The 64,805-nt window shown below is 26.7% G+C and overlaps 1 protein-coding gene and 1 long non-coding RNA gene across 2 annotated transcripts; both read right to left on the reverse strand.

The window, feature by feature from the left end:
- Positions 1–26,972: 26,972 nt before the first annotated feature.
- Positions 26,973–28,606, reverse strand: LOC145836013 (uncharacterized). The gene is made up of 3 exons (XR_014369875.1): positions 28,493–28,606; positions 27,350–27,462; positions 26,973–27,199 (listed from the first exon to the last, which is right to left on the reverse strand). It is a non-coding gene; the product is annotated as an uncharacterized LOC145836013 (long non-coding RNA).
- A 7,456-nt stretch (positions 28,607–36,062) lies between these two features.
- LOC145836651 (anaphase-promoting complex subunit 4-like) lies at positions 36,063–42,238 on the reverse strand. The gene is made up of 7 exons (XM_082944438.1): positions 41,980–42,238; positions 40,937–41,104; positions 40,555–40,660; positions 40,365–40,440; positions 36,839–36,936; positions 36,487–36,646; positions 36,063–36,182 (listed from the first exon to the last, which is right to left on the reverse strand). Exons 1-7 carry the CDS (start codon positions 42,236–42,238, stop codon positions 36,063–36,065), a joined length of 987 nt encoding a protein of 328 aa, XP_082800564.1.
- Between the last annotated feature and the right edge of the window lie 22,567 nt (positions 42,239–64,805).

Here is a 64,805-nt window from a genome sequence, read left to right on the forward strand (position 1 = left end):
TCAAATTTGTTTATATGAGATAACCAAATATAATTGGTTGATTTTCCACCACATGATAAGTTTAAAGCTAGTAGAAATTAAATCGAAAAGGATATACCTTCGAACATTTTTTTAATTTGGATTTGTATAGATAAAGTTGCCTAGAATGACTGTAGAATTTTGGTAAAATCTTTCGCGCAAGAAAAACTTAAAACTCAGTTTTTGCGATTTTAAATAATTCTAGAGCAAAAATCTTGTTAACCTTTTAATTTTTTATAATTTAAACATGTTTCTGATTAGAGTTGGCTGCAGAATTAAACTGCAGTATGATTTATATAGATTTTATTTTACTAAATAAAAATAAAAAACTATACCAGCTTATTTGGTAAGTAGAAAGTATGTTGAAAATATTTTTTACTAAAACAAATCACAAACTTTAATTGTTTGTTTGTGAACTGATTTAGTAAAAAAAGTTATCGCATATTTTTATTATTACTATTTTCTGCATAAGAAAACCTGTCAAAAAACTGGCTTTCACTTTTCATAGATTTAGTATTTGAACATGTATAAAAACATAAGCTGTAAATGTATATTAGAAAAAAAGTTTAAAAGCCACGTAGTCTTTAGAAATCTCTAGAAGTAACCAAAATGTAATTTTTAGCTGGATTATTATATATTTATGTTTTTTAAATCAGCTAATAAGTTACTGTTAATAACAAATGTATCAAAACAGTGAAAGTATTAAAACTAAATCATTAAAAGTTTATTTAATTCACCTGTAAACTACAAGTAACATAATAAGCTAATTGGAAGTGAGGAAAAAAAACACTTTTTTTATAAAACAGTTCTTATTAGTTTATTTTTATAAATTTTAATGTAAAACTTCTCATTTTAATTTGAAATCTGTCGTTAAAAACATTATCTCGAAAACTTAAGACTCCAGGAAAAGATGCTTATCCTAATTTTACTTACTCTCAATAAAAGGCTTGGATTAGTTTTGTTACTTTTTTACTTTAAACTAAATATCCTAACTACTATAGTCAATTACTACAATAGTTAATTTACTCTTAAACTTCAAGTAATGAAATGGTAAATTGCGGCCCGAGTCAAATACCTTTCTCTAGCATTTCTTTGTACAATTTTTTATAAATAAATTATGATTAGTTAAAGTACAAAAAACTTGCTAAAAAAGCTTTCTAGTTACTTTTTTTGTAATTTTTACACAATTAAGAATCTTGAAAAAGTTAGTAGACGTAAAAATTTGAACTGATTATACTAAACTTTATAATAATCACATATGAATTATTTTCATAGATGATTACACACTTATAAAATAAAGAAAAACAAAACAATCAATATTTTATATTAGACTATATTAGTATTTAGTTTATTTGTACATGGAGTACATTTTTAACCTTTTCGTCATTTTAAGTTTGCCGTTTTAGAATTTGTTAAACGTTTTCACTATTTTCTGCACAAAAATAACTGCTTGATTTCGTTTCATAATTAACAATATAGCACCTACTTTGTAAAGAAATTAGAAAAAAAATAACAACGAGTCTGTCTTATGAATAAATTTGTTTGAAATTTTTAGATATTGATATGTTATCGAAAGTATTTTTTATCTTTACAAAGAAAATACATTAAAAGACTTACCACCCGTTTTTAGTGACTCGGTATTAGGTTTTACTAGTTTCTACACAAAAATAATTCTCATGTTTTGTTTTGAATTTTTTAATATGCCGCCTACTTTAGTGAAGAAAGTAGAAAACATTTTGAAGTTTATTTTAAATGTTTGCCATTCAAATCAACTATGTTAGATAACAAAATTAACTGCATAGGTCTGTTTGTTATTTATAAAATACTCTACAACACTTTTTCAAACCTGTTTTTAGTAGTTTGATTGGTTGTCAAGTTTCGTTGTAATGAAACCAGAGGAGGTTGGCATGCCAACTTCCAAGGGTTTGTTTAGAAGGGTAAGGGGAGTTAATGGTTGACTCATGGCTAAGAATCATAGTATCTGGAAGACACTCTGGATTTGGACTGACCCGTGGCATAGTTTAAATTTACTTTAACAAAAACTATTTAATAATATAAAATACAAAGCAGTTGGGATAAATTTGTATACAAAAAACTTAAAAGTAAACCAATTGTTTCAAAATATAAAAAACTTAAAATGAATAAAGTAGTTAAAATTAGACAAAAATTACAATAAAACTCAGGTTTTAAAAAAAATCAATAAAATTTTATAAACTGTTATAAAATTTTATACAATGTTAACAAAAATCAAGAAAACACTTAAATTTGTCTAAAGACAATTTAAGTATCTTGCTTATAAAAAAAGTAAATAAAATTAGTCACTAGCACACAGGAAAAGGTGGATCTACTGGAAGACAATCAACTCCACTCCAATTCTTTCCTCAGAACTCAGACTACTGTCTCTAACAATGACCCCAGCTCACATTAGTCATTTCTTTGAGTAATGACAGTTGTTATAGCAACAATTTCAAACTTCTTGTACTATAACTTGTCAACATCTCATTTGTTGTTGTTTATAGCTTGCCCAACAACAAAGTGTTTCCAAATAAGAATTTGTAATTAAATAACGTATTGTTACATTACCCTTCCTCTCTTTTCTTTTTTTTTTTAAACATGCACCTATCTCATGAAGTATTGTTCTCAAAAAAGTAAAATATATAAAAACACGCTAGTAAAGATGTGCAGTAACATCCCGCTTTCCTTCCTCACTCTCTTCAAGGAAAGAAAAGAATATATAGGTAACAAAAAACAAAATATGTATAAATAACGTCATACTAAGATTATCGACAAAATAAATAAACTAAAATAACAATCATGGCGACAAAACCCATAAAAATCAAATACAGTTACAAATAACATTACGGTCATGTAAAATGTCAAACTTCTGAACATAAATCAATAACAATTTCATAGAACAGCAATTAATTTTCAATTTTTTTTTGTTGTGTTTATGGGGATTATTTTAATGTTTACAGTTGTTGTTAAATTTGCTTGGTTACTGTAAGTTACACAAGCAGGATTTCATTATTTATTTTAACTTCCCAGCACAATACAACCAAACAGAAAAGTTTATATTTAGATAAACAAATCAATTCAAAAACAAAGCACATTTAAAACACAGAAATTGTTTTTTTAAGTCCATCCCAAATTACATATAATTGGTTTTAAAATTTTTTAAATAATTATAAGGATAAAATAGCTCAAAAAGAAATATTAATAATATTGGATATTAAATAAAATAAAAAAATAATTATTACAGTCCAAACCCAAAATAATCCACCATACCATTAAACATGTCCTACTCCTCTGAACTATGGGTCTCTGCATAATTAACTGGCCCATGTGGCCTTAAATTATAACTATTAATACCTTCCAATTCATCAGTAAGATTTAACGGACCAACATAAGCTTTAACATTTCTAATTGATACTTTCACAACATGGCAATTTTTTATTATGTACAAAGAATGTTCTGTTGATTTATTTCTTACCACTTTGTATGGTCCTTCATACAACTTATCTAATTTATTTCTGTTATGTTTTTTAAACCAAATATATCTACAATTAAAAAGGCCTTGCTGATAAAAAGGTGCATCATTTTTAGTTTTTTTGAACTTGCGGCTGATATCTGCCATGGAATTTACAAAGACCGCACATTCAAAAGGAGATGGTCTGGTGATTTGATGAATTTCATCAACTTTATCAAAAAGGAGTCGGCCACTTAAATTTAAAGAGCATCCAAATGCATACTGGGCCGGAGTGTAGGGGGAACCTTCAATAAATGAGTTGTTAATGGTGCAAGTAATTAATGGGAGGTGGAGAGCCCAATTTGTTTTGTCTTCAAGTGACCGAAAAGCCACATTGATTGTTCTATTCTGTCTTTCAACATAACCATTTGTCTGAGGCGTTCTTGAAGAGGTGAACCTTTGCTCAATTCCCAATTGTTTACACGCCTCTTGCAATAATTTTTTTTTAATTCTTTGCCGTTATCTGAAAGAATAACCTGAGGTACTCCATAATGACCTACCCAGTTTTGTATAAAGGCATTCCTAACAGTCATTGCTGTTTTATCTGGTATGGGAGCCGTTACCAATAACCCAGTTGCTCTATCTTTTATCATTAGGACATATTGATAGTCAACTGACTTATCTAATGGACCTATAAGGTCTAAATGTAAAAATTGGAAACGTTGCGTGTTATTGGGAAAAAAACCTATGTTTGGCCTGTTATGTCTAGAAACTTTTGTCTGCTGACACGTGGCGCAGTTATTAACCCAGTGACTGATGTCATTTTTTAACTTAAGCCACAAGAAAGTTCTTGCTATGGCTTCTATGGACTTCTCAATACCCAAGTGAAGCCTGTTATGGGCTGCGTTGTACGCAGTCAGACGCAACGACTCAGGCAATATGACATGTTTAATTCCATCTTCTATAAAGAAAGCCATGTTTTCGTATGTTGTGAACTAAACTTCTTTCTTTAAGAGACGTGCTTGGTCAATAAGGCCTGGCTCCCTCCTTTAAAAAATTGCAATTGCCTCCCTATCCAAAGTTTTAGGGATAACAGATTCTACATCTGAGATTGACATATCTAAATCATAAACTTCAGGAGTTATTAATTGCTCACTGCTATCAAAATCATCTATGTCCAGCTCACTGTCACTAGACTCAGATTCCGAACTACACAAGTAATCCGGATCCTCTTGGTGTGCTCTCACATGCATGGCTGTAATCTGAGGCGGCCTGCTTAGAGCATCTGCAACTGTGTTGTTGGATCCGGCTATGTGTGCTATTTCTGGATCAAACTCTTTTATCAACATGATGTACCGTTGTTTCATAGGTGACTGATCTTTTAGATTATTGTTAATGGCCCCAACCAATGCCTTGTTATCTGTCCTTATCAACAACCTCCTGCCAAGAATTCGATATTGAAAGTGTTTCAAGCTTAAATAAAGGGCACGAAATTCCTTATAAAAAGTTGACCTAACAGTCTTAAGTGGTAGCAATTTCTTTGAAAAAAATGCTAAAGGACGCAACTCCCCATTCTCGCCTTCCTGCTCGAGGACTGCGCCAACAAGGGTATCAGATGCATCTGAAAATAGCATCAGTGGTTTGTTATGGTCTTCATAAGACAAGGTAGTCGTATGTGCTAAAATAGCCTTTGTGTTTTTAAAGCTTTGAATATGACTATCTTTGAGTTTAATTTTAGCACGATTAGTAGATTTTGGACCTCCAGATAACTCATTGAGAGGTGCAGTTATTTCAGCAATCTTTGGAACAAAACGATGATAGTAATTCGCAAGACCTAAAAAACGCTTTAGGTCTCTTCGTGTGGTGGGAATAGGGTATTCCCGAATAGCCTCAACCTTTGAGTCTAAGACATTAAGTCCTTCAATGCTAACAGAATGACCTAAAAAATCTAGTTTTGTTTTAGCAAGATTGCATTTGTTTGTATTTAGGTATAATCCATTGTCAGACAATATCTTAAAAACTGTCTTCAAATGAGAGATATGATCTTCCTCAGTTTTGGAAAAAATCAATATGTCATCCAGATAAATAAATGTAAAAGTTTGACAAGAAATAAAAACACTTTCCATCATCTGCTGAAATCTGGTAGGGGCATTTTTCAATCCGAACGTACAACGTTTTGGAATGAAAACTCCTTTATGCGTGATTATTGCAGCATATTTTTGAGAACTTATTTCTATTGGCAAGCTGTAATAAGCTTCTTTTAGATCCAGGGTAGAGAAAACACATGTACCTCCTGGAATGATTTCAGACAGTTCGTCTATACGAGGTAGCTGATAAGATAAAGGACGTGTATGTGAATTTAGAATAGTGTAGTCAATGCAGACACGATAAGTCTTATCTTTCTTGGGTACAGAAGTAACTGGAGAAGCACATGTATCCCCACTACCCCGGACTTAGTACCTCTCTCTAATAGATCAAAGAAATAATCTTTAATTACTTCTCTTGTACCACCGCATCTCCTGGCCTTGGTCATTTTAGGACAATAATTATCGACTATTATCTCTAGGGAATGATTGTGCTTTGGTGGTACAGTATAGTCAGGTTTCTTAGTAATTTCTGGAAATTTAGCAAATAAGGCCTTACATCTTTCTTCTAAAGAATTTTTGCCTGAGTTTAACAGTTCGACACTGTTGATTGATGCAACTACAGGGCTGGGAAAGTCTGAAGCCACAAGGAGTTTTGTTTCCGGCCTGAAATTGCTGAGCGTAATTGTGACTTGGCTGGCAGTATTTCTAACTCATTCACATTTAGAAAATCAAGTCCAATGATACCATAACCCCTTGACTCTGGAGTTATCCAAAAGGTATGTGTGAAATTACCTAATTCACCAACATTAACTTCTATATCTGCACTCCCAACTGGGTGAATTACTGAGTCGCCTATTCTTTGGATACTCTTGCTATCAGGGAGAAAATATTTGTTAATACCATTAGTTAAAGACTTTGGTAAAAGTGATATCTCACTTCCAGAACCTATTAAAATAAAACATTTGTATTTAAATCTGAAACAAACTGAAGATTTTGTGGCAAATTATTAGGGTCAACAAAAGAGTTTTTGACCAATTTGAAAGTCCAGCGCAATGGGACTTTTAATCCCGCCATCTGATCCTCTCACTGCGACGAAGACGGGAAGTCGTTTTTTGTTGGACGTTGAGCTCTGATACCTGCCATTTCACATGTCCCCGGGGCAGCGCATTCCGGCGTTATTCCCAAACTTTCTATGTCTGTGACAGAGAGTACCTAAAGTCCCAGTGTTGCCTGTATTGTTGTGATTGATATTTTGTCTGCCTAGATACCCATTGACAACAGGGGTATTGTTTTGGTGTATCCGACCCTGGAAATTATCTATAGGGTGGCCAATGACTCTAGTATCAGGAATAAAATTACAATCTTGATGGCCAAAATAGTTGTTTGCATCATTTTGGTAGCCAGAGTTTCGGTCTATATGTCTATAGCTATTCATGTGATTGTTAGATTTACTCTTTCTTTGACTTGGTCGATTAACATTGTAATTAATATTTCTTGATGCCTCTATACTACGTTGGTGATTTGCATCACAAATGTCCCTACAACGACGCTTAAAATTGTCTATATCTAAACTTAAGATTTCTCTCATTTTACCTTTTAAGTGTTCAGGAGCTATTGTTAATGTTAACTAGGTGAATGTATAAAAACTTTCTTAAAGCGTTAGAGTCTTTCATTTCTGCCTCCCACTTCGTGACTTCTAGTTCCAAAGCTTGGCCGTTTAGAGTGTTGAAATCAGGTCTAGGCAGAAAAACTCTACCAAGCTGACCATCCCTATTTGACAAGTAATCAATAAGACTCTTGTAACAACGTCTCCCATACTCGACAGTAGTGTAAAAATTTCTTATATCTTTATTTGGCCAGACTGAAGTCAAAATTTGGTAGCGCAATTGAGAGTCAAAAATTTCAAGACTTCGGCACATATCTTCAAAATAGCTTATTTCATCTCTAGGGTTAGCGGTAATATCTATCTTAATAATAGATTTAAGTTCAGAGATCCTATTGCTTAAATTGAATCCCCTATAACCACCCCCTGGCAAGTTGAAGTCAACAATGTTATTGAAATTTGAGTCAGGCTTGGAAGTTGTCCTCATTGAGTTATTATCAATATGATTATATTCACCCCTGACATTCACTGACCCATTGATTATTTTAGTTCTACTAGGATAGGTCTGCTGTACAGGATCTCTGCAACTGGCTTGCATGTCAAGCTCAAGTTCATGTGCTTCTTTGTTTATTGACAATAAAGTTTTTTTCATTTTTGTAACTTTAACTCTTTGAGACGTTTAGCTTGACACTCAATTTCCAACTCAACCATCTGTAATTCTTGCTCAGTTGTTGCAGATGCTAAGTTGTCTGAGATTATGGCTTGACTACTGCCTTGTACCTCACTGGACACTTGGTAGGATGAAGAGACCTTAGTACCTAAGTGGGGAGAATTAGTTGTGTTGTGATACCCACCTATATTATGCATGCTTGAATTACCCTTGATGTCACGCTGAAACTGGCCCACTATGACTTGTTGACTGTAATTTTGAGTGTGATTTATTTTAGTATTATTATTAATGGTATATGGTATATAATCATTATGGGTATCATGCATAAAGCTAGCCATGGTTTGATCTGTGTGAAAATGTTGAGGGTCTTTACAACTTATGCTAGTGTTTAGTAAATTGTCTTTTTGTGTCAGATGTAACTTACTTTCCCCTACTATTGTTTGTACATTGTTAATATCATTTTTAGTAAATAACAAATTGTTTTGAGTTGTGATGGCCAAATTTGAATTTGGTGAAAAACATGGATCAATTTGACCGGTATGGTAAGACCCACTTAAGCTTATGTTAGGCTCATGTGTTTGACTGACCGAAAGGTCGTTATTCTTGTTCTCGAAGACGCCAATGAAACCAGAGGAGGTTGGCATGCCAACTTCCAAAGGTTTGTTTAGAAGGGTAGGGAGGGGTTAATGGTTGACTCATGGCTAAGAGGTCTTTGGCTCTGAATGCGAGCACTCTTAGCCCGAGTTTGAATCATAGTGTCTGGAAGACACTCTGGATTTGGACTGACCCGTTGCATAGTTTAAATTTACTTTAACAAAAACTATTTAATAATATAAAATACAAAGCAGTTGGGATAAATTTGTATACAAAAAACTTAAAAGTAAACCAATTGTAACAAAATATAAAAAACTTAAAATGAATAAAGTAGTTAAAATTAGACAAAAATTACAATAAAAAACTCAGGTTTGAAAAAATCAATAAAATTTTATAAACTGTTATAAAATTTTATACAATGATAACAAAAATCAAGAAAACACTTAAATTTGTCTAAAGACAATTTAAGTATCTTGCTTATAAAAAAAGTAAATAAAATTAGTCACTAGCACACAGGAAAAGGTGGATCTACTGGAAGACAATCAACTCCACTCCAATTCTTTCCTCAGAACTCAGACTACTGTCTCTAACAATGACCCCAGCTCACATTAGTCATTTCTTTGAGTAATGACAGTTGTTATAGCAACAATTTCAAACTTCTTGTACTATAACTTGTCAACATCTCATTTGTTGTTGTTTATAGCTTGCCCAACAACAAAGTGTTTCCAAATAAGAAATTGTAATTAAATAACGTATCTTACAGTAAGTTTAACATTTTTTCGCAACATACTTCTAAGTGCAAACGAAACATGTTATTTACCATTGTGAAGAAAATACCTAGATATTTTGTTAACATTACCCTTAAATATGGCGTTATAGTTCCTTAATAAAACTATTAAATTACTAACCCGTTGGGAGTCGCGCCCACTGCTAATTCCAAAAATCACCAAATATACCTGCAAAAATCGGAAATCAGTAAACGCCATAATTTAAAGCAGGCAAATTTACATGTGAAATATTGCAAGTCACACACTGTAATGAATCTACAACCGAATACACAGAGCCCAAAAGTCTTTTATACCTTAAAAGTGAGAAAAAGAGAATTTAACGAAACAAACAAAAATAAATTGGTTTCCGCGTCAACGCCTAAAATACATGTATATGTATTTTATGCAAGTATAGTAATTATGAATAAAACTTTTTTTGAATATTCAGCTGACGTAGTGTACAATTTTTTTGTGTAAAAAAGTCGCGTTTAGAAATATTTCAAAACTATTTTTTATAAGAGGTTTTCGTAGCTGATTCTAAAATTTATCTCAATCAAGAAGCGATTTTGAAATACATGCAATTGTTGCGGAAGTTAAGGTCGAGTTAATGTTTGTGATTTATTAAACATTCTTACAAAAACACTTTTATTTGCCCTTTTTACCGTTTAATTTTTTTTATGCAATTATATTTAGAAATTAATACAAATATTTCCAAAATAATTGCTTAATTACACGCTTATAATATTTTTTTTTCATCTTTTCGCTGAGTAATATTACTAACTAAATTAAAAAAGCAATGCTGTTTAAGGGGCCAAATCGGTAGAGACTAGCAATTCCTAATTAGTTACTAATAAATACAGTTACCTGCCACCTAGGTACGAACTTTCTAGGTCTTAACTGTCAGTATGGTACGCACTTTTTAGCCAAAAACGCTGTGTTTAAGATGTAGTTATTTCTTACTTTAAAATTAGAAAAAAAAGTAATAGTAAAAAAAATTATATTTTATAAAATTTATACCGTAACAGTTTAAATTAAACTATAACTAAAGGAACCAGAAAATAAGTTATGAATTTACAAATTGTATTTCAAACTTAATACTAAAAACAAACATGTTAAAATTTATTTATTTAACAAAAATAACGAAAAGTGTAATTTAAGTTTGTGTAACCTATGATTAAAACATAAGAATGAAAGTATTTAAACGTCATAAAAAAATTATATAAACAGACATAATGAACAGTGCAATTGAAATTTAAGAGACCTTAGTAGTCATGATAAATACCTATAAACAAAATAAATAAACTTGTAAGGTTAATAGGATTGTTAAGCACTCTTTCTTAAATCCATTACTGCGAATGTCTTCTTTTAATATGTGAAGCCTACATAAGCAACATTGATAAATTGGTAGAACCTCTCTAAATTACCTGCATTTCTGAGATTTTTTGGCTTTATTTTGTTTTATTTGTATTAGAAAAATGAAATTTTTATCTAAGCTGCTCTCTACTCTTAAAATATAAGAAATTTCTAATAATAGGTGTTTGCTACAAAGCAAGTATTTTATTTTAAAATATAGAAAAATTTAAATATATATTGTTTAGTTATATATATATGTATATACATATAGTTTATTGAACGACAAAAGAAACGCTCAAAGTGTTTGGTCCTAGGACCTGGTGCACGCAGAACCTTTCGGTTATCGAAGTCGCACACCACAGATACCTTTAACGTCTTGTCAAAGACAAAGTTTTAGCTATATTTTACCTTACTATTTTTATAACCTTGTTTTTTTTTTCAATTGAATTTTATTTAAATTGGTCGGCAATATAAATGTTTTACAAAATGATCAAATTTCAATAACTATATTATTAAGTTTTAAAGGCCAACACAATTTAAACTTACTCATAACTTAAATTCTTTCTTACTAACACAGAAAAAATCAAGCTTCGAATTTTCGATTTAAGAAGTAAAGATGCAAGTCAAATAAAAGTTCAGTAAGTGGACATTTCCTGATTAGTAGTATTGAACGCTGCTTTTGTTGAGTACTACTTTGTGATTAGGAAATATATTTCTTGCTTGCATGCTAATATAAGTATTTAGCATGCAAGCATATACTAGGTACAAATATTTACGTTCTTCAAATACTAGTGAAAAGTAAGTATTTTCTTTTAAAATTTTGTGAAAAAATAGTTTTAAAAGTTAAGTCTGTTGTCCTTGATAATATACATAATGAAAGTTCGTATTTTTTTTTTCATATTTATAAAAACATCCAACCCAACTTTGATAATCAATTTTTTTTTTTGTTTTTTTTTTTTTTAATAAGTGCACGTTCTTGGACATCACGAAACAAAAGTTATTATAAATATTTTAATCTTAAACTCCTAAATTTTTCTGTTTTTTTCTAGGAAATTTACTATTTTAGTTCGCTACACTATATTAAAAAAATTAACATGTTAATCATATAATGAAAACCTTGTTGAAATTTTACTTGGTTTAGATAATAAAGATTTGTTTAAGCGTTTTTTGACCTTTAGATTAGTTGTGCGTTATAACTGAAATAGAATACATTATTTTTGAAGTTTAAATAAGTCAATCAAACCAAAAAAAGTTTTTTTTATATTCTTGGCAATGTTGAAAAGTTTAAGTTTTTAAATTTCGTATTTAGTTTGTTTTAACAGTCCATCTATATGAAAGTTTTATTGTTTTGTGTTTGAGACAATTTTCATATGGGTGTTTACCATAGAATTTATTTTTACAAAATTTCAAAGTTGATTGCCTTTTTCTTCTAAACGTTTAAATTAAAGGGGTGATAAAAATATAGTATCTTGTTTTCTATTTTTGTTCTAAGGGTATGTCTGCTTGGCATTGTTTAGAAAGTTTGTTTTTGTAAAGTGTAAAGTATTTTTTTAATTGTTAAGAATAAGTGTTAGAATATTTCCTTTCAAAAAATGTTTGGAATTCTGTTTCATTATTCGGTTGGTTATTTAAGTTTAAAATATTCAAGATAAATCTAAAACATTTATATATGTTCTACAATATCACCACACTTGTTTTTTAATTATAATCAATTCTTTAGCACTTAATAATGTTAATACAATTATTTTTGAACAACGAAAAAACTGTAACAAACTATAAATCTGTTTATAATTATAAGGTTTATAGCTTACAAATTTATCTAACCTAAAAAAATAGTTTTCAATTTAATTACTACATCGTAGAATATTTATAAGTTCTTACTTGCATGGTTTTTTTTCCTTAAAACGGCTGGATTTTTACTTATTAAATCAGTAACGATCATAACTAAAATAGGTTTACCTCTATTTCTAAAGCAGTAAACACTATCATACCAAATATTTAAAAACTGTATCATACAAAAAATTAAAATGAAAGTATTTATCAACATTAAAAAGATATAAAAATTTATTTAAAACAATTTATCTTGTAAAAGCTGAAATTTAATGTTGATAGTATGAAATTGGGTTGAAGAAAAATTTACAAAACATTATTATTGTAAGAATAAAAATGCCAAAACCACAGCAAAAATATTTATACAGAGCTTACTCATTTTCATTTAAAAGTTTTGAAAGTTTTCAAAGAAAATATTTAAACAAAACCAAGAAAAAAAAAGGCTACATAGTACGCTAGTAATTTTCAATTTAAGCTTTTCATGTTATTATAATACTTAAAGGAAAAATAAAACTAGTTCCTTATCACTTTGTTATTTTCAAACTAAAAAAAAATCTATACCTTAAACATAACAAGGAAATATATTATACATACCAAGAACTTATAAATGTATATAAAATGAAATAAAAACGAAAATAAAGTAATTGTTTTAAACCCAAGCGTAGTTAATTTGTTTGTTCAATGTAGGATTTGAAATACTTCAAAAAAAACATAATAGAATTAATTGTAATACATTCTGTATCAGTTATGTTTTTATACTAATTGTTTCAATTGACTGTTGCATGAAGAAGAAAATATATACTGTTTGTGTGCAATTTGAAGAAGAACTGTTTATCTTGTTTAAAGACAATAAACCAGTCCTGTCTTTTAATCAATAAAATATCATTACAAAGAACCATTTAATGCAATTGCTGCTACTTTCAAAATTGACGTTTGACAATACATGTAATGTTTTTCATCTAAAAAATATACTGCATTCAACTTTTGGCTTTTTCCTTTATCTGAAAAAAAAACTTACACGTTATCAAACAAACAAGTTTTTTAAGTTATATATTAACTGCTTGTTTATGACTGGCTTTTGCCTATATTTAAAGCTACCTCCCGTAACTCAATATAAAATCTAACCAATTCTTTACTTTTTACTTTATAAACGATGTTATGAAGTAAACAAATACTTTTATAAGACCGTTCTATTTAATTTTAATCTAAGTATAAGTCTCTGAAATTCTTTGTGTTTTTTTATACTTAGATTAAAACGTTACTTGTTATAAAAAAAAGATGTGTATCATATTTTAAAAACAGACAAGGTATTTTATTCAATACAAATATATTTCAATTAATTTTTATCAGTGTAATACAATTGTAACAAAATAAAGAAAACTTGAAACTTATATAGACTTATAATTGTATCGAAAATTAGTAAAAAAAACAAAAAACAACAAAATAAATTAAACCTCTAGGCATATTAAAACTAGAATTAAAGAGCACACTCCAAAGTGTGTAAGAGAACATATTAAAAATCAGCCGAAGAAAATTAGTATAGCTACTTAAAACGCAATGGATAGATGTTCAATATTAGAACATTTAGTTAAAATCCAACTTGTGGAAAAATTTATAATTAAACGAAATTTAAAATATTAAGTATTTAATAAATATCTTTCACCAGGTCAAAATTAAAGCCATATACATTTATTTAAATAAACTAATGTTAATTTAAGCAGGAAGATTTGATCATTCATTATCCTTGTTTAGTTAACTAGTGGTCTCATGCTGTATCGAATTATGTTTATTTAAAACTTTAAATCATCTTTTGTTTTGTTGATTTGGCTTGGTTAACTAATTTCTGATGCAAATATAAGACTAAATAAGTTTAAAGTTGTCTTTATTTTGTTACAATTGTATCACACTGATGAAATTTTGTTGAAATACACTTGTGTTATGATTTAGACATAAGTTGTAGTAAAAATAATGAAACATGTTTTATAGGTAAGATAATGAAACACTTATCTCTAAAGCTTCTTTTTACAGAAGGATAGGCAATTTGTTAGTCAGCTGGTCAGACTTCCCAAAAAACCTTTTGCGAGCCGGATTTGCTAAAATAAATGTTTTCTTAATTGTACTGTATAGCTATAAAAAGTTAATTTTTAATGTTACAATAAATATATTTTTTACTAAGGACTACTTTGTACTAAAAATAAAATCAGTTTTAAGTGTAATAAGAAGTTTAAACTAAATACTTTAACTTTATTTTAATTCGTTAGGTTTTGTTTAAGTTTTTGAGTTTAAAATAATAACTTCAGAAACATTTTTTTAGACTAAAGACTTAAAACTGTTAAACTTGATAACAGAGGCGTGATTTTACAACTAGACTCAAATTACGTATTCTTTTTGTTGTGACGCAGCTAAATTTTCAACATTGTAATGGATATAAAAACTCACCAAATGTTTTTAATTATGTAGTACACATACAGACTCAAAAAATTTTTTTGAAACCTACGTGAAAAAAAAATCGTCAAGTTAAAAATAACAGTTTTAAAAGTCTTTCCAAAGTTTTTTTTTTGATATCATTTAATAATAACGCACTTAGAATAAAATTTTTATTAAGTCAAATTATAAAAAAAAGGGGATAGCTTTCAAATTTGCATCAGCGTACAAAATTACACGAGGGTAGAAAATTGCTCGGATATACTTTTGCACGAGCAGACAATTTTGCACGGGTTGAATTTTTTTTTTTAATAATTCTAATGTTTTTATTTTTTACTACCACTGTTATCCCTAAACCTTACCCTCGGTCGGTAATATATTATTTTTTTGTATTATAATTATTTTTCAATCTTTTTTATTATTTTTTTTATTACTATCATTGTTACCCAAAACCCTATGTCTTTTTTTTTATCTTTTTAACTGATATATATTTTTTATTCTTTTTTTTTATTAATAATATTATATTTTATTAGTTTTTTCTTTACTTTCACTGTTATGTTTCCCCTTACCCTCAGTCAATAACTTTTTTATTCTTTTTTGTATTTTTATTAACTTATCTTTTTTTTCTATTTATTTTTTAATCTCGTACAAAAATGACCCTCCGTGCAAAATTGATCCATGGTTCAAAGTAGGCTTCAAGTAATTCTATCCCCTCGTGCAATTTAGTCCCGTTCCCATAAAAAAGAGTTCTAAAACCATGGATACGTTACTAACTTTTATTTTTACATAAGTATTAAACAGCTCCATTACAAGTATACTTAAGTAAATATATAAACTTATTGTTAAACTTTTATTGCGTTACGCCGTTTCCCTGCAGAGCAGTTCATCAGACGCTAAAAAAGCTGAAAACAAAGTATACAGGGCGATGAATTGGAAAATAAAAATACAAATACACACATAAATGAAAATAATATTTACATTTGAAATATGAGTTTTAAATAATATGTAGTTTACAAAAGTTAAATTTTAAAGTTAAGTTAAATTAAAATGAAATATAGGTAAGTTTAGTTTAAATAATTTATTAACTATAGATTTTATATATTTTGAAAATTTATTTACTAAGCATTTAACATATTAGGATTTTGAAAAATTTAAATACTAAGATTTGTAGGGGATTTTTAGAAAACAGAAATGGTCTTTTTACGGGAATGTTGTAACTTTAAAACTTACTTAAGTAAATAGTTACAAACTGAAAATAATTGAACTGTATATGTGTTTATATAGAAAAAAAAATCGTGAAATATATATAGATTATATAATATTATATAATTAATAAAACCGTGAAATATTATATTGATTAAAACCTATATTAGTATGAATAACAGTTAGTGATGTACAGGATCCACGAAAGTTAGGATTCGGCCGGTTCTGGACCCAAATTCTTCTGTTACTTTCAATTTTCCTGGAAAAATTGGTAAAAATTACAAAAGTTTATTGAAATATCTATTGTAAGTTTGAAAAAAAAACCTGAAACTTTTGTTTTGCTCTTCACTATAAACTTCAGAATATATAGTGTAATTTTTTTTTTCTTTCAAAAGTTAGTGGTTTAACGGGTTAAAAAATTAGGATCCTGCCGGTTTCGGATCAATTTTATAAATTTTAACCCAGATTGAAAAAAGCTGTTTTCGATAGATCACTTATAGTAGTTATTGTAAACAAAGCATTAAAATGCCTGATTAGAGCAGTTTTCATTAAACTCTTTAAGAAATAAGTCAACTCTAAAACTCAGGATTGCCAAATGTTTTCGGTAAACTTTCTCTAGGTTTTCAAAATTATATCCACGTTTTTAAAAGTACAGATTTTTTGGTCTTTTTATAGTTTAAAATTATGTTTAAGGTAAAAATGTGTTAAATAGTATAGCTACATTGAAAAGATATCTTAAAGCTTCATTAATTTAGTTTTTTAATAAATTTAATTTTTGATAATTTTATCTCTATGATAGGTTTTTTAAGTCAAATCGAAATTTTACTATTAACCAGGGGCGTCGCGTGGGGTGTTGCACTGCCGCAATTGCACCACCTTAAATTTTTGTAAGAAAAAATTAAGTTTCTATAACGTTTTCGTTATTTTTTAGAAGAAAATCTCTTATAAAACTCCAATTTAGAAAACGACCATTTTGCTCACTTCACTGCCGCAAACTCTTACTGACTGCCGCAAATGAACTCAAAACAGCAAAATTTCTTCAAGAATTACCGCAAAATGGATATCTTGCGGTAAGTAAGCTAAGTTGAAAATTCCCTGAAACAGTACAGGTTTAAGTACCATTCCACAAGTTATTATAAACAAAAAATGAAAACAAAGCTAAGCAGAGCACAGGCGATTCAAGCAGAGGCAACTTGAACAAAAGCATCTCAAGGAGAGGCAACTCGAGAAAAAGCAACTCGAGAAGAGGCAATTCGAGAAGAAGCAACTCGAGAAGAAGCAACTCGAGAAGAAGTAACTCGAGAAGAGGCAACTCGAGAAGAAACAACTCAAGAAGAGGCAACTCGAGAAGAGGCAACTCGAGAAGAGGCAACTCGAGAAGAGGCAACCCGAGAAGAGGCAACTCGAGAAGAGGCAACTCGAGCAGGGACAACTCAAGTAGGGGCAAATCGATCACCTTAAACTCGGTTTTTTTTTTCTGCACTACCTAAGAAAAATACCACGCGACGCCATTGCTATTAACATGAAAAAATTGTTTAAAATTCCAGGTTTTTTAGTGATTTTGTTAAAAACTCCAGGTTTTTAGGTTTTTTAGCAACGCTGAAAACTTAGCATTTTCTTTTAGAATGAACTGTTACTGTTAAAAGTTATTGCTTTGTTCATCTAAAATACTTTATAAAAAACTAGTTTGAAGTAATTTGTCAATTATGAGAAGAATTTTAGTTACTGATGCATAAAATAAACAATAAAATATAAACTTAAGCTTTTTAACTTGCATAAATGTAAGTTATAGTTCAACAGATATTGCAGAACAATTATTTTTAGATATATTAAACTCCCCATATATCAAACAAATTAATCTTTGAGTTTTGAAAAGTTTATATAATCAGTAATGGAAAATGATTATGCAAAAATTTAAACGTCTTTTTTACTTCCAATATGCTATCCTTATTATTAGTTTTCTTTACCTTACTTTCAATAATAGCTTAAAAAATTTTAACAATACTAAACAAAGTCTATCAGATACACTAGATATAATTAAGTTCTTCAAACTTATGAATTACAAATAAATTGTGAGGTTTTTTAAAAAAACCAAAGTTAAAAACGAGGCTTAAAATATATAACATGTTCCGTATACCTTGATCAGTATTTTTTTTAATGAATTTTTTGATGGACTCTTCAATGTAAAATCTAGTATATGCTTATTACTTGAAAAAATATTTCGTTTAAAGTTCATGTAATAACCAGGGGTGTAGCGTACTGGCGAATGCGTGCCACCTAAAAAAAAAAGGAAAAATTAAAAAAAAAAAGTATTATTTTTATCCTTTAAAAATTATTTTCTCAGCTTATTTTGCTTTTTTTCAAGTTTTTTTTATCTAGTATTCAAAAAGTTAAACGAATTTTTACCAATTACCAAATATATTGTCTCGGTGCGTAAGCACAAGTGTGTACTGACTTTGATAAAAATTTCACTAAGAAAATATTTTTAAGTTGATAAATTCATGAGAACTTAGACTCAAAAAGAACGCACGAGTATAGTGCACCGCAGTAGTATAACAGTTATGATAGATTTTTTTACAATTTAGGAAAAATTCTAACATTCTGTAAACAAACCATAAAGCTAAACCTATCTTATAGTAATAATGATTCGAGAATAAACAAATTGTAGTAAAAGTAGCAAAAAAAAACTGGTAATAAAGTAAAATTAAATTTTTAATAAAAATAAATTACATTAACAACGTAACTTTATAGAGCAAATTTTAAGAGAAAAAATTAAAAGAATAATAATGATAAATAAAATAAAACAAATAATAAATAAACAGTTCATAATGTGATTACAGTATTAATCTCACTATACAAAAAGTTTTGTTCATATTACAGTAAACTTAAAATTTTTAGTTAAGGTAGTTTTTTTTTTAAAGATAATAAGTAAATCAAAAGTTTTTATTCTATCAGCCATAGAGTTTATAAATTCATCAATTTTTGTAGCAAGATATTTCAAAATTTCTTCAGTCACATCATGAATAAATTTAAAACAACTTGTAAAAACAGATCTTTTACAATTAAATCTAAAAGACAAAATTGATTAATTTTAAATTTGTTCAGTTATGTAATGGATTCAGCATTTCATTTTATATTTTTAAAGCATGTGAATAAATACGGTATTTTTCGTAATAATAAAAGCATTTTTCAAAAGTTTTCTCAAAACATTTTTACCAATTACCAAAACAACATTGTTTATTTAAAGGAGTTAATTTAATTCCGACGCCCATATATCGGCGTTTGTCTTTAATATACGTGTTAGTTGTTTCTCTTACTGCAAGAAGTTTCAACAAGCTAAGCTCAATTTCTAGTTTCGAGAATCGAGAATATAAAATTGCGAGCACAATTCATTAAAACGTTAATATATTGTTGAACTTCACAATTGTTAATACTTTTTATAGATTTTGTTTGTTTCGTGATTTAATAGTTTCTTTCTTCAAAACTAATAACTATTATTTTAAATAAAGTAACTGCATTGATTCAAAAGTGTTTTATTCTTAAATTAGGAATAAGTTTGTAACTTTATAACTGTAAGCTACTTGTAAGTAAAGCAGTCAATTTAGTAAATTACTGGAGACCACGTATTTAAGACATAAATATAAACTAGCATCTGAATACATCTTTGGGGTTAAAGTTTTATTTTATATCTGAAATGGTATTTAAAAAAATCTTCTTTCTACCAACTGTTTATAACATTTTAAAAAATTCTATCCCCTAAAGATCTTAGATAAACTGATTTTAAGATAAAGGAAAAGTTATATTTCTTGTAAGTTTTAAAAACCATTGAAAAAGTTGACCTTTTAAAGTTTATCTTTTAAACATTTTGTTTTCCTTTAGTAAACTTTTTTGACACACACAGGATAATTCAGGATTTTATGAAGTTTTTTAAAACTTTAGTATGACTTAAAAGAGATCAGGATTACTCAGAATATTTTAAGTTTTTTAAGCTCAGGCTGACTTAGGATAGCTTTGTTTTTTTTTTAACTTAGGATAGTTTTAGTGTTTTTAAAAGCTTTTATGAAAGTTTTTTTATAGATTATGAATAAGATCTAGTTAATTTAGTAGCATTTTATGTTGTTGTCTAACTAATTTTATCAAAGAGCCTAGCTTCTACTAGTTATAAAAAATAATAAGGAATTTTAAATGCTTATGATGACTCATGACATTTTTGAATAACTCAGGACAGTTATTTTGACTCAAAAAGTGGCAAGGAAATACTGATATCTTCAAAATTAATTGTTTTTTGTTTTATTTTGTAAAATGTAAAATGTAATAAAAAACCTTAATGCTGTTAATAGTAGTTTAGATACTTACGCTAGATATTCTCGAGTTGCAGATGAAATCTTTTAGGTGTTTTTTATGGTAGTTTTTAGGTTCTTGTTGAAGGGGGCCATGGATTCTTCAAAGGGGCCATTTGTAAAAGTTTCGGGAAACCCTGATTTAAACTTACATAGGTGTTTTGTATGTTTTAAAATTTAATGAGTTTTAAGAAAAGTAACTCCTTAAAAGTTATTAAAAACTTTTAAATGTCAGAAGTTGAAGTGACAAGTTATTTTTAACAGTATGTCAGGGTTGTTACACACTCAGGATAACTCAAGACAATTTTAATTTTTTGAAAATCTCAGGATTCAGGTTAGCTTTAAACGTTTAACTTAATTTAAAATAACTCAGGCCAGTTTAGTAATATTATTTAAAACTCAACTAATTTTAAGTCTTTTTTTAAACTCAGCTGTTTTTTTTCTAGATCTTGATTGACATTTAGTTGTTCTAGTTTCAACATTTTTATGTGTTATAACATTTCTTTCTTCATTTTAGATAGGTTACTAAACTTTAGAAAAATGTTTCAAAAATTAAATAAAGAATTAGGAATGACTCAGAGCTTTTTTTGGGCACTCAGGTAAGTTTTTTTTTTAAAGATGACAATCCTAAAGCTTTATGTTACTAAAGTATTTATTTAATGTTGTTTTATAGGTAGAAAGTTCATAAGAAAATTCCACAAGAGTATTACACAACGCACAAGTGGCTGTGTGCATGCGAATAAACTTTAGCTCTATATTGTTTTTCTTGCATATTCTTTAGTGGTGAGGATGCTTGGACAAAATCAGATTTTAAAAGTTTAGGAAAATTGCTGAAAGAACTAAAAACCATGCCAAGTCGCTAAAGCACGTCGACAACATGGTATCCTTTAACTTACTCGGAAAAAAATTTAATACAAGTTCAGTTGAGCAGAAGCTACCAGACTAGCATTGATATTCACAATAAAGAAGTAATGAAACACATAAAAGTATTGTTGATTATAATTTATAGTGTGCCTTTCTGCGGATTCTAAGAAATAGCTTTGGGAGGGCATAATGAATTTGAAGATTCTTTAAATCCTGGTGGCTTCAGATCTTTGCTTAAGTTTGCTAGCAAACTTGACAAAGATCTTGAAACGCATTTTAAAAAAGAGTAAAACATTTTTAGGAGTGTCTCCAACAATACAAAATTAAATTTTGCTATCTGCCTTGGAAGTTTGCAGGAAGGAAGTTATATCTAAAGTACGGCACGCACACTTTTGTCTATAGTTATAAGATATATAAACAGTGGCAGTGTCGTTAAGAGGTTTTGGGTCTTTTTCAGCCAAAAAGAGTAAATGCAGAAGGTATTTCAGAAGTTATTTTAAATGAGCTGGAGAAAATCCTGCAAAGTGAGAAAAAAATTACTTTCTCAGACTTATGAGGTGCTTCGGTCATGAGGGGAATGATAGGAGAGGTTCATGTGAAAGTAAAGAAATTGTTTTAAAACGTTTATTACGAACATTGTGCTGCTCATCAGCTAAATTTAGTGCTTTCGATGGCTGCTAGTTGCAACCGAGAGGCAAAATTTTTTTTACTAAATAAGATTAGATTCCTACTTTTTTTTCAAATCACCAGAAAGAAGACGTGTGGTTGAAGTGAATGTTCCTTCTTGGTGCAAAAATAGATGGAACTACAACTCAAAAACTGTTTGCAAAGTTGCAGAAAAAATAAACGAGTTACTTACAGGGTTTGAATATTTTGTTAGTAACACTGACTGTTACGGATATTCCACTATAGCTGCATAAGACTCTAAAATGATGAAAAGCTCAATTTTTGGTTGAAATTTTTTTCTAAGCCTATGCCTGAAGTAGATGTTCTGTAGAATGTAATGCAAAGTACTAATTTAACTGTGCAAAAAGTTGAACAACATGTGAAAATTTTCAAGATGGTGTTCATAGAGTTCGTAATTCTAGTCTTACAGATGATGCAAAAGTATGCCTCTCTTCTTCCGCAAAAAAAAAGTTTGTGACAGTGTAAGGGTAAGTGTTGCAAAAAAAACTTTACTTTTCAGGACGCTTAAGAATATCCCAGTTGTTTCTAGAAAGTTTGTTTTCTTTTTATTCAAAATGTTTTTCTTATGACCTTATCGAAGCAATGAACAACTATTATCCTGTTGTAGATTGTAAAAAAGCTACAAACCGAATTTTTGGTCATTTACAATCGACAAGAAATGCACAAAGAGGGATAAGTAAAAGCTCTGCTGTATATAAAAATCGACAATATTTCTGATAATTTTAGTGAAACTATAATACTAGAAATTTTAAAAACTATACTTATGTGTTCAACTGAAGCTGAATGGACATTTTCATCTTTAAAAAGAATAAAAACGTATTCACGAAATACCATGGGTCAGTCTACATTAAACTCCCTAGTGGTAGAGACTTAATTAAAAACTGTAGTGGTTTTAATGAGGAATTTATGAGTTTATTTATTAACAAAAAAAAAGTTACAAACCTTTCATTACAAAGGTTAAAATAAGCATTTTAGATTTTGTTAGGACAAACCAGGGACGTAGCTTGGTAGGTTTCTGCAAATCTACAGAAACGTATTACTTATGTGCGAAAAAACTTGCTTTTATTTCAGATTGAAAAGAATCTGCTATCTGAGTTTTTAGTATTCATTTATGCTCATTTTCGCACTCCTGAGAGATAATTTTGACATATATGTACTCTTTAGCATTTTTAGTGTCGTAAAAACATTGAACGAATTAAATACATCCAAATTGTAACATTTAAGGCGTTAAAGCTTTATTTTGTCAAAAAGCTGCAATGCAAAATTGATTCTAAAGGAAGCTGTAGCTTCAAAAATCAAAATCATACAATTTTATGTTACAAAAATTTGCATAACTTGTTGTTACTATTGATTACGTTAAATGTTTGATTTTCAAAACAGTATAAGTGTTTTTGAGTTCAATAGTGATTTTTTATACTTATTTTTAATGAAGGGTACGACTTTTTAACTTTTTATGGGTAGTTTTAAGTATTGGGTACTTTTAATTGCCTCAATTTTGCAAAAAAAAATTACCCAATATTTTGATTATGTCATTAACTTAACTTTGGGTAGTTATTAAGGTTAAACTTTGTAAAAAAAAAAATTTGCTGCCTAGGCCTATGATAAATTCACTTTGTTTATTTTTCTAAATATAAAAATAACTATATCTGAAATAAAACAATATTAAACATTTCACTATGTTAACAAAATTAAGGAAATATAATTTTCAACCTTGATATTTTTTGTGTGAGTTACAATTTTAAATTCAACCAGAAATTAAGCTATTGACTTTGAAAATTTTTCTTTTATAGATTTTTGATGACTTTTAGTTATTATATTTTATAAAAAATTCATTATTTTACATGTAGAAGTAGCTTAAAAATTACAGATTTTTTGATGAATTTTTTTTTAAACGCTATATTTTTTCAAATTTTTTAATTTCAAAAATTCAAGGTTTTTCCAGTTTTTGTTTAAACTGTCAAGTTCCTGGCTTCCAGGTGTTTTGGCAACCCTGCTCAAATTTTAAGGAAGTATTCCTTTCAATATTAAAAAAGTAGTAAAAGATGACAATTAAAACCTACTGTACTCTCCTATTTTGCTGTTTTATATCAAAAATTTTTTTTGGTATAAAATATCTGTATAAAGATACTTGTAGTTTAGATTAAATTTCATAAAGTGACATCAACTTGTAATATAAGTGATCTACACCCTCCCTGTATCCAAGGTGGCTCCTAAAGTTTTTTTGAAACTTCTATCAATTTTTCAAAATTTAATATATTTTTTAAATTCAAGTCTTATTTACTTTTCTAGACAAAATAAGTGATCAGAATTTCAAGTCATTCTAGGATTTTATATAACATTCCAAGGTTCCCATAAGCATTTAGGTTTGATGGCCACCCTGTTAACTTTATTTCAAACTATATAAAAGTAGCTTTTATTGAAGTACATAACTCATGTATAATTAGTTCAAAATTTTTTTATGAATTAAATTCATCAATAAACTATAAAAGAAAATTCTAAAAATCATTTTTTTCAATTGGTGTTTGAATTTAAAATTGTAACTTTATGTTAACAAAAAATATTTCTATAATTTTGTTAACATAGGGAAATGTTTAGTATTATTCTATTATTTTATTTCAGATATGATTATTTTCATATTTTAGAAAATTAAAAAAGTGAATTTGTCATAGGCTTAGACAGCAATTTTTTTTTTTTTTAAAGTTTAAGCTTCAAAACTACCCAAAGTAAATTTAATGACGTCATCAAAATATTCGGTACTTTTTTTTTGCAAATTTGCTGCAATTGAAAATACCCAATATTTAAAATTACCTATAAAAATTTCTACCGTTTAATGAATGTTTTCTTGGTTTACACATGTGGCGAGACATAAAGAGTCAGAGGGGGTGTGGAGCAAATTAAATTGCCTTGTATACAGTTATCACTCGTACCTCAACATTCCATTTTTGATGTATTAACATAACTGCATTTTTTCAGATTAAATTCAATAACATTAGAGGTAGTTTAAATTGCTGTGTTCCCGCTAGGACGTTATCACGAGTTATTTCAGATGTTTTAATTTTTGCAGATTCGTAAATTTTTTGAGCTACCTACGTCCCTGGGACAAACTAAGATTTTTCTTTGTAACTACTTTAGCTTTTGATAAATATGACATTTTTGAGATATATACTTTTTATTATAAGATATTACCACCTGCAGTTTGTTTTACAAATTCTATGCTTTGTCTGACTTAAAATACTTTTTATTATGGTAAAAATATTTAGCTATTTTAGATAAAAATAATTCGCTTTGGTAACATTTATCAAGTTACTTTAAAAAAATTATCTTTTAAAATATAAAAGTTTTTGTATAATATTAGTTCGTAAAAAAATATTTATAACGCTTGTTCTTTAGATATTCAGTTTTACTGTTATTAAGTCTTACATTTTAAACTTTCCATAAAAGTTATTTCACTATGTCTTGTGTTTTATATTTTCACTTAATGTTTCCTTTTTGACAACTTTTGATTCGTGTTCAATTGAAAAAAAAATCAATAAGCTAAGTTCATCTTGTTTTAATTTTGTTGTAATTCAGATTTGATTTTTTAGCATTATCACCTAACTTACATTAAATAAGCAAGCAATCTATTCATAACATTTCACTTTCTTTTACTAAAAAATAGTTTTATGTAATATATATATGCAATGAGGTGCTGTTATCACAGTTGTATTGTATATTAATGAGATAGATATTTTTTTCGTTAATAAAACAGATATTTTCGTTTTATCAAGTATATTCTTTTTTAAAGATATAAAGTTTACTTCAAGTAGTAAAAAAAAATTTATTTATTAAGTTTATATTTGTGCAAGTAATTTTAATGAAGTTTATACTTTTGTTTTAACTGTTTAACTTTGTAATATATAAGTGTTTTTTAGAACAGTAACTTCGAATTTATTTTGTCTAATGAACTTATTTCAATTATATTACTTATAAAAAAACGAGTGAATTTTTAACTTTCCTAAAGCAATTATTGCATTATGAATAGAATCTAATAAAATCGGCTACCTAATGTGCTTAGTATTTTAAAGCTTTATGAAGTCGGCGTCCGATGGAAAAAAATTATATATTTATTTCTGGCAAATCAAATCTGATATTTTAACACTAAGATAAACATAATATAGATAAGGGATTCCCAAAGTGGGTCAAGTGGCCCCCTTGGTGGCCATAACAGAAATTTAGGAGAGCATGAGGTCGTAATTTGAAGCCTACAAAAGATATTCTTGAGTTGATGACGAAGAACACAAAAAAAGGTTTTAGGTGTTTTTAATGGTAGTTTTCTTAGCAGCCCTGTTGGAAAAGCAATAGCTTTCAATTTCTTAAAAGGGGGCCTTTTGAAAAAAATGGGAAACACTTATATAGGTTTTACAGTAGTTTGAAAAAAAAATTGTTGCTTTTTAAAAGCCTTTTTTAAAACAAATATTTTTTTACATAACATTTTTAATTAGTTATTGAAACAAAACTTTGGTTTATAATATTTACGTAATGTGCAGCAAACTTAAAACTAAGAAGATATATGCAAAACTATTTATTTGTATATAACATGTTAAAATGTCAAAAATTCATAAGAAATTGCTTAAAAGCTTATATAAGTAGAATAAAATTTTTACGTAAATGAAAATAAAACACAAAAAAATATTTTTTACCAGTTTACGTCTAATAATTATTACGTTTGAATCACAAAACAATTTGAATAAAGTCATTTAAAAATAAATGAACATTTTTGCCTAGAAAAATTTAAACTAAAAAGTAGCAGGTTAAAACAAAAAATTTGTCCAATATTTAATGAATGCAATCTAAATTGGTTCAAAATAAATTTCAATAAAAAACATAGTTCATCAAAAATGAAATTTATCATTTATAAAATTAATAGCATAAAACTGTACATCAAATAACTGAATTTAAAATATCATCATACAATCAACCTTTTAAGTACTCATCTTAAAATTGTTTTAAATGTATAAACATAACATTTATATAAAAGTTATCTTTCTACAATGCTATAAACTAGTAAAATAAAAGTTATACCTGAATAAAAAGTTATGTAGTTTAGTGAACCTTGTTTATCTATCTGTAAGTAAAAAACGATTTATCTAATAAACTTAAAATATCTATATTTGTACAAAACAATAAAATATTTTGTCTCATTAACACAAAACAAAAAGTCAAACAGCATATTTTTTCTTGTAAAAATGAATTTGAAAACAAAAGATCACTCTTTTTCTATACCTTTCTACTTTACCTTCCCGAAAAGCATGTCCTAAAGTTATGTACAGCGTTAAAAAATTATTTTTATCAGCACAAAACTCTTTACAATCTGACTAATGAGATCCAAAAAACTTTAAAACCATAAACAAATCTTGATCTGTCCCACACTATTTTTATAACAAACAATTTTGTTTTAAACAACCTTGCAATCAAGTGTTAGTTGCAATCCATCAAATCGTCTTCTTCTTCTTCATCGCTCGATTCATGTTCTACATCCATCTCCAATGTTACAAGCTGATTTCCTTTGTTGCTCGTCTGATTGTTAGATAATTTAGATAAAAAAATCAAATGTGCTTATAAGTGTTTAAAATTTATATATTTATATATTTTGTTGAAAACTAATGATCATTTTGAAATGATTGTATTAAAGTGAAAATTAAAAACTAAAACTCGTATAAAGTCATTTTAAAATTTACTTAAACCAAAACGGTGTAGCAATAGAATATTTATTTAAATGTTATATACTTATATAAATAAACTTTCAACGTTCTGAAAAAAAATTCCTAAAAAAATTAATGAAGTACTAAATGTGAGCTAAGTTAATACTAAACTATATCGTAAAATTTACTTTAAACAATGACATACATAACAATGTCTAAAGATTTTTACAATTTTTGCTTCTCAAGTAGAACTTGCGTTTAAACTATTCTATACCAATAGTTATAAAAACAGGGTTGCCACTCGTTTTATCAAAATTTTTCCAGGTTTTCTAAATTTTCTCCAGGTTTTAAGAGTAGACATTTTTGGGTCTACTTTTAGTTTAAAGTTAAGTTTAGATAAGAAAATGTGTTAAATAGCATAAAAACATTAAAAAGATATTATTACGCTACTTTAAATGTGTTTTTTTTTTAAGAAAAATTTTTGATGATGACAAAATTTTTTTATTTATATGATAGATGTTTTGAGTCAAATCGAAATTTTACTACTTGACATCTTAAAATTGTTAAAAATTCTAGGTTTTTCCAGATTTTTTATTTATTTCTCAAATTACAGGTTTTTTCAGGTTTACAGGTAAAGTGGCCAACCCTGTAAAAATGTTCGACGAAAAAAACAGTTCTATGCACATTAAAAACTTAGTATACACTTTAGTGCTGATAAATCTTATATTATTTTTGTTTATTTGGTTTTATTAGTAAATCAGATATTTAAACTATTTAAAAACTGTAAAAAAAAATATATATACTACACACTTGTTTAAAAATATTTACACAATTTGTTTAAATTCATACACACACTTCCATGCACAGGTGCAAACTTTGAACTGATCTACTAAAAAAAATCAAACCAGAGCGGCGATGTTTCTCTTCGCGCAGCTGCTTATGACGCCATAGTGAGCCTGCTCGGAGTCGTCCTGATAGCCGTTGTAGAAAATTTCTTTCGACATGACCTTGTTGGACTCGTGGTTCAGATTGACGCAGCAAGCCACCGGCAAGCTCCACGTGTCAGTCACGTGACCATCACGTGAATTTTCAAGCGGTTTGATTTCTTGCGAGTTTTCATAAAGCAAGTTGATGGGAAGCTGCGAATGTTTGAATTAAAAGTGCAGGATGCTAAATTAAAAAAATTAAAAACAAAATTATTTTTTAGTAAGTAGTTGAAAAAATAATAATCGACTTTATGTACCAATGACAATTTACTTTTCTAGTTTTACAAAAATTATATTTTAACTATGTAAGTGTAACTAACTAAAAGTTTTTCAAAAATATTAGTACATAAAAAAAGTTAATATTTTATGAATACCATTGACATCAAAACTTACCTTGATGAAAAACTCATGGCTTTCTTTTTCGGATTTGGCGAGGAGGCAAAAATGCTCGTTGTCATAGTACCTAACGTCCCTAATGTCAGCGACGCAGTTGGACTTTCCTGCGGGGAGGCGAACTTCATCGCAACCCTCCGCCTTGTTGGCCAGCAATGTGAGGCTGGACACGCAGGAGGGTTTTTCCTGGTTGAGCCAGGGAGCGGGCGACTTGGAGTTGTTGCACCAAGCAGCATAGACTTTGACGGACCTGTGTGAAAAAATACAATTGCTATGAAAAGAAGCTATCTTAAAAGTATGAGTTGTCATAACTATATGAAAACAAGTCAGAATTGCATAGGTGGTCATTTTTATATAGCCATACACTGACTTTTAGTAAAATAATAAATAGTTTTAGATAAAAGATTGTTTGACAAAAATACTTTTGTATTAAAATCCATTTTTAACAAGCAGTTTCAAGAAGAGCAATGGTAACGGAAAATATATTAACTTGCTTATGACATTTGTTAAGTGTTGTATAAGTATATATTATTTAATCTAATTGAGATACTTCTTGATTAAATTTAAAGATACATAAAAATACTTTCATCATTGCAATTAGTTTTTAACATTACACAAACATTATACCTACTTGTGTAGTTATTGCTATTAAACTTACTTTGAATATTTAGATTCCTTATCAAAGTCTCCGCTGGACTGGTTGACGTTTACATGATGATCGTTAGAAGTTTTAAAAAATGACATTTCGATAACAACAAACTGTTTATGCCCCAAGTTTTTGTTGCCATTAACGATAAACACAACGTTTTTCAGGTGATCTAAAAAAAGTAAGATTGCTTGTGGCCTTGCGGTATACCAAATAAACTAATATTTTTCTGATTTTAAACAATTTCTGAAACATTACAATTGCATTTAAATGATAAGAATTGTCGAAATTCACTTTAAAAAAAAACTTGTATATTATTGTTAGTAGTAGAACTATATTTAATGCATGATATATTTTTTGAAAGGTGGTATGTAAGAAAACAAAAACCAAGTATTTTAATTTTATTTTTCTATGGCGTGTTTTAATTTTCTATATAAATAAAAGAGAAAAATTAAAGTTTAGGTATTATATAAAATAATTAATAGTTCTGACTTATATTTGATTATATTTAAATAAAATTAATTTACTGTGAACTTAAAAAATATATAAAACCTAAACATACTTTCATTAAAAGTGAAAAAATTGTCAGTTGATCTAATTTGCGGTAGTGACAAAGATTCATCTTTTTCGTATGGACTCAACGAATATTTAAAATTTTCATAGCTTACATCAAAAGAATTATAAGACTTCTGTAAAATAATACATCATTTAAAATATCGTTATAATAACATTATATGTCAATAATATAAATTATTATTTATCGCGTAAAACTGTACCTTCTACTGTAAACATAAAGGATTTTAACAAAAACAATATAAAAAACTTAGTGAGAGCTGTTTTCTCAACTGTACAGTGTTCTTAAATTGAGTAGTTGATTTGAACGTTTACGTTATAGTGATTTATGCAAAAACAAAAGATTAATATTTATAAACTTTTACAAAGTAAACATCCTGTAATGCTACATATCTAATTATTTATTAGAGACTATTACCGTAATATTCAGCAAATCACAAAACAAAACTTTAAAGTTGATGAATTAACAGAAAAAAGTATTTGACGCACTTAATAAAACTTGAGCTAACAAAAAAAATTTTTTTTTAGATAGCAGCTAATAACCACATACGCTTAGGTTTAGTAGTTGTAAAGCTGATTTAAGCTTTCAAAACAAAAAAGAGTAAATTTTTTGGTCAAAGAAAAAAAAAAATATTAGTACATAATATTAAAAAAATTTGTACTTACAATTAATGAACGCGTAAGTTTACGTTTGCTCTCTTCCAACCGCTTAACCAAGTTTAATACCGATGCAGACTCTTCGGGAAATATAATATTGGCATCCTTTTTGATGCGTGAAGCGTTCAAGACTTTCAACCATTCGTTGTTGTTGAATATTTTAGACTTTTTGTACAGCGGACCATCATTTTTGAGATACTGTTCTTATTTTCATATAAACTTATTGGAATCATTACAAAAACTCTAATAATTTTTTGATGCCCCAAGTAACTGTTAGACTAGCCTTAATAAAACTATTAAATCCACTGAAACATTTAGTAAAACGTTGATTTTACTTTAAAATTTTTTTAGAGCATCTTCTCTGGTTTTGCTAATTTTTTAACTATAAAAAAGAGCATCAACGCTAGTTATAGTGTGTACCATTTACGAAGCTAAAAAAGAACTTTAGTGAATGGAAAATTATTTAAAATTAATTTTAATTCATAAGAAACAGTATTGATAAAAGTCAAAAAAATCCATGCACTGCTGATGTTTAATTCATGCTGAAGATAAAATGTACCTATTATCATAAAATTGAATCCTCTATTCTCTTGTAAAGTTGATTCTTTGTCGGAAGTTTCAATGTGGTCATCAAAGAAAAATGACTCTAAAATAAAATCGCCGATCTGTTCGTTCTGGTCCAGCCTATACTAAAAAAATGTTAAACATTGTAGATGAATATTCACATGACTATTACTTATTTTAAAAAAGGCATAAGGGGGTGGAAGTCTAACATTTTTTTTACTTAAAACAACATGGCTCTTATATGAAAGCTTCAAGTACAAACTACAAGCCAGTTTTTCTAGAATTCAAAATATCATTTAACTTTTGATATATTGTAATTTTTTTAGAAAGTTTCCGATACAAACGTATGAACAGAAAACTTTTTTCGGTCAATTTTCTCAGAAATTTAAAAAACACTAAAAGTCTATCTTCTCCTTTATTTTTTGAGATAGAAACCTCAAACTTTCAGGAAATGTTCCTTTTGTAGTTTAAAACACTTTTTATGTTGCGATTTAAAAAATACTTAAAAATAAAAACTTTAGATAAAACATAATAAAAAAATAGGTAATTTTTTTATAAAAATTTAAATTTTTTAAATTTAAAAAAAACCTGCATTAAATCTTTTTTAAATTCATTAATGGACTTTTAGTGAAATTTTGAAGAAGATTGGTTAAAAAATGAAACAGAAGATAGATATTTTTTAAAATAGTCTTTTTTTGCGTTTTTGGTCTACGCCTTCCATGAAGAACCTATTGAGATCACTGACTTTGATCGCTTATATCTCTAACATTACTTTGAATTTAGTTAAGCAATTAAAAATGTCTAATAGCTCAGATAAAACTGTATAAAAGAAGATCAATATGTAAAAATAAAGGTGGACCCCCCTATGAACTTATGCTGGATATCCCTAAAGTCTACAACTAACTATTTAAACTAACAACTTTTTGTCAAAATCTTATATTTAACAAAATCTTAATAAATGCATTAAAAACTGCAAGTACAATTTTTTAGGTACTTCCAACTATCAGTTCAAAACTTAATTTTTGTAAAAAAAAAATTTTTGTTTTGGACTGTTGCTACTTTTAGAGAATTAAACACAAAAACATTTTTACGTTTTGTTGTTTGGTGTGAGTTAACATTTAAATCAATTTAAACTATTTCAAAAATTTACTAAACTTTAAAATATGTTAAAAATTATAGCAAACGTTTGAACTTATTAATATAAAGTTGTTAAATAATTATTTATTTATTTTATCTTGTTTTGAGTTTTTCATACAAAATAATTACTTATGAAAGTAGTTTAAATGAATTTCTTGTCTAACAAAATCATTCACGACGGTAATTTTTACTAATAGTTCCAAAACAAAATTAAAACAAAATACAACGGGTCATTTCAAAACAACAAAGCTTATCATAAAATAATTAATTTTAACTATACAAAAGTAATTTATACGTTTTGTTATAAGTTATCTAAAAAATATTAAAACCTAACCACAGTCCCTTTAGGAATAAAGTTGTCATTTTTAACATTTTCAATCGAAGCTTTTAGCCATTTAATAAACAGATGAAAGTTTTCTGCATGATCCAGATATACTCTAAAAATATTATTAAATAGGCGACCTACATTTTCAGAAATACACATTTAAATAGTAGTCAATTTTTACCTACAAAATTACAAACGTAAATAGATTGATCATACAAAAAAAATAGAGAACGTGACTACTCAAAGTAAATTAAATTATTATTTGAAATTTATAGGTAATTATTCTATTAACTATGAGAAAAATTTAAAACTTCCTATATATAATTTTATATATACATAATTTATATATACTAAAGGTTTTATATAAAAGTTCTGGTCGATAGTGCTCGACAAATTAAATTAAAGCTAAATATTTATCTAGTTATATAAAAACTATAATTTATACAGCTGTTTCACACATGAAATGTAAATTTTCATGTGATCGTCAGTAAGTTACAGTTTATTATGATAGTAAACAGAAATTTAGATTTTAAGATTTTTATAATAATTGTGACGTAGTAATGGTACAGCTTATTGTACGATTAGCTGAATTTGAAATAATACGCTGTGAATGTTAATTTATGCTTTTAAGGAAAGTTTAGAAAGGTTATTTTCGAAAAATGTTTTAAGCTATTAGAAAAAATCTTTTAGACTTTTGGGAAAAATGTTCTAAAATACTTGTGTTTGCCGCTTCGATTTTATTTTGTCAATATTTAGTTGGTTTTAATTTTGTTAAAAAAGTATTTTTGATAATGGATGCATTTGTTTTGTCTTTCGCTTTTATTGTTTAGTGTTATGTTCTTATCTGATTTTTCGATTTCTATTTTTTCTATGTTACAAAGTTTGCAGCCGAATTTAGTATTGAATTTTGATTTTGTCCTGTTTAATATTTCCCATTTAATTTTGTAGTCTGTATTGTTATCTTTTAAGTTCCATATGTGGTTCGCTAGTTCTGTTGTGTTTCTTTTGTTAGTATTGTTGAATGATGATTTGTGGTTTCTGTATCTTTGTTTGAAGGTATTTCCTGTGGATCATATATACTGCTTTGTTGTTTTATTTGATGTTACTGTTGCTTTATAAATTATATTTGACACTAGGCATTCGTTATTTAAAGGGGATGGTTCTTTACGGCAATTACAAAGTTTATCTTTTATGGTGCTTTTATCGTCTATATTGCTTTTGTTTAATATTTTGTTGTTGTGAGCTATTATTTTACTTCTGAAATTATTTGTGCAACTGTAAGATATTTTAATTGTGTTTCGGTTGAATACTTTATGGAATGGGTGGTTTTCGTTAAATGATGTGGTTATCAGGTTTAAGAATTGTTTACCTATTTTTTAGCTTACATTTGTTCCAAACAGACATCCAAACGGATTACTCCAAACAGACTTCTTAGATGTATCCTTCAACATATCAAACTCAAGTTACCAACCATACAACAAACCAAACTCACCAATTTTATACGTAGATTACAACTCCAATCACCCCCGACAAATACTAAAACAACTACCCGAAACAATAAACAGAAGACTAATAAAACTATCTAATAACGAAGAATCCTTCAACAATGTAAAAAATGAATATTAAAAAGCATTAAATTCGGCCAATTATAAAAACACCTTAAAATACGATAAGACCACTTTACCAGAAAGAAATAAAAAACAAAGAAAAAGAGACATAATATATTTCAACCCACCATTTAGTCTAAATGTAAGCTAAAAAATAGGCAAACAATTCTTAATCCTGATAACCACATCATTTGACGAAAACCACCCATTCCATAAAATATTCAACCGAAACACAATTAAAATATCTTACAGTTGCACAAATAATTTCAGAAGTAAAATAATAGCTCACAACAACAAAATATTAAACAAAAGCAATATAGACGATAAAAGCACCATAAAAGATAAACTTTGTAATTGCCGTAAAGAACCTTCTCCTTTAAATAACGAATGCCTAGTGTCAAATATAATTTATAAAGCAACAGTAACATCAAATAAAACAACAAAGCAGTATATATGATCCAAAGGAAAAACCTTCAAACAAAGATACAGAAACCACAAATCATCATTCAACAATACTAACAAAAGACACACAACAGAACTAGCGAACCACATATGGAACTTAAAAGATAACAATACAGACTACAAAATTAAATGGGAAATATTAAACAGGACAAAATCAAAATTCAATACTAAATTCGGCTGCAAACTTTGTAACATAGAAAAAATAGAAATCGAAAAATCAGATAAGAACATAACACTAAACAAGAAAAGCGAAAGACAAAACATATGCATCCATTATCAAAAATACTTTTTTAACAAAATTAAAACCAACTAAATATTGACAAAATAAAATCGAAGCGGCAAACACAAGTATTTTAGAACATTTTTCCCAAAAGTCTAAAAGATTTTTTCTAATAGCTTAAAACATTTTTCGAAAATGACCTTTCTAAACTTTCCTTAAAAGCATAAATTAACATTCACAGCGTATTATTTCAAATTAAGCTAATCATACAATAAGCTGTACCATTACTACGTCACAATTATTATAAAAAAATTAAAATCTAAATTTCTGTTTACTATCATAATAAACTGTAACTTACTGACGATCACATGAAATTTTACATTTCATGTGTGAAACAGCTGTATAAATTATAGTTTTTATATAACTAGATAAATATTATTATATATATATATATATTTTTTTTTATTTATAAAATAAATAAAAACAAATTATACAGTAATCTTCCTTTATTCTACCAACATATGTTTCTGTGTGTCAACGAATCAACACACTGAATACAATAATATATTTTGAACAGTTGTATATATTTATCTAATTATATAAAAACTATAATTTATACAGCTGTTTCACACATGAAATGTAAAATTTCATGTGATCCTCAGTAAGCTACAGTTTATTATAACAGTAAACATAAATCAAACTTTAAAATTTTTTATAATAATTGTGACGTAGTAATGGTAAACCTTTAAATCATTATATGTAAACTTATAAATTATAAAACCTAATATATATATATATATATATATATATAAAACTTAATTCCTAAGTTTTAAAACTAAGCTAACTCTAATCAGATAGATCAAATCATAAATTTAAAGCATACATTAAACTTAATTAACGAAAACTTACTCAATTAGTTCGTATATTTTAAAAGACAACTTGCCAGCAAGTTGAATACAGTCATCTAATGCTTCACTATCAAAATCAATTTCTAACTCGGGCAGAATGTTCCTTTTTGTCATTCCCTAAAAATGTTCAAAATAAAGTAAAAAATATACAATTTCAAGCAAGTTTCAGCCTAGTAACTAAAGTTAAACTTATAAAAATATTCTCAAAAAAATTTAAGCTATAACATTCAAGTACAAAGCTGTTTGCTAGTAAAAGTTAACAAAGCTAAAATTTCGTAATTTGGTAGAACAGAGTTGGTAGTTTTTTTTTTGTTATTAATAAAGAAGTAGTTTAACTTTCCGACCAATTAAAAAACAAAGTGAACTAAAAAGTTCGTAAAAAAGCACTGACTGAAATAAAACCTACAAAAAACTGACATACTTTAAGTTCGTGAAATACGTAGTACATGTTGTGCGCAGCCAACTGCATGCTTCCGAGCAAGTTCTGAACGAAATGCTTCTTCTTTTCTTTCAGCTCGTTATTCAGCTTGTCCAGACTGTCCACGCTCAGGTCGTTCACGAAGAAGTTCACCAGCTGCTGCCTGCGATTATTGACATCTAATTTATAGACAGGTAAAAGTTTATAAATTTACACAACTTTTTAACAAAAAATATACAATGATTTACTGTAAAATAGAGATGATGTAAAAATAGGCTATGACATAATTATTACTTACATTAAAAAAACCAAGCTTTAAATGTACACATGTAAAAAAATAATTTTTAAATCCCACCCAGCATGGCCCCACGTGAGGTAAGACAGCAAAGTGTCGCCCAACGACTCTTTGAAGTTTCTTTGGTCGATGTTATGAAAGACTTTTGTTCGCATCATCTAAAATAACGCATAAGTTATTTACAAATAGTATTTGAAGTAAGTTAGCAAATATGGATTTAAAATTACTATTGAATATCAAAAAAAATATTGATAGGTATGATAATATTGCATACAAATACCTATTATATATTATATAATATAATATTATATTTTGTTTTTTACAGTATATTAAATTTTAATACAGTGATGTAAGAAAACAAGCTTAGATAAATTTTCAAAAAATATTTTGACTTGCATTTTACAATACTTTGTTATTCTTTACCTAGTATATAAACTTTAACATTTAATGTTTAAATTTCATTTGTATAAGAAACAAACTTTTTGTTTAAACTTATAATATGATAAACATTATAAACAAAGCTTTTTAAGCTATTGTAAAACATTAAACAGAGTTAATCATAAATATATTATTTTATAGTTAGTAAAACAACAAGTACATTGATTATATTTTCACAGCTTTCTACCATGTCATTTAATGAGTGACGCACAAATATGCTCTTCTCAACCAAGTCTGTCAACTTCTTTGATAGATTGTTTGTCAAACACACTCGAGGTAGAATTTTCTTCATATCAAGCTATTGTTTTTTTTTAATAATTTATTCAACAAAACCTACTATTGTTAAAAATCAAGTTTGTACGTCTAGACTAAAGACTACACATTTTATTATTTTTTAAATACCTTAAGGTAAGAAAAATAAAAAAAAGGATTATGTTTATATATTTTTTACAAAACTTTTTTTTTTAATTTCTGCACAAATAATTTCTTAACTCAAATAATTGAAAAACCAACTCATAAAAATCAAAACATACTTGATTTACTAATTTGCAACCATTTTGGTAAAGATAAAATAACATGTCTAATAACTAATTTCCGATTAACAACCAACCACATGTGACCATAGATCTCATTTAACATTAAAATTGAAATTTAAAAAAATATCTAATTCTTAAGTAGTTTCATATAACTTTAAAATGGCTGATTTTAAAAATATCAACAAATACTTGTCAAACATTGATTGGACTTCATTATTTAATAAATCAAAAAATCTCCAAAACTTTTATGACCGATTTATCGACTTAATTCAAACTTTAATTAAACACTTTATTCCACCTTATCCTGAAAATAACAAAAGCAAAAAATATCCATCTAACATTAAGACATCATTTCTCAAAAAATGTTTAATCACCTTTTCGACTTTAATTTATTAACACCAAAACAACTTGGCTTTGTTCCCCACCGATCATTAGGAATTCAACTATTGACATGTTTACATACTTGGTTAATAACTTACTTAAACAATGAATCAGTCACAGTGGTCTATACTGACATCAAAAAAGCTTTTGACTCCGTGTCACACAATAGATTATTAAAAATTATGACTCAATATGGTTTTGATGATAACTTAGTGAATTGGTTAAACGAATTATTAAATAATAGGTCACAAAGTGCACTCATTAACAACACATTGTCAGACCCTCTAAAAATTCAGTGGAGTACCAAAAGGTGGAATCATTAGTCCTCTTCCTTTTTTAATTTACACCAACGATATTACTTTAAATACTCACATTCAGAGCGAAATAAGTCTATTTGCAGATGACGCAAAAGTATTTAGCAAGTCAGAAACTTCTTTACAATTAACATTAGATAGTATTCACGAAATGGCTAAAAACAATAAAACTTGATTTAAATCCAAAAAATGCCAAGTTCTAACTATCAATAAAAATAAACCCTTCCCTGTTAACCTTTTAATTAATAAAACTAAAATATCAGCAGTTAAATTTTTAAAGACTTGGAATATATATATCTGAAAATCTAAAATGGAACGAACATGTAATTTATTTATATAAAATTGCTCAAAATTCGTTTTATCAAATTCTTAAAAGTTTCAAGACCAGTTCTGCTATTATTCTTACTAAATAATTTAAAATCTACGTTCGCCCTAAACTTGAATACAATACCCCAATATGGTCCCCCTATTTAAAAAAGACATTATTAGGATTGATTCTGTACAGAAAAATTTTACCTGTTTTGTTTGTACTAGATGCAAGATTTTAAATACCTCATACAAAGATAGATTGGTGAAGCTCAGATTGGAGTTCTAGAGTATAAAAGATGGCAGTTTGTATTGATAAAACTTTTTTAAATTGTTGATGGTAAATATAAAGATTTTTTCAATCAGCTTTTTGTTTTTTCTCAGACCAATTATAATTTGAGAGGAAATGATAAAAAAAATAAAACGTAAATATAATTTTAATAACAGTCAGTGGCAAAATTCTTTTTTCAGCAGAACAATAAATATGAGGAATAAATTACCGCAGGATATGGTTTCGTGTGGGGAGGTAGAACATTTTCGATTAAAAAAAAGATTTAAATAATATAAACACAAGTAAAATACAGTGATTATCAATTTAAATTCATTATAATGATGGTTTGAAGTATTTACTTATTTTAAAGTATTAGTATCACTAACAGTAATTTTTCTTCCCTAGGCCTTCCCCCTACAGGTTATAAGTTTCTATTTATAATATTTTTAAATGTTTAATCTTTTATAGTCTATGCATAAGTTTGTATATGAGAATTTATTTTGTTTTTTGTGCATACTAAGTTATAATTTGATATTTGATCATACAGGACTATTTGTTTGTAATTTTTTACTATGTTATGTTTTGTTTTTTTAATTTTCATTGAATGTAATTTGTTTGTTTCTTTTTTCATGTGTATTGTTTAAGCGGCTCAGGTTTTAAGTCCCGAGTCCATCTTCGCACAATAATCTCTAATAATAATAATAATAACTTTTTAGTATTTTACAAGACCTAAACAAACGTTAAACGCTAGAATTTGTAATTATAGTAAAAATACAGATTTAATTATTTTACAACTAACAATTTCCAGAAAAATTCCAGGTTCTTCACAGTTTTCCCACAAAAAAGAAAAATACTGTGTATTAGGTGACAAACACATTTGATTTAACTTGAAACTACTTTTTGTTGCCTGTAAAAATATTTACCATCGATTATGTTTTATCATTAGATGCTACAAATATTTAGACCAACACTTAAAATGATTTCACTGTTATTTTTAAATTATCCTTTGAATTTTCATTATGCTTGTTTTAACTTATTATTGCAATTACAATTTTGCAGTTTAAAAAAATAATATACAAAACGAGAAACAGTATATTCATATAGTTTTTAAATTGTCAAAAAGTAGTTGAAAATATTCTATATTATGTAGAATTTATACAACATTAGTTTTAAATTAACACTAAATGACATTATTTAAAGACTCGTTACACAGCAATTTTTGAGCTGTAATACATATAAAATATTTCTGCTTAGACTAATATATAAGTAATGTTTTTAGACAGAGTTAAAACAAATATCGGTTTTATAACAAAACTCACAAAACTTGATAAACACTGAACCGTAGCTATAGGAATGACACCTTGTGCCAAAAGAGTTATGACTTGATTTAAATCAACCACTGCCAGTACACTTAAACTGAAAGTTTTTATTTTTTAAATCAACTACAAAACTTATTATAACATAAACTTTATTTTTTAAAGATTTTTTTGCAGAAGAAGTATTTTATCAAATTATATTATATGTACTTACTTTTCTGAATTAGCTTTCATACGCTGAGAATTATCCTTTTCTTTAAAATAAAAATCAGGTACATAATCAGAGAAATCGAGGCCTTTGAAAATTTGACAAATATCATCTGTAGAATTTGTGTTATCAAAAATTTTAAATATTTAAACTAATCATTCATATTTTCGTTCTTACTTTAGAACTAATTAAAATTTAAATTAATAATGAGAAAATTTAAAGATAATTAAATAAATTTTAAAGCTAGTTAAATTATAATTTTATATTTATTCTGTCTAGCAACAAAAGTTAAACAACAAACTCATAAAACACATATTTGCCTATTTCTTCAATCATAATATATTTGTATATAAAAGGATGTTTACTTGATTTCAAAACTCTATCTCACCTTCTTTATCAATATCGCATTCATACCAATGAATATTTGTAAAAGCATCTTTTATGTTTTCATCAATGGATGACAATTTATGAATGACTTTCCCATCATGCATATCAATATAAAAAATATTATGGTACAACTTGTCATCTTTCTCTAGTGTTATTGATGAAGCAATTACTGAAAAAAAAAATTATATCTTAGTAAGTTTAAATAAACTTACTAATGTGCATCAATTAAAAATGAAAATAGTAAGTAATGTTGATCAAAAAGTTAACATTAAAGTAATGTTCACTGTTAAACAACTTCTACAAAAGATTTTTCACAAACTAAACTAAGGATTTTTTGTAGTTTAAGACAAAATAGAATTTGCGTTGTGTAAGTAAACTTACAATTACTAACTTAGTAAAATGAATTATTTGACTAAACCTAATCAAATGGATAAAAAATAACTATAATTTTTCTATATAAAAGTATTCATAACTAGACGTTAAAAATTATTCAAACATACAAAGGGTTAATACAAAGGTCAAAAAACTAAATGATTATGTAAAGTTTTTGCTATTAAAAATATAATTTTAAACAAATGTATTCCCAACCAGCCATAACATACTGCTATTTTGCCTTGAAAACTTTCCTATATGAACAAAATAAAATGTATTTTCATATAAATTTATTAAATTAAGATGGAAATAAAGGACATCCTAAAATTACTTATAAGATTAATTGAAAGTTGTTTTTGTGATAAGTAATTTTTAATATGAGTTTAAGTTAGTATGTTGACGCTGTCAATAGACCCTTTATTTCCCTTGTAGATTAAACCCTTGGTATAAGTATTAGCCAAGATATGAATAAAAAATAAGTGTGTAAATTATGTCAAATTTTCTACTTACTTTGTTTACAAATAATTCATTGTTGTGTTAGTGAAAAAACTATTACTTAGATTGATACTTTTTTGAATAAACTTTGAAAAACTGTTAATTCTAATTAAAAACATAATAATTATACTTTTTATTCAAAAAAAAAAAGACTTTGTCTCTAAGTTTAAAAGTAACCTTCTCCGTCTGGTCTCCAGCACAAACAATTGCAGACAGCTTTATCTACCTTTGAAAAGGCATCATCATCATTAATACCAAGATCTTCAGGCTTTAAAGACCATATCAGGTCCATGTTGAGAAATCTGTGCAAATGAATTCTGCCTTGGCTATCAGACAGAGCAACCATGTCTCGGTTGGGTGACCAAATTGCATGCTTTATTTGAAACTTGAAAGACTTTTCTCCAGCCACATTGAAATCTTTGTATGTAAGATCCATTAAAAGTAATTTTATGTTAATATTCAAAAGTTCTTAGCACCTGTAAAGTTAAAACTATGTATTCTTCTTGACTTACACTGATAAGTTGTTTTATGTTTTTTTAACCAACAATATAAAAAAACTTTTAATAAAGGCTATGTATGAATTAGTATATAAAGAATACATTGACTTTATAACTTGCTGAAAACAATTCATTAAATAAGACTCTCAACATCACAAAAAAAATGCTAACACCAGCAGCAGTATTCTAGCTTAAAAATAAACATTGTTAAAATATCAGGGTTGCCACTCGTTTTTTCAAAATTTTTTCAAGGTTTTCCAAATCTCTTCAAGGTTTTTCAAAGTAAACATTTTTGTATCTAATTTTAGTTTAAAGTTAACTTTAAGATAAGAAACTGTGGTATATAGTATAAAAACATTGAAAAGATACTGTAAAGCTACTTTAAATATGCTTTTTGATAAAATAAAATTTTTGATGATGACAAAAAATGTTTATTTATATGATAGATTTTTTGATTCAAATCAAAATTATACTACTGAACATGTGAAAATTGTTATAATTCCAGGTTTTTTTTTTAAATATCTCAAATTCCAGGTCTATTTTTAGTTTAAAGTTAAGTTTAAGGTAAGAAACTGTGGTAAATAGTATAAAAACATTGAAAAGATACTGTAAAGCTACTTTATATATGCTTTTTAATAAAATAAAATTTTTGATGATGAAAAAAATGTTTATTTATATGATAGATTTTTTGATTCAAATTAAAATTATACTACTGAGCATATGAAAATTGTTATAATTCCAGTTTTTTTTCAAAATATCTCAAATTCCAGCTTTTTCCAGGTATTTTTTGCCTAAATTGTCAAAAAAGTTTTTCCAGGTTTCCAGGTAAAGTGACAACCCTGAAATATGGAAAGTCTAATTTTGTTAAATATAATCTAAAAATATTGTTAAACACTATTACCTCTACAATTTTTTTTATGCAAGAAATGTTTCTGTTATTTTCTAAGATGATGACATTATTTATAGTGCTACTAGGTTAGTAGCCAAAATCATGTTTTATATTTTTGTTTAGATTAAAATAATGTAGTTTTTACTTTTGCAAATAAATATAAACAATTCATAACAGCTTAACCTTTTCTATGTTTTTTGTACATATATAAAAAATTGTAAAAAAACGATGTTTAAATATTTTTTATGTAAGTTTTGTTTTAATCTAAGTTCTTATTAATGTTACGTAGTTATAAGCAGACCATAATAAAAGTTTTCAGTATAATTAGAAGTTGCTTAGTTAACAAAAAATCTAGAATGCACATAAAATTTTCTTTTGTTATCTATTCTAAACAGGTTTTCAAAAGTAAGAGAAGTACTAAACACAAAACATGGTTAAGGGCATAAAGAGGAAATAAAGCACTTTTTTCTACATAAATAACTTAGCTACAAGTTACTTTTTACTGTATTTGAATAACCAAATAACTTTTAAGATATGGCAATTAAAATTACAAAATTCAATAGGTTCTTTATGTAAATTGTAAGAGGTTCTTTACCTTAGGATAAAAATGAACATTAAAAATTTGTAAAAAGTAACTTATAACTTAGTTTAAACTCTACAAACTATATTTAAAAAAATACATACCAATTTGTAACAAGAAAGTGAACCTCTACAAACTATGATGAAATAGTAAAAAAAGTGAATTACCACCCCCTATGAAAGGGTTGCCAATCTTTGAGTCAAAAAATCTTCCCTGAGTGAAAAGAAACTTCCCTGAGTTTTGTTCAAATCCTTAAAAATTTTATTATTTATTAAAAAATTACAATGAGAATATTGAAGAACTAGCCCCAAGGCTAAAAAATTTCTAAATAAGCACTTGAAAATATATAAAATCAATTTTTTTTTTAATGTTGAACCTAGATTAACTAATCTCATTCTAGATTTAGAAAAAACTTTCCCTGAGATTTTTTATAAAATCTTAAAATTTCCCTGAACTTTTTAGAAAAAACCAAAACTGCCCTGAGTATCCCTGAGTTAAAAAAAAGAATCAAAGTTCTTTGAGTCTCCTGGAGTTTCCCTGAGATTTTCTATAACTTGAAAATTGCCTGAATTTCCCTTAATTCCCCAAGTTCCCTGAGTTTGTGGTAACCCTGTTATGACCTTAATTTATTTATGGGTGGCTAGCATCCATTACCAAACAAATACGAACACTTTAAAATTTTAGTTTATTTAAAAAATATGTAGGTTAAGCAAAAACTAATTTCAACCCCAAAAATCACATATTTTTTGATTTTTAGACTTAAACAGTAACAAAATCACAAAAACATGTCCTAAACTTATAAGTTATATCTTAAACAAAAAATTATACTTATTGACATAGTTTTAATGACATATTAACTGTTTTTTGGTGTATTATGACGTCATAATCACCCTAAATGTGCAAATTTTGTCTGTAAAATGGTGCTGTTTTGAAAATTAAAAACATAGGTTGTTAGTGATTTTAGTAAAAAGTTTTATTGTAAAACAACATTTTTTAGGTATACTTAATTACCTTTAAAAATTTAGATGATGTGGTATGTATATTAGCGGTATATTTGATGTAATTATTCATTTAGTTTTAAATGTTTAAAAAACCCTTAATTAATTATTCAATAAGCATTACAAAAAATTACAAAATATTAAAAAGTCATGATTTATTATAGGCAACATAATGTTGTATGGGTTGAACATTAAGTTATTGATTGCAAAATAAAGACTTTTACAAAGAACATTGCAAAATAAAACAAACATTGTACTGTATCATTTAGTATAACACTTAAGGGCATAGGGAAGAGGGGTAAACACCCTATTTTGGTTTTTGATCTTATTGTATATAGTTTTTACTAAGCTACAAAATGCTTTTTACGGATCTATAAAATTCAAAATAAATTTTGAGATATAGCCGGTCAAAGTCGGAGGCAACAATAGGTTCCTTATGGGAGGCGCAAACTAAAATGGAAAAAAATAGACAATTTCACTAAAAATCTATCTTCTCCTGCGTTTTTTGAGATAACTACCTCAAATTTTCAAGAAATATTTCTTAATATATTTAGAAAATTCTGTCGGAATTTTTTTTTTTAAATCAAAAAATAAAGTTTTATATAAAGAATTAACAAAAATAACAGTTTTTTTTTAGTTTTTTTATTATAAAATTTTTGTTTTTTAATTTTTTTAAATTCGGTTCTTACAGAATTTTTCAAATATTGCAAGGAACATTTCCTTAAACTTTGAGGTAATTGTCCCAAAAAACGTAGGAGGAGATAGATTTTTAGTGAAATAGTCTATTTTTTCCATTTTAGTTTGCGCCTCCCATAAGGAACCTATTGTTGCCTCTGACTTTGACCGGCTATATCTTAAAATTTGTTTTGAGTTTTTTAAATCTGTAAAAAGCATTTTGTAGCTTAGTAAAAACTATATACAATAAGATCAAAAACCAAAATAGGGTGTTTACCCCTCCTCCCCATATGCCCTTAACATTATTGCAAGATTACTGATACTTTTAAAAATTCTAGTATAAAACAGCTATCACATGATTGACAAAATCTAATTAATTATCTGTTTGAAATAATTAGATAAACATAATACTACTAAAGATTTAATCAACTTACATTTAACTTTCTGTATACGACATATGTTCTACTAAAAAATCTATTTGGATATGGTTTCTTGATGAAAATGTAATAGATCTTTCATTAGAAAAATTCCATTCCCCATCAATTTTACAACCAAGAACAAAATCTATATGCAACTTAAGCAAATCACGTTTAGGTGGGTGTTTCAAATTCAAGTTAGTTACATCTTGAACTCTCTTGAGGTGTTTAACTATCCCGATTTACTTATAATGCTACTTATACGCGATGCTGGTTATTATCTGACTCTGTGCGCATTATAAATATATTGGTGATGTTATTTAAATGTTTAGAAATGACTTAGCTAAGTTATTTAGCTAAGTCGACTTAATGAGTTGCGAACTAAACTTAGACTATCTTTAAAGCTTAGCCTAATTAAATAGTTAGATTGTTAGAATGCTTAACTAATTGTATATAAAGAAATTGAATCTAGAAACACAAAAATGTATTAAAATGAATATAAACTGTGATAACATAATAACAAAATATACAAATAAGCTACTCCAATTTACAAGTTAATATAAAAAACAGTCGCCTTTGTACAAGAAGTACAAGGCGAAAACAACCTTTTAAAACAATATGTTATTATTACAAGATAAAAACTAGACTGACCAAGAAACTCGCGTTTTACTCAACTTAAGCATTTTTTAACTTTGAGAGAAAAGGAAGAAAAGAACAGCGCTAGTTGTTACAGGTGGTCTATTTTGTCTAAACATGAAAAATATTTGAAAAAGTAGTAAAATATCTGAAAGAGATGGAGCAAAGGTGGGTAGCAAAAAAAAAAGTTTCAAGCTTAAACAGATAAAAGAAAAAAATGAAAACGGGAAAAAAAGGGATCAATACGTTTTAAACTGTGTAAAAGCTGGGATGGGCCTGTAGTTAGGGTGGAAGAGCTGCATACTATTTTGAAATCCCATCCTGATCAAAATAAAGTTATTTTTTGTACTGAGTTAATTTACTTAAGAGAGTCACATAAATCTGAAGTATTATACAATCCAGAAATTTTCAAAGTAAATGGTAATACCCACCAGAAAAGACTACTAAACTAATGTGCTCTTGTTGCAGAAGATGATGAGTGCTCTCAGTCTATGTGTTCATTAGCAACAAACTCTGATGCAGCAGAAAATGTATGGGCTTCTTCCCCTAATATATAAATAGAAAAAAAATGAAAATATTTCAATAGGGCATTATTATACCACATTAATTAGTGAAGGATCATCAGACACATGGTATAATGCTACTTGTGAACGTAAAAATGATGATGGGACTTACAAGATGGACCACCTCATGAGAGTTCAAGATGGAAATAAATTGAAGTGGAAACACCCCCTAAACTTTATTTGCTGAACTTGCATATATATTATATTCTTAATTTTAAAATTGAAGGAGAAAAGGAATGTTTCTAATGAAAGATCTATCACTTTTTCATTGATAAACCAAATCCGAATAGATTTTTTAGTAGAACATATGTTGTATACAGAAAGTTAAATGTTAGTTTTTTAAATCTTGAAGAGTATTATGTTTACCTAATTATTTCAAACAGATAGTCCATCAGATTTTATCAATCATGTGACAGATTTTTTATACTAACATTTTTTTAAGTATCAGTCATTTTGCAATAATGTTAAGTGTTAATACTAAATGATACAGTACAATGTTTGTTTCACTTTGCAATGTTCGTTATTTCTTTGTAAAAGTCTTCATTTTGCAATCAATAACTTAATGTTTAATCCATACAACATTATGTTGCCTGTAATAGATCATAACTTTTTAATATTTTGTAATTTTTTGTAAGGCTAATCAAATAAGTAATTAAGGGTTTTTTAAACATAGAAACCTAAATGAACTATGACATCAAATATCCCGCTAATATACATACCACATCACCTAAATTTTTAAAGGTAAGTGTACTTAAAAATGTTGTTTTACAATAAAACTTTCTACTAAAATCACTAACAAGCTATGTTTTTAATTTTTTAAAAAGCACCATTTTACACACAAAATTTGCACACATTATGTCGTCATAATACATCAAAAGCAGTTAATATGTCCTTAAATCTATGTCAATAAGTATAACTTTTCATTTAAGATATTAATTATAAGTCTAGGACATGTATAAGTGATTTTATCACTGTTTAAGTCAAAAAATATGTGATTTTTGGTGTTGAAATTAGTTTTTTGGCAGCATACTTTTTTTGCATTATTTTTTTTTTTAGATACTTCTTAATGAAGCAAAAACACATCTAAATCATATGGACTTGTATAAATTTTACAATATGTCTAAAGAAATATGTTGTACTCCCTAACCCTTACTCAACATGTAAAAACTGTTTAAAATGCCAGGCTTTTCCAGGTTTTTTAGTGTTTTTTTTTTTAATTCCAGGTTTTTCAAGGCTTTTCTAGGTTTTCAGGTAAAGTGGCAACTCTGTTGTAATTAAAGCATTGAAAAAAGTTTTTAAATTTTTCTAAATTCATGTCAATAACTTAGATTAATCAAATTAAACTTTCTGTTTCTTGAGTTATTGAACAATTATTTTTAGCAATTTACAAAAAACAAATAAATTTTTTGTGCTAAGAATATAATTTATAAATGTATAAGATTTATTAAACTTTGTGAATTTTTAAACATACACTTTTACAAAAGGACAGTTAAGAGTATAAGCATAAAATTAGAATATTTTTTTGGAATTTTAAAAAGTAGATATAAAAAATTTTATAACTTTATGTGCAGTATCTTTGCAAAACAAAACTTTTTCAACGAGAGCTGTCTTTTGAATAGAACTATCTACTTTTAACAGGTTAACTTATTGTAGAACATGACTAATGTTTACATTTAACTATAACAATCAATTTTTATAACAACCAACTATTTAAAGTTCTAATAAGGGCATAAAACAAAATCTAAAATGCAGGATTTTATGCAAAAAAGCCAGCCTAAGTGACTAAAAGTTGAGTCAACTTAAGTTTAGGAGAAAAAAAATTAAATAACAAAATATTTTATATACAAAAAAAACTTTTTTCAAGTTTATTTACCTAAAAATATCAGATTAATAACAATAATAACTATTATAAATAGTATTTAAACATTTTTTGTGGTTTATTACTGGAAGACTTATTGACTCGGTATAAAGAGCACTTGATTATTCATGGTTGTTGTTTCTTCTTTAACAAAAGTATATTAGTACAAATTCATCTTCAATGATAGTTTCAGTCCATGCGTTTAAAATTTTTATTTTATTTAAATTTAATTGTTTTATCATTTCAGAAAACAAAGACTCTGAATAAAGTTTTATGAACACTAACTTTAATTTAAACTAAAAAAAGATCATTTTCACTTTTCCCTAAACAACAATACATATATTCATTTCGAAGAGTAAGCAAGTAAGCTACAACATTAATTTTATAATAATTTATCCTAAAATATGAAAATAGTAATTTTTTGAAAAAATCCGTGGTGACATGTTTTGGACTTTAAGAACACAGACGAAGTTAAAATTTTAACATTAAATCACAAAGTATGGAAAAATTATAATTTTAAAATCTCTAAGCAGTGATTACATAGGTGGATTATAAATAAGATTTTACAGTGATTTAAGCTTCATGATTTTCTCATACTTTGTGGCTAATTTTATTGAGATTCATTATTTTTAACATTGTGAGAGTTTTTCTAATGACATGTCCCTGAGATTTTTTTTTTTTTGTTCAAAAAATGGTTTAATTATTGGTTAAATAAAAACTTAATTTCAAGAGTCAAGTAAAACAACACATGACGTGTCATTTTCTGTCGTTGAAAAAACGTTTATCTTTGCAAATGGTAGAATTTGATAGATGTTCTTTTTCTTTAATAAATTATTCCTTCTCCTTTACTTTAGATAAATTTGTAGTTAGTTTTCAAAGTAACTGTTTTTGAATTTTTTTCGGTGTAAAATACCCTAAACTCAAACAACTAGTTTAAAGATTTGTCTGTGCAGAAAAAGCTATTTCAGTTCAGTAAATTACATTACTTTAATACAATAAAAACAAACTATTATGCTCAATAAAGACAGTCGAGTATTCAAAAAATATCATCAGTAATATTATTTAAGTTTTCTTTTTTTTCAGCAAATCTAAAGTAGTTTAGTTAATTTTAAAGAAAGCATCTTTATATTTCAAATAAGCTATTTCAGTCTAACTTAAATTGTTTTTGAATCAAGTTTTGATGAAAAAGTCAGAAATTTTAGGAATTTTACTGTCAGAGAAACACTCTCAACACATGTTTTTAATTTTTGTTAATTAAAAAAAATATTTCTTTTACGTAGAACCTTTACCATAAGTGGAAAAAAAGGTTTTGAAAGCTTGAACTTTTTCAGTTAACTGCATAGTTAAACAACTATAATAGTTTATACTAATTAATTAATTGAAAGCACAACTTTTTTTTAATTTATACTTTGCACAGTTTGTTTCAATTTTAGTTCAATACTTCATAACAGTTCTTAATATGTCCTTTTATTATTAAAATTACTCTGCCCACTTTAAAGTAGTTATAAACAGTCTAATCCAAACTGAATTGCGGAAATGTTTAATGATTCTGCTGACTAGAGAGGATGCCAATTTCAATTAATGCTAATTGAGTTTAACGAATGTTATCTTTTCAAATATATTACACAAACTGCTTAAAAGAAAAAAATTAGATAACAATTTTCGTTTGTTTAGTTTTTTAATTTGTATGAGTTTATTAGCTTTTATTTTGAAACATTCTTCTCAAACTTTAAATAAAATGATTTTAAAATTTTTTAATGAATAAACAAAGAAAAAGTAAATTTTACTTTTCTCTGGAAAATAAAAAAGTTCAAGATTGCTAAATTAGACAACTTTTATAAGAATGAGTTTTTAAATTTAAATTTAAAATTTTAATTTAAAGTTTTATAGGAAAATTGAAGAATAATTTTTTTAACCATTGAGTATCGCTCAAGAGCTAAGCTTGACTCTATCTTGACTATCAATAAATGATTTAGCTTACAGTTTAAAAGTTATAGTTTATTATTTTTCTCACGTGCAAAAGTGTCCACTCGTGCAAAATTGGTTACTTGTGCAAAAGTGACACCGTACTAAAGTTACACTAACCCGTTTGTTATACCTCTTATCTTTCGTTTACGGCTTTAAAAAAATTTTAAGGTAATATAAACAATTCAAAAAATAGGTAAAATTTAGTTTATATATATTTTTATTTTTACACTAGAAATCTATTCTGAAATTAGTGTTTAGTTACTTTATATATTTAAAAAGAAACTTTTATTGTATTAAGAACGTTGGCAGATTTTAAATAAGCTTTCAAAGTATAAGTTATAAAAAAAATAATATAAAAGTTTTTATCTATATTAAAGCCAATACAAAGACAATAATAGAAGTTGGAAAAATATAACTACTTTTATAAAAAATAGTTTTCACGGCAATACACAAACTAAAACACTTTACAAATATTTAAATCATACAACATTTCGGTAACATTTATAAAAAACAGTTTGATATTGCAATTTTTTATAATCAAATACCTGGTTGATATAAAGTTTTTGTACACAGTATCTTGTAAAACGCTACAATTCAACAGTAAAAAAGCTGTGTGTTATTATGTCTTCCTTTTTAAACAGGTTATTTTTTTATAGAACTTTAAGAAAAACTCTAGTAAACTTTTATTTTAAGTCAAAACTAATTTTACCTATTGTAAAATTTTATTTAATAGTACAAAATGAACCAATAAAATATTTTTCAATTGTTTGTCTACTGCAAGTAATAAATTTTAAAATCTATATTTACGCATATAAAAGCTTTGAAATATGTTTATTAAAAGAAAGTTAATTACTACATTCAATCGGTATAAAGGTATCATGGATGTCAATAGGAATACAGATAACCGTTCAGCGTTAAGTTTAGTAAATCCGATTTCTATAAACTGGAGCATTGCAATTCTGTGATCATTTGCTGCATATACACTACTTTGGATATTAGTTTGTTTGCTGTTAAAAGCTTATAACTACAGAATAACGTGTTATAATGCTAAACGAAAGTGTATTTTCTAAGTTATCAGTTAAATTACAATAAATCATAAAAATTGTTATATTATTTGGTTTTATTTTTCAGATTGTTTGTGTAACAATACTGAATAACAAAACAACGTTGTCGTTTCTATCATTCTAATGGTTTTTGATTTTCCACTTATTTAAACCAGATATAAAAGCTTGTAATAAACTTTAAAGATCTGAAAACGTTCATTTTAGTGCGTTTATTATTTGAAAATATTAAGGTGACCATTTTGTTTAAGATATCATGTTGCAGTTAGTTGGAAAATACAAAGCGAATATTAAAATAAGATGACACAAGAGATAAACATACAGATAAACAAAAAACAAAATTTGAGATTTTAGAAAAATTATTACAAATGTTCTACTTCGTGAAAATATCATGATAACTATTAGCTTAGATATCAAGGTTTAAAAATTGCACATATAAAATGTAGACGAAATTTTATACATGTCGTGAAATGATTTGTATGTTATATCAAAATAATATCTGTATAAACCAGTAGTCTAAGTTCTGTTAGTTTTAAATATATTTCTCATGGTGGTTAAGAACTATTGTTTTGGGTAGACGGAATTAAGTCAATAATAATGCTGTTTGGACATCTAACGGTTTTTATATATGCTTCGATACAAGTTGGATGTTTTAGCAGCTCTGTTAAAGATCTTGATGATGCTGGTTTGAACAAAAATTTCGAGTTTGTTTAAAATTAAATATCTATTAACTACTTGTACTCAGATCAAAAATTAAGTAAAACTTTTTTCAGCTTGAATATATAACTGAGCGAAGCTTATACGTTTCATTCTTACGTCTTCGGGGTAGGCTTTGCTTTCATTATCTACCTTTGCTTAAACCAGTCAATGACACAGCGGTTTCATTCTTGAATAAATCGAACTGACGCCAAAAAGTAAATTGTTTTACTCTAAATTTTGATAATGTATAATTGCGTATAACTTATTTTGGCAGTAACTTTTATTCTGTAAATGAAAATTTTCACAGTCTAGACCAGGGGCGTGTTTTAACTAGTTTCCTGTTTCCTGTGCGACAAGAAAATAGAACAAACGTTCTAAAAAGCGTAGAATATGGCTTTCCAGTATTTTTTTTTACTAAAATTTTATATGTATACATATAAAATATGGGTAGGTGTCTAAATTGCGCGAGCGTACAAAATTGCACGAGGGGACAAAATTGCACGAAAACACAAAATTGCACGAAGATACTTTTGCACGAAGACTAATTTGCACGAGAGCACAAAATTGCACGAAGATAAAATTGCACACAGACAAAATTGCACGAAGGCTCACTTTTGCACGAAGACACTTTTGCACGAGGGTATATTTTTGCACGAGCAGACAATTTTGCACACAGACACTTTTGCACGAAGGGTCATTTTTGCACGAGTGACAACTTAGCACGGAGGGTCAATTTTGCACGGGTTTTGTTTCCTTCCCAGGGACGGGTCAAAATTGCGCGTAGACATTTTTGCACGAGGGGACAAAATTGCACGAGAAGACTCTTTTGCACGAAATTTTTTAATATTATTTAAAAAATAAAAAAATCAGAATTAAAAAATTTATAACTTAATTTTAAAAAATACTAAACAAAACTATATAATATTCAAAAAAAAAATCTGAATTATTAAATTTAATAACTAAATAACGAAAAATTTAAAAAAATAATAAAAAAATTAAATTAAAAATTTTATAATTTAATAATAAAAAATACGAAACAAAATTACATATTATTCAAAAAATTAAAAAATCTGAATTATAAAATTTAATAACTAAATAACGAAAAATTAAGAAAAAAATATTAAGTAAAAAATAAAAAATAAAATAGTGAAAGATTTAAGTAAATAAAAAATATATATAGTACTTTTAAGTAAAAAAAAATATTTTCAAGTAAAAAAAAATTAATTGTTAATTAGATTTTTTAAATAATAAAAAAATTAAGAATATAAAAAATCAACTAACTTAATAATAAATAAGTTATTTAAAATCAAAACATATTTAAGATTTACAAAAATTAAAAACTAAATAATAAATACTTTAAATAAAAGTCCAAAACAAAAGTTAATAAAACTAATATAAAAAGTCAAATTAAATGAAATAAATAACTAAATAAATTTAAATGAAATAATAATAAATATAAAAGTCAAAATGAACAATTTAAATAATAAACAAAAATCTATCAAAAAAAATTATATAAATAAAAATAAAAACTAGATTATAAAATTAGATTCTAACCGTTATTAAAATATAATTACAAAAAAAAGGGTTTTGTTTAAACTATTATTTTTTGTTAAAAATAGAAATTAACTAATTGTAGCTGTTGTATTATTTTGTTTGTTCGATTTAAGTCAAAAGCTTATATTTCCTTTTTCTTATAAAAATGTAAAAATAAAATTGCTTCTGGCAGTGCTTTTTCGCAAGTCTTGGTTAGATAAAGAGAAAATACAGAGCAGGAGAAACTTAAGAGTCAATTAGACTAAAACGCGTGCAAATACTGATGCAACTAAGACAAGGTTTAGAAAAATATAAAATAATGATATATAAATTAGGTTTAAAACTTTTATATAAAACAAAAAAGTACAATTTTAAGTATAATTTATGGAAGTACAAAGCCGTAACAGAACTTTTTGTACAATGCACAATAAAAATTTCAAAAGACGGATTTTCTCTTTTCTTAACTTATTTAATTATTTCACTATTTCGCATGCTCGTTTTTTCTGTACAAAAGTATCTTCGTGCAATTTGTCCCCTCGTGCAATTTTGTACACTCGCGCAATTTTAACACCTACCCATGTAAAATTTTATTTATTTTATTTTTTTTTAATCTTGTTTTATTTCATATCTAAATTTAGTATAATTATAATATAATTTATGTTTACATCAATACATGTCTATTTTTAGATAAGGATTATTTTAAGTATGATAAAATTCTAGTTTTATTTTTATTAAAATAAAGTTTTAATTTATATTAGTTTTGAAACACATTAATTTAGTTTCAATTAAAAAAAGGTTATACATATTTAATAATTTATTTAAAATTAATTTAAACCTGGTTAAATTAGAATGAACTACTTTAGCACATGCTTATTATTATTTTTTTATAAAACATAAAGGTTTTATTATATTTTTTGTTTAGTTATTTTAAGTTGATATTTTTTGTGCAAAATTGACCCTCCGTGCAAAATTGTCTGTCGTGCAAAATTGACCTTCCGTGCAAAATTGTAACTCGTGCAAAATCGACCTTCCGTGCAAAATAGTCTTCGTGCAATTTTGTCCCCTCGTGCAATTTTGTGCCCGCGTGCAAATTAGTCTTCGTGCAAAAGTATCTTCGTGCAATTTTGTACACTCGTGTTATTTTGTTCTCGTGCAATTTAGTCCCCGCGTGCAATTTAGTAACCTCGTGCACTTTTGTCTTCGCGCAATTTAGACCCGTTCCCATAAAATATATGTATGAACTTTTTGATACTAAGTAAAGTTTGGTTTATATTGTTTCATAAGCTTCTTTTAGAGTGAAAAAGTATATAACATTTAAAGTTTTTATATTTACGGGCGGAGCACATTTAAAAAAGAAACTTTTTAATCAAAATTAATCAATCAAAATTGTTTTTAAAAACTTAATTTGAATAACTTTACAACTTAAAAGGTTTCATTTTTAGCTAGAAAGCTTTTGAGGAAAACACATGTTGTTTTATTTTTTAAACATTGAAAAAAGGAGTTATACAATTTTATTTTATCAAGTTGTTAACTAATTGTTCACGTCTGCTATTATTTTTTTCAGAAGTATTATTAATTTTTGACGAAAGTTTGTTTTTTAGCAAAGTTATTCTAACTGGGACTGTTTGACTAAGTAATTTGTTTGCATATGATTTACTATGTTTTTCTATTATTAATATATGAAAATTAATAACTTTGGTTAGTACTTTTTTTTTAGTTTGTTATGTATAAAAGATTTCATTATATATGTTAGCTTCATAATAGTAAGCAACATTTTCACAATGTCAATAGTAACATGACTTAGGTTTATATTTAAATTATTTTATGAAAATGAAAAAAGTGGAGTACTTATTAAGATTTTGTATTTTGTTTTACTGGTATTTTCAAATAGTTTATAGTTTAAACATTTTATGTACCTAAAAAATTTCAGACAGTTATTTACTAAACAGTTATGTAGTTTTCTAAAATATATTTTTTAAGGCTACTCTATTATTGAATAAAAAATTGTGCAACAAAAAATGTGAAAAAAGTCTAGATACGCCCCTGATGTGGACATTGAGTAAGTAGCTCATTTCTGATATAAATAATATTTTGTTTGTTTTCTTTATATTAAGTCTTTTTAGATAATAAAAAAATGTAAATATATTGTATTACACTATTTATAAACCGAAAAGTGTAAAGCTGTTGAAGTAAACAATAAGTCTTAAAGAAAAAATTTCAACTAAATTTACTACATTAAAATACTACTTTACAAGGACATTGATGACTTTCGTTTTCTTTTAAACTGCGTCTTGGATTTAAAATCGGTTTTCTAGTTTTTTTCATTTTACAAAAAGTGTGACCCTATAAAATCAGGAGAAATAGACTTTAGAGATCAAATGATCTCGCTTATGGTTATGAAACTGTTTAAAATCCTACCAGTATTTTTATGACTGTTTTTTCAATGCTTAGGTAACTGTTTTTAATGTTTTTTGGGAAATAATAGTAAACAATTTGTTTATACTAATTAATTCTATAAAAACTTTTTGATCATTTTTTTTGTTTTTGTTAGGTTTGTAAAAAGTTAATTATCTTTTTAAACTGAAAATAAAATTAACTACCATACTTGTTAAACTTCAGTACAGTATCATTAGGAACAAACTCTGTTGCTATGACAATACTAGTTGTGTTCGTGAGAACATACTTGATAGATATAAGCGACGAAAAAGGAATAAAAATGAGTCGTGCTTTATGCTAGTACAACCATTGTAAGCTTTTTTTTTATCAAAAAATAATATTACTTTTTAGCCGTAGTATTATTTATTTTATTTGTGATTCTTGCAATGATGGTTAGCAAGCTAGGGAGCGTTGCTTACCTTATAGTATACTGATAATTATCAACTCTAATTTTAATGCTCCAGCAAACGCTATTTTTCTTGCTGGATTTATGTTTCCATAAATAACAAAAAAAAGTAAGTTGTTATAACTGACAATATTATCAGTGAAAAAAAAAATTTTTGATAAGATACTTAAGGAAAATTACTCTTAAAGTACTTTCATAGCTTAATTCTAAAAGTTATTTGACAAGAATAAAGATTAAAACTTATCACTTTTCGTAAGACTAATAAACTTAATTATTTAAATATATTTAAGTTTACCTTAATTTTTGTAGAGCATTCTATACTTATTTACATTGAGTATTTTTTATCAATAAATGCTTGTAGACTATAGCTATAAATATTTTTTTAACTGTACTTAGTATTTTACTTCAATACTACAAAGGGTGGTTTTCTTGGACTATCCGTAGGAATAATTTTTAACGCTTGGGTAACAATAGGTCAAAAAATTTGGGGCAAAACATATAAAGATTATACTTATGAAGGATCTACAGAAAACTGCACTTTAATTGAAAACTCAGCTATGCTTTCTTACACAACTGATTACAACAATATCGAACAAGAAAGGTACAGAGCTTTATTGATTCAAAATTACAAACTCGTTAGAATTAACAACTTAGAAGAAGTTAAATTTATCAAAGCCTTCACTATTTATCTTACGTTATACACGTTAAAAAATATTTGAGCTTGTTTTTATAAACTATTTTTAGCTGATACATCTTATCAAATTCCAATACCTTATCTCGAGTTTTCTGAATTTTTCTTGACAGTGATCTGTGCTCTATTTTTTTCATTTACCATAGGTTAGTGTTTACTACAATCTATAACAACTATTTAATTAAAAAAAACTTTAGTTGTGATTTTATGTACAAACTTTAAAATGTTAATATTGTTTTAATATACAAATTTAACAGTTTTAGCTACTTAGGAGCTAATATTTAAAATAAATACAATGTTTATATAATATAACATAAATACTTACATACATCATAAAACTATTATATTTCTTACATCAGCTTGATACAAAAAAATTGTACTGGTTATTTATAGTTAACTCATAATGAAATTCTTCACTTTTCAGCAGTAACAAACTAAAAGCAAATTCTGTTTTATGAAAAAATGTGAAAGTAGTGAAAGCTTTTAATTACATCTTTTTATCTGTTATCAATAACACAAAGGTCATTAAATAGCAAAAGAGTCATTTTTTACCGATGGTAAGTAGTGTAAGATTCCTATACGTATATGTAAGTTTTCATGCTTGGAGTTTCTGACTACGCTAAACCACACGAAGAAGAAGTAAAACCAGTTAAGCAATAATAAACTAAGTTTTAGACAGTATTATTTTTGATATTTAATGGCCTTTTAAGTATTTAAGTTTTTTTTATTTACGCAATATTTTTTTTTTAATTTGTGGTATCATGATCCAAAAAATATGTTTTTATATACTTGCCTTACTGAAACTATTAGTATTAATTGAAATGAAATAAACAATAATATTAATTACCAAAAAGCTTACAACTTAGTAACCTAACAACTTATTTTTTAATATAAAAACAACAAATTTCTTTCTTTAAAACATTAAATCTTAAATTATTCGACTTATTTACAAAAAATGCTGTCTAAGTTAAATGAATATTGTATAGCTAACATCCAAGTTAAAATTTTTCGAGTGTTAGCTGTTATTAACTGTCTTGTACTTTTTTTTAAATATGAACTCAACATTTAGTTTAGAAAACTTCTTTTAAAATTTTATACTGTAATTCATTAACATTAATAAAAACATTCATATTCCTAATACACCAAAAAAATAACTCTCTACGTCTTTCAGATTTCAAAGTTAAACTTTTTTTATGTAATATTTATTTTTTAATTAGTAGTCCTATAAATATAACTAATTAGAGTTTCATCTAGTAGCTTTTTATTAATCAAATTTCTCATTTTTTACTGTTAAATTGTAATTTATATTTCCTATTTTAAACAATTTTGAAGCCCAGGACAACGTTAGTAAAATATTTTGGCGCTTTGACCTAGTTTAATGAGCGAAGTTAAGTAGCAGGCTATTTAAACACAAAAATCTATACAAGTAAAGTATTTACATTCACTATTTTATAAAATTTAAACAGCTTTAAGTTTGTTTTAAAACACAATAAATAAGTTAGGCAAAAATTTTTTTTTTTCCATACACTTCTTCACAACTTGATATCTATGTTACTTTCAGTTAACTTAATTTTTACTCTTTTGAATAAAAAAACTTTAAACTACTAATATAAATAATTTAGTCAATTTTGTTGTTTTTTTTTGTGCAATTATTACGCATCATTTAATTCTAACTTCTTTTTTTTTAGATATATCTAAAAGTATGTTCTGAAAGTTTAAATTTACACACTAAACTACATCTTTGCCAAGCAAAGTACCATATAAAATCAAAGTTTGTTGTAAATTCCATACTTATTTTGAATTTTAAATACTTTGTTTATTAGCGCTATATTATTTTAAAAATTTTAGTTTAATTGATTTTATAGACGGTTCTTTAAAACCTATTGAACTCTAATATTTTTTGATTAAAAGTTTTAGAAATTTATAAACTCATATACAGTTGCCGAAATTATGTTTTACAAAGCATTAGTAAGTGCATTTAAGTTTTTCTATGAAAACTACTAAATTATAAAAGATATGGGTAATGAAAAAAAAAAACAGTAAGAACTAAAAAAATGTCATTAGATGCAAACATAGTTCTAATAAAGTAAAATTATATCTTAAAAATGGGTAGCTGTCAAGTTTACACGAGCGTACAAAATTGCACGAGAGTTACTTTTGCACGAAGACACTTTTGCACGGAGACGTTTTTGCACATGTTGAACTTTTTAGTTTCTTTTAATTAATCTAAGTTTTTTTTAATATTACTGTTATCCCTAACCCTTAGCCTCGGTCAGTAGCTTTTTTTTATAATTAATTAATTTAATTATTTTCTTAAAAATAACTATTTTAGTTTTATTTTCATTTTTATTCATACTATCACTGTTATTCCTAACCCTTACCCTCGGTCAGTAACTTTTTTTTTTCTGTTTTATATATTTTATTTTTTGTTTTATTTTACTCTTGTGAGAAAATGTAACTCGTGCAAAATTGACCCTTGGTGCAATTTTTTTCCCTCGTGAAATTTTTTGCCCTCGTGCAATTTTGTCTTCGTACAAAAGTATCTTCATGCAATTTTGTGCACTCGTGCAATTTTGTTCTCTTGCAACTTAGTCCCCTCGTGCAATTTAGTCGTCATGCAATTTTGACCCGCTACCCTCAAAAAATATATATTAGGAAAATGCTTCGCAGTCATGTTATATATATATATACATATATAAAATAAGGTTAATATTCAAACTTGAACCCCTTCTACTGAGCCCACTTGAAGGGCTTTTAAATAATTTATTGAAATGACGATTTTAAAAATGCTGGAACATATGTTTCATAAAGACAAAAAGGATTGTCTCTAATCTTCAGCCAGTTCAAATTTAAAATAAAAAGCACTTTGGTAAACAAAGATGCAAAAGTTTACAAAAAAAACAAAAACAATATGACGTAAGAATTGAACATTGTACATTATAAATATTCAGCACAAAAATCGATCTACCATCTAATTAATCAAACAACTAAAATTGACGAAAACAACAGTTAATTGACTATAAAATACTTCAAAATTTGTTGTTTTTATGTTAATATTAAATACAAAAATTTTGAAGTATTTTATAGTCAATTAACTGTTGTTTTCATCAATTTTAGTTGTTTGATTAATTAAATGGTAGATCGATTTATGTGCTGAGTATTTGTAATGTACAATGTTCAATTCTTACGTCATATTGTTTTTGTTTTTTTGTAAACTTTTGCATTTTTGTTTACCAAAGTTCTTTTTATTTTAAATTTGAACTGGCTGAAGATTAGAGACAATCTTTTTTGTCTTTATGAAACGTATGTTCCGGCATTTTTAAAATCGTCATTTCAATAAAGTATATATATATATATATATATATGTATATAAAATAAGGTTAATATTCAAACTTGAACACCTTCTACTGAGCCCACTTGAAGGGCTTTTAAATAATATATTGAAATGACCATTGTGTAATAATTAAAAAAAAAATAGTTAAGTAAAAATGTTAAACCGTTGTCATTGATTAGTACATCACTGTTTTTATGTTGCTGTAAGCCTATTAAATTGTTTTTTTATCGTTTTTTTCTACAGAGCAACTTTCAGTTAAAACTTTTAACTTTTAAATGACATATAAAGCTAATTTGTGTTGAAAAATCTGATGTTTTTGTGACCATATCAAGTTTTAATAAGTCTAAAATTAATTTTAGAATATCAAGCTAAACACAGTTTTTGCTTATATATTAATATTTATCATTTCATTACCGTCAACAATTTTTTTTTAATAAAGTAAAATACAACCTTTGTTTATGAAGTAAAGATCAAATTAATGCATTTGACGTATATTGAACAAAAACTTCAGATTTTCATTTGTTGTCTACGCAGTTTAAATTGATGCGTTAAATGTTTTATGTGTTCAAGAGTATAACATAAAATAAAAAAGCAGTTAGCATTTTTAATAAAGCTCATGTTATATGAATTTTTTATGAGTTTGATATAAACAATCAAACTAGCTTGAAATTTATCAGCAATAGAATGCAAAAGCTCCAAAGAAAAAATCAAAACAGCACAGGAATTAAATGCGTATAAAACTGAGCATCATATATTTATTACACATATATTTTAATCAAGTACATTTGTCTAATAAAAACTATCAAACTGCTGTAAATTCAGAATGCTAGTCAAGCTTTTTAAATTCAATTTTGATATTTGAAAACTAAGATGTTTATTCAAGTTGAAAGAGTTCATTTTAGTCAAAAAAATATTACTGTAATAAAAATATTTTCTTTTAACAACAAATAAGGATTATTTATTAAGAAAATCATAACCATAAAACAATAATATTTGAATTTAGTTAAAGTAATGGTGATTAGAGCTAGTTTAGTATAAAGTAACACTTGATAGAGAAGTGGCAGTTTAATAAATAAGTTTATATTTGTACTTTTGATAACTTTGTTGCTTTCAAAATATTAGATGTGAAAAAAATAGTTTCAGTACTATTGTACTCTAAAAGTTCTGTTGTTTTTGAAAACCCACAAAACCATGTTTGTTAGAATTTTCGCTAAATAAACTATACTTATTTATTTTGAAATATTTTTTTTATATTTTATTCAATAATTTATAAAAATAAAATTGACGTCTACAACTAACTTTATAATCAGTATTGTTGTATTTTAACTAAAATATAAATTTTTGTAGTACTGTTAATTTTTTTAACCAAAACTTTTATTAGTTTTGACTTTTTACGCAAGCTAATAAAGTTACAGTTATTTATCTTTGAAAAACATATAACTTTTAAGTTAGTTGTTTTGTTTTGGTCAAGAATTTCTCTATTATAAAATCAAGTGTAATCAAATTTTATTAAATTATAAAAAAAGCTCTAAACCCTTAGTTAACTCATGCTAGTTAAAAAAATACAAATGTTATAACCGTATTTTACATAATATACTGTTTTTGTTTAAGTAAATAATGTAGTTACATATTTTATTTTAAAATCCAATATATAGCTTTTTTTAAAACAACTGTAAAAAACCTATAACTGCTTATTGACTTTTAATTTTGAGTTTTAGAAAGTTTTTGTATGAAATTTAAATGTAGCCCTTTAAAGTCTCAACAGTATAATCAATTAAAACTTCTAAAATAAAGACTTGGTTAGATACTTTTTCCAAATCTTTACACATTTTTTTAATTTTATCCCTATTCTACTCCTAGCAATAAAATAACATACAGTTTATGAATAGCTTTAACTATAGATATGGTAAAATTATATATGTATACTAGTTGGAAGATAAACATACATATAATATGTTGATATTTTTGTGTTTAACGATCATAATTAGCTTCTCTAGCTTGTGTCTTCCGCTGGCAACTGTACAAAAATGCTGCAACAATAACATCACTAGACTCGGTTAATTGATTGTTGTCCTAAAATAATAATAAAACTATAATAATTCAATCATTTAATTATTTGAAAAACAAAAACATTACAAACAAAGTTGTTAAGCAGTAGTTTAAGCACAGAAAAGTATAAAACTTTAGTTTCTTAAATCATTTTTTAAAATCATAAGCAAAACAAAAATAGAAATAATATGGGTAAAGTATTCAAAAGCTTATAAATTTTACCAAGAATAACTCAACACATACAAACTTTACATGCATACAGAATTTTTTTCAAACATTATTTTTTTATTTAGAAATAAAAGATCCTTAACGTAGTAAAATAAAAAAAAATTTAAAAGTTTTTAAATAATAAAACAGTTTTCTAAGTTGATTATAATAGTATCGCAACATTTGATTATGAATCAAAATTTCATATTGCTGATACTTATATATTATTTTTGTTTTGTTATAAAATATGTAATGTTTTACACATCATACTTTCATGACAAACTTATATTTTTTAGTTTTTACAACTTTATGATTAGCTGTTTTTACAACTTAAAGATTTAGTACCAACTTTGAAATTCTTTTTATTAACTTTATAAGCTTATATCTGGGAAATTATCATAATTTTTCTAGTTTTTAATCATTTGCAAAAACAATAAAGGCAAATGACCTAATCATAACTAAAATTAATAATTTTTCAAACTCAAAATCTTTAAAATATTTTAACAAAGTAGATACTTGTAACAAATAATGGCAACAATAGTAAGGATAATTGTGATTAAATCATGGTAAAACATATAACTATCATAAAATATTTTTTTTAAATGTTTGATTTCTTATGTACTAATCCTTGTGCTTGAAAACTGCATAACAAGTTATCATTACATGTAGAACTTTTTTATTTTGAGGAAAACACCGACCTAACTTAAAGTTTATTACGAATATAATTTGTTTTTGAAATATAAATTGAAACAACACTTCATTGGAATAAAAAACAAACTAATTTTTGGCAAAAACATAAGTTTTAAAAGCTTATACAATACAGTTATTTACCAGTTATTTTTAAAAGTTACTCAAGAATTAAATGTTTTTATTATCGTAAACATTATTTTTGTTTTATCATTACACTGTTTATTATTTTGCGAGAATAATTTAAAAGTTATAAATATTTTAAAATGTCTCACTCGCATAGTATGTATTAAAAATGTGCAAAAAAGAGAAAATATTGTATCAAGTTAAAATAGTATTAACAATAAATGATTGTTTAAACAAAATTATGCAGAAAAGAACGCTGTTTCGAACACAGAAGCGGAGAAAAGTGCAGGAGAATTGTGCCAGGGAAAGGCGGACAAGTACGCCATCAAGTGTCAATGCCTTTTAAACAAGCTTTCATGCGACGTCGAATCGCAAGGCGACCAGCACATCACGTGGGACCAGGTGAAGAACGGCCGGCTCGACTGCGGCAACGCGGCTGACGAGAGCTTGCGGTGCTCAGTGATTGGCGAAGACAGGGAATCCCCTTGCTTCAAAAGAATATTCAAGTGCGAGGATTTTAGGAGCATGACCAGCCTGCAGCTAGCCCACCGCCGCGACCACATGGTAAAATGCAAGAAGGTCCTCGACTACTCGGGTTTGCACGGTAGATCCGAACACCTGCCGATGTCTGTCACGAACTACCACGTTTGCGTCATCAGCTACTGCTCGGACAGCTGCCGGTGCTGCAGCCGCG

This window comes from Thalia democratica, chromosome 5 (assembly GCF_965202585.1).
Source record: "Thalia democratica chromosome 5, ktThaDemo2.hap1.1, whole genome shotgun sequence".
NCBI classification, from domain to species: Eukaryota; Metazoa; Chordata; class Thaliacea; order Salpida; family Salpidae; genus Thalia; species Thalia democratica.

Excerpts from the sequence above, each read along its gene's own strand:
- LOC145836651 (XM_082944438.1), bottom strand. The coding sequence starts at position 42,238 with ATGGATCTTACATACAAAGATTTCAATGTGGCTGGAGAAAAGTCTTTC. Across the intron at positions 41,105-41,979 it reads CTGGAGACCAGACGGAGAAG|TAATTGCTTCATCAATAACA; the intron begins GTTACTTTTAAA and ends TTTTTTTTTCAG. Across the intron at positions 36,183-36,486 it reads ACGTATTTCACGAACTTAAA|GGAATGACAAAAAGGAACAT; the intron begins GTATGTCAGTTT and ends GAACATTTTTAG.